Here is a 72,089-nt window from a genome sequence, read left to right on the forward strand (position 1 = left end):
CGCTTTAAATTGCTCATTTCAGAAGTCATCTATTTCTTATGAAAATTTCTTCCAAGGATTTTGTTTATTTGCTTGCTTGTTTATTTGCTCATTTGTTTTGAAGCTTTTGTGAATGCCATTGTTTCCCATTTTACTTTCTCTTTATGATCGTCATTGTTACATAGGAAGGCTACTGATTTCTGTATGTTAATTGTGTATCTAATCACATGGTAGACAGTGTTTATTAGCTGTAGGAAGCTTATGGTTACCTTTATGGTCTCTTATGTATAGTATTTTACCATCTGCAAATCAGGTCCCTTGACTTTTTCCTTTCCTGTTTGTATCCGTTTTATTCCTTCTCTTACATCTCTGGCTAAGACTGGGTTGAAAAACATATGGAAGGAAATACATCCTTATCTCCTTCTTGCTCCCGATGGGAAGGACACCTTTAAATTTTCTCCATTACACATGATGTTAGCTACACGTTCATCACAGATAGCCTTTATTTTGTTAACATAAGTTCCTACCATCCTCAATCACCAACATTTGATTTTGTGATTTTTATGTGTGGTCTATGAAGAGGTCTTTTATGCATCTATTGATATGATTGTGTTTTTTATGTGCTTGTAGCATTTTACAAAGTTCATTTATAGTTTATTTATTATTTACATTTCAAATGTTATCCTCCATCCTGGTTTCCCCTCCACAAATTCTCAACCCTTCCCCCTCCCCCTGCTTCTATGACAGTGCTCCTCTACCCACCCACCCACCATCTCCCACCTCACCACCATAGAATTACCCTACATTGGAGCATGGAGCCTATACAGGATCAACGGGCTCCCCTCCCAACGATGCCAGATAAGGCAGTCTTCTGCTATATATTCAGCTGTAGCCATGGGTTCCTCCATGTGTATTCTTTGTTTGGTGGTTTAGTCCCTGGGAGTTCTGGAGTGTCTGGTTGGTTGATATTGTTGTGCAAACCCCTTCAGCACTTTCAGTCCTTCCCTAACTCCTCCATTGGGAACCCAGTGTTTAGTCTGATGGTTGGCTGTGAGCATCCACATCTGTACTAGTCAGGCTTGGGAAGAGTCTCTCAGGAGACAGCTATATAGGCTCCAGTCACCAAGCGCTTCTTGGCAACAGAAATAGAGTCGGGTTTGGTGTCTGCAAATAGGATGGATCCCTATGTGGGGAAGTCTCTGGAAGGCATTTTCTTGAGTTTCTGCTCTGCTCTTTGTCCCTGTGTTTCCTTTATTCAGGAGCAATTCTGGATTAATATTTTTGAGATGTATGGGTGGCCCCATCCCTCAACCGGGGGCCACGCCTAACTACTGGATATAGTCTCTACAGGTTCTATCTCCCTTTTGTTGGGTATCTTGGCTAATGTCATCCTTGTTGGGTCCTGAGAACTTCTTGCTTCCCTTGCATCTGGGTCTTTCTAGTAGCTAAACCCAGTTCCCAGTCTCCATCTCCTACTGCTTCACACCTGCGTTCAATTTCCTGACCCTCTGTACTTCTCCCTCATCTACTCCCATACCTGATCCTGCCTTTTCCCCTTCTCTCTCCCTCCCAGGTTCCTCTACCTCCCATGATTATTTTGTTTCTCCTTCCAAGTAGGACTGAAGCATCGACACTTTGGTCTTCCTTCTTCTTGAGCGTCATATGGTCTGTGAGTTGTACCGCGGGTATTGCGAATTTTTTGCCTAATATTCATTTATCATATTTTGAATCATCACTAAATCACTAGAATGAAGTTAAGGTGCTTCTGACAAAAACAATACATTTTAAATGTGTTTTTAATTCACTAAGTACGTGTTTTATTGAGAATTTTTGTATCACTACTGAGAAATTTAATCTATTATTTTATTTTTCATTTTGTTTTGCTATTTGATTTTGTTCAGTATAATGTTTGCTTCATAGACTTTGAAATTGTTTTTTGTTTGGTATTTTATGAAAAAGCTTGAAAAGCATTGGTTTTTTCTCAATTAAGGGCTCTTGAAATTTTGTAAATTCACCTGGGTCATGGCTTTAGTTAATAGGAGTTTCTTTTATTATCACTTTAAAATTACTTCATGTCTACTTAATCTGTCTTATTTCTGTTTCAAGTTTGATAGAACATATATATCAAGAAAATATATTTCTTTTCAATATTCCAATTTTGTGGAAGATTGGTTTTTAAGATATTACCATATAATTTCTGGAATTTAAATTATACTTTTTATAATATCTTCATTTTCATATCCAATCTTATCGATTTGGCTTTTTACTATTCCTTTTGGTTAATTTGCGAAAGGATTTGTCAGTCCAGTCTATCTTTTCCAAGAACTGACTATTTTGTTAATTTTTTCTGTTTCCTGTGTCTATCTTGTTTGTTATTTTTTCTATTTTGTTGATTTCTTTCCCACCGTTACTAATTTCCATCTATTCCTTCAGTTTGATCTTGTTTTTCCAAATGCCTTAACAATATATTATTAAAATACTAATTTGAGATATCTGTGATTTGTAAAAACAGGCATTTAGAACTCCCTCTTAGGCTACAATTCTCATATTCTATGTGTTTTGAAACTTCTAATTTTTTCAGTTTTGTAAATGTTTATATTTCTGGTATTTTTACCAATGCCCCATTTTCCGTTAAGTACTATGGTCTCAGACCCTAATGGAGTCAAAACCAATGTTTCTCACAATTTGGCATAAGACACAAAACAAAAGAACAGTTTCAGATTCCATGAAGCAAGCACTATACTGTTACCGAATGAGAGAGCAGTGAAATGAAAATATCCACGATAGACAATTTCCTCAGTGACTACAAACTCTCCATGACTTAGTGTATTTTGGGGATTCCTCAGACTGGTGCTTTCCAGCTTCATTCCATTGAGGCCAGAGATAATGCTCAGATTTATTTTCACTTGTCTTCTAATTATTGCCATTTTCCACATGTGCTATTTTGCCAACATTGTAAAAGTGTGTTCAATGAGTTATTGAGAAAAACAATATTTTATGTTTCCAAGTTTCAATATTCTGTGGGTGTCTGTAAAATCCATTAATTCTATGGTACTATTAACTCCAAGATATCTTTGTTTATATTTTAACATGAGTGCTTGTCCCTGTGTGAATTTATTACTGAAATAAACTACTTTATTTATTGAGCTTTGTGCCTTATTTCCTAATAATATATGTAAGAGGATGGTTACAGACAGTTTTGGTCTAAATATGTTTAATATTCTAATATGCTCAGAGAGCATTGGTCTCTCTATAAAATTACATGATCATTTATCCCTTAAGATTATTTTTAGTTTGAAATATATTTTTCAATGATCTCTAAATAAGTAAAAATTACAGAATGAATTTTAGTAAAAAGATTCATAGATAGATAGATAGATAGATAGATAGATGACACGCAGATGATAAATAGAAAGACAGTGAGATGATAGACAGAAAGATAGAGAGATAATAGACATAAAAGTGTAATGTAATAAATTGGTTTACATGTTATAGTCCAGCAGGATAATAGTTGCTGTCTCACACTAAAAAGGATAAGAATCTGGTAATTAATTACTCAATCCATGAAGCTGGATGTACCATCAGTCCCAATCTGTGCTAATGACCTTGAGTAGTTATTCCTACAGAATTGCTAATATTCACTTCTCATTACCAGCCAAAAGAGGTTGTTTCTAATATTGACAAAAGAATATGGCAGGTAAAAACAGCAAAGTTGTTTTTTTTCCATTCCCTTTGTCAGTCAGAATGACTAAGTGCTTCCTACATTTAGGTTATGTCTTCGTGTTCCAAATAATCTGTCCAAGAAAACCCTTCACACAAATGTTCCAAGTCTGGTACTTTAGGTTATTTCAGATTCAGTCAAGTTAAAAACCAAGATTGGCCTTTGTACTGAGATATCTTTCCTGTTTTCATTTTCTTGGGATGTTTTTCTATTAGTTTTTTTTTTCTAAAGTAGTTTTAAACCTTAAGTCCAATGTATTATTTTTATACAACAGTAAGATTCATTCTCTTTTCTAATCCAATCGGGTAGTTTACCTTTTGATTGGTTAAAATCAGAATGTTAGAATTTAGAGTTATGACTTATATTAATTGCGGGAGTCTTGTCTTATGTGATGTTGAGGTTTTTTAATGTACTTTATGCTTTACTTATTCACTTTACGTTCTGCTCACTGCCCCCATCTCAGTCACCCCCACCACAATCCATTGGTGTTCTGCTCAGAAAATTGTCTTATACCTATGCATTCAAGTGTATTTCCCACTTTCTCTTCTGTGATATTTAGTTTTCTGGTTTTATGTTGAGGTCCTTTATCCATTTGGACTTGAGTTGAGGGCACGGTTATAAATATGGATCTATTTGCATACTTCCTTATGTAGACATACAATAAGTCCAGCACCATTTCTTGAAGATGTTTTCCCTTTTCCATTGTATGGTTTTGACTTCTTTATCAAAAATCAAGTGTCCATAGATGTTTGGGTTTATTACTGAGTCTTCATTTTTACTCCATTCATCAATGTGTCTGTTTCTGTACTAATACCATGCAGTTTTTATCACTATTGTTCTGTAGTACATTTTTAGGTCAAGGATGGTGATGCCTTTTGAAGGTTTTTATTGTTCAGGATTGTTTTGACTATTCTGGATTTTTTTTTTCATATGAAGTTGAGAAATGCTCTTTTACAGTCTATAAAAATTGTTCATATTTTTAATGAGGATTGAATGGAATCTGCAAGTTCCTTTCGGTAAAATAGACATTTTCACCAGGTTAACCTTACTATCCATTAGCATGGAGGATCTTTCCATCTTCTGATATCCTCTTCAATTTCTTTCTTCAAGGAAATGCTGTTCTTGTCATGCAGAGCTTACATTTCCTTGGTTAGAGGTATATCAAAGCATTTTATATTGTTTTTGGCTATTGTGGTGAATGTTGTTTCCCTAATTTCTTCATCAGCCTTTTTATCGTTTGTGTAAAGGAGGGCTACTCACTTCTTTGAGTTAATCTTGTATGCATCCAATAAATTTACTGAAGGTTTTACCAGCTGTAGGAGTTCTCTGTTAGAATTTATGGGGTTCCTTAAGTATACTATTCTACCACAAGTAGTAATATTTGACTTCTTCCTTTCCAATTTATATCACCTTGACCTCCTTTAGTTGTCTTCTTTTTCTGGTTAGGACTTCACATACTAGATGAATACTTTAGGAGACAGTCAGCAGCATTGTCTTGTTCATGATTTTAGTGGAATTGATTTAAATTTCTCTCCATTTAGTTTTGCTTTGGCTATTGACTTGATGTGTATTGTTTTGATTAGGTTAGGTATGTGCCCTGTATCCCTGATTTCTATAATACCTTTAACATGAAGAAGATATGCTGGATTTTATCAAAGGCTTTTCACCATCCAATGAGATAACTGTCTGACTATTTTTTCTTTCAGTTTCTTTGTATGGTATATTACATTGATGGATTTTTATATATTGAACCATCCCTGAATTCCTGGGATGAAGCCTACTTGATCTTGATAGATGATATTTGATGTGTTCCTGGATTTGGCTGGCAAGTATTTTGTTGAGTAATTTTGCATCAATATTTATAAGAGAAATTGGTCTGAAGTTCTTTTTCCTTGTTGAGTCTTTGTGTGTTTTAGGTATCAGGGTGACTGTGGCCTCATAGAATGAGTTTGGCAGTGTTCCTTCTGCTTTTATTTTGTGGAATAGTTTGAAGAGTATAAGTGTTAACTCTTCTTTGAAAGATCTGATAGAATTCTTCAATGAAACCATATGGCCCTAGGCTTTCTTTGGTTGGAAGACTTTTAATGGCTGTTTCTATTTATTTACAGGTTATTGGGTTGTTTAAATAGCTTACCCAATCTTGATTTAGCTTTGGTAAGTGGTATCTGTCAAGAAAATCATATATTCATTAAGGTTTTCCAATTTCCCAGAGTACAGAATTTTGAAGTAAGACCTCATGATCCCTGAAATTTCCTTAGTATCAGTTGTTATCTCACACTTTTCTCTACTGATGATCTTCGTTTGTATACTGTTTCTCTGTCTCTTGGTTAATTTTGCTAAGAATTTTGCTTATCTTGTTGATTTTTCTCAAAGAACCAGATTTGTTGATTGTTTCTTTCTTCTAGATTGATTTTAATACTGATTTTGATTATTTCCTCACTTTTACTCTGATTTTATCTGTGTACTTGTTTGCTTGCCTTTTCTTCTTCTCCTTCTCCTATTCTTCTCATTCTCCTACTCCTTCTCTTCTTCTTCTTCTTCTTCTTCTTCTTATTATTATTATTATTATTATTATTATTATTATTATTATCATTATTATCATCCTCCTTCTTCCTTTTTTCTTCTTCCTTCTCTTCCTTTTCCTCCTTCTCATTCTTACTCTTATTCTTCTTGATGTCTCTTCCTCTTCCTCCTCCTCCTCCTCCTCCTCCTCCTCCTCCTCCTCCTCCTTATTCTAGAGCTCTTATTCTAGAGCTTTCAGGTGTGCTTTTAATTGCCAGTTTGAAAACTTCCTAATTTCTTTGTAGAAGTCCATAGTGCTATGAACATTCCTCTTAGCACTGATTTCATGGGGTCCCTTAAATTTGAGTCTATTTTGCCTTCATTTCATTGAATTCTAGAAAACCTTTAATTTCTTTATTTCTTTTCTGACCCAGAGATCATTCAGTAGAGTTTCTCAACTCTTTCACTATGTAGACTTTCCAGTGTTTTATTGTTGTTGAAATACAGCTTTAATCCATGGTGATCTGATAAGATACAAGTCCTGATATAAATTTTCTTATATATGTTGAGTTTTGCTTTGTGACCAACTATATGGCCAATGGGAGGAAAAGCAATGAGTTGCTGAGTAGAAGGTTTATTCTTTTGCATTTGTGTATATATTATATAGATATTTATTAGGTCCATTGATTCATAATGTCTGTTATTTCATTATTTCTCTGTTTGGGGTTTGCTGAACGTCCTGTTAATTGGTGAGAGTGGGGTTTTGAAGTCTGCCACTATTAATGTGTGAGGTTTATGTGGTTTAAAGTGTAGCAATGTTTTATTTACAAATGTGTGTGCCCTTGTGTTTGAGGCATAGATATTCAGAATTATTATATCATCTTAGTAGATGTTTCCCTGATGGAGATGAAGTGGTCCTTCCTGTCTCTTTGGATTAATTTTGTTTGAACATCTATTTTATTGGATTTTAGAATGTCTCCTCCAACTTGCTTCTTGAGTTCATTGAGGTGAAAAATATGTTGCAGCCCTTTACGCTGAGATAATATATATCTTTATTGCTTAGGTGTGTTTCTTGTATGTGGCAAACAGATGCTTCCTAATTTAGCATCCATTCTGTTAGTCTTTGTCTTTTAATTTGAGAAATTGAGTCTATTGATGCCGAGAGACATTAGTGACAAGTGATTGTGATTTCCTGCTATTTCAATACTGATACTGTGTGTGTGTGTGTGTGTGTGTGTGTGTGTGTGTGTGTATGCAATTTGTGCATTCAGTTTCCTTGTTAATATTGGTATGGAATTACTTATTTCTTCTGTTTTCTTGCATACTGGAGGTTTCCTCATAGCATTTTCTATATTGCTGGGTTTGTGGTTAGATTTTGTGTGAATTTGGACTTTCCTTGAGATATCTTGTTTCTACATATTTAAAAGTTTTGTTTCCTATTTTGATAGTTTCAATATATACCTTTATTGAACAATGGCATAAATTTGTATTAAGTAACCTACAATCAAGGAAAGCATCCATTATTCAATTTCCTCTTTGCAAGTAGTGATCAGATAATTACTTTCCCATCCTTTTCACTGAGTCAGGGAGCACAGGCTATGAATTCCTTATACCTAATTATTATAGGTAAAACACCGATGTCAACAGAAAACACAAGTAATGCAATACCAAACTCTAGAAAACAAAATGAAGAAGCTGTATTCAAATTTTTCCATGTATGATAATTGAGAGTTTTGCTGGGTATAGTATTCTGGGTTAGCAATTGCATATTTTAGAGGGTGGAAGATATCTGTCCAGGCCTTTCTGCATTTTAGAATCTCTTTGAGAATTCGGGTGTAATTCTGATAGGTCTGTCTTTGTATGTTACCTGGCCTTTCCCTTGCAGCTTTCAATATCCGTTTCTTGTTCTATAGATTTTGTGTTTTGATTATTATGTGGTGGGAGAATTTTTATTTCTTATGTAGACTAATTCATATTCTACAAGCTTCTTTTATGCTTATAAGTATCTCATTCTTTAGTTTGAAAATGTTTTTCTTGTATGATTTTGCTGAGAATATTTTGTGGCCCTTGGAACTGGAACTCTTCACTTTCCTTTATTCCTATTATTCCAAGTTAAAACTTTTCTTGATATCCCAGATTTCCTGGATGTTTTATGCCAGGATTTTTTAGGTTTAACATTTTCTTTGACTTATGTATTAAATATCTTATATATTACTCCATTTAAAAAAATTTTTACCATGTTCTTTTAACTCAATGATCTTCTTTTTTGCTTTGTCTTAAAAATCCTGACACCTTGCTTACTACATAATACATTTTGTTTGTTTGAGAAGATTTAAACTAAGCTTTTTCATAAATGTTCTAGTTATTTTATTGTTGTTGTTTTGTTTTTGTCAACTTGGCACAACTTCAAATTATCTGGGAAGAGGTAACCACAATTGATAAAAATGCTCCCCGTAGACTGGTGTATACACATGTCTGTCAAGAATTTTCTGGATTAATTATTGATAAGGGAAGTCCCTGCCCTCTATTAGCAATATCATCCCCAGGCAATGTATATATTATATACTACACAATAATATATATATGCATATGTATATATATGTATATATATATATATATATATATATATATATGAAGAAACCATCAATTTTAAAGAGAGAAAGGACTGCTTTGATGGAGAATAGGGAAAGTGTAAGAATGTAATTATATCAAAAACTCAGAAAATATTCACAAAAGTTCAGAGTGAACCATGGAGGAATAAACCAGTAAGCAGCATACTCCCACTATTTCTTCCTCTGTTTCAGATGATGTGAGATATATAAGTCATATAATTCCGTTTGTTTTCTGTTATAGTGTTAATGATGAATAACGATGACTTTGAAATAAAAGGAATTGCTACTAGCAATAACACTTTTGGGCACAAACTCAAAGAAGTCTCACCTTACCACAGAAACATGTGCTCAACTCTATTGAAAATATGGTATATTTATACAACATAGTTTTTCAGCAGGTTTTTAAAAATATTATAAAATTTCCAGGCAAATGTACAGAACTAGGGAAAATAATCCTGGGTGAGGTATACCTGCAAAACAAAAAAACAAATATGGCACAAATCTGCTTATATCTGGATATTAGCCACTGGATAGTGATAACCAATCTACAATCTTTAGACCCAGAGAGGTTAGGTATAGAAGAAGAAACTAGGGAAGACACATGGATTCTCCTTGGAAGGGAACTTATGGAAGGACTTGAGATGGAGGTGGAAATGTCAGAAGAAGAAGATGGTCAGGTAGAAAGTGGCAGGCAGAAAAATAGGATTGTGAGAAAGAATAGGTAGACAAAGAACTAGAATTGAAGGGCATTTGAAGGATGGTATGGAAACCTGGTGCAGTGAAAACTTCCTATAATATATGAAGGCAATCCTAATGAAGTCTCCAAATAATGAATGAGATGAAACCCCAACTGGCAATCTCTTATAAACAAATGATATTCCCAGTGTTTGAAATGTGTTTCAACAAATTAAATTCTCAGCAAAAAGGGTCCCATGGAAATACCCAAACAACTCAGGCTGTTGCCAAGACAATAGGTTGCTCTCCACAATCTGCTGAAAATAACACCAATACAACCTAGTCAACATGGATAAGCTGAACCGGTGCGTACATTGAATGATAACACCCATGTTCTAGTGTCTGGCATAGACAGGTCTACTGCAGGCTACTCAAAGAGAAATGTAAATACCAATCCATCCACAAAACCTTTGATCTACAATCTGCCTTATAAGCTAGAGCAGTGGTAGAACAAAGCTCAGGGGACTAAGCAACTAGTTGAACCCATACCCAATGCTTGAGTAACTAAGTCAGAGCCTAGATATCCCAGAAATCTATGGTAAAATTAAAGCCTACTTATCTACATAAAATAACAATTAAAATGACTCTTAATTATATAAATGAGTGTCGATGTAACCATCATCAGAGAGGCTTCTTTCTGCAGCATGTGGGAGCAAATACAAAGACTCACAGCCATACAACACACACACACACACACACACACACACACACACACACACACCCCGGGAGGAGGGGGAGAATTTGGAAAGAACACATAGCAGCTCTAAATGAAATGTACCTTGCTCTCAGAGATCAGGAAACACTGTGCAAGAGAAAGCAAAAAAATGTTGGGGAGAGGGGAAAAAATAGAGAATACCCAAAAAATAAACCCCTTCAAAACAGCTTTGTAAATCTCATATAACGTCAAAGACACTAAAACAGCAGTCCTAGGGCTAGCACTGGTAGGTAAGATGTTCTCTACATACGAACTATAGCCTGCAGTTTAATAATTTTGTCGGATTCTGGAATGTGTGAGCAACTTGATCTCTGTTGCTTGTGCCTTCTTTTGGGGCTCTTTTAATTTTCTCTTGGTTTGGCCTGTCCAGTATCAATATGATGGGTTGGTTTTTTTTTTGTTTTTGTTTTGCTTTATTTATTTCATTGTGTCATGTTCAAACAAGGATATAGGTGATTAATCCAAGCTGAAACATCATAATACAGGCACAATTAATTGGACTCGTGAGGGAAAATTTCTATAACAAAAATGTGGCTGACATGATGCTAGAACAGAGCCAGGGTAGGGGGATTAAAGAACAATACTTTGGAAAAATATTTGAAGAAATAATAAAAATTAAAGTGAAAAGATGTGAATGGTTTACCATGGGATCGGTGGTCTCCAGCAGGTGGAAGCAAATTATAATTATTCAATTTCTACCTCTTCCACACAGATATGCACACACATTCCCAGACACAGAGCAGCATTTCTGTACCAAGTTCACATCTAACCAGACCCTGAAACCCCGAATGGAGAGAAGTCAAGTTATGACAAAAGTATAAACAAGCTCCTTGCTATATGCTTTAAATTTTTGGGGGGGAATTAAATATGTGGGAAGGTTCTGAATATAAATTTCAGCTACAAAAAGACAATGGGATACTTCTAAATGGAATGAAAAGCATTTGTTTTATATTAATCTGCTCCAAGTTTGGTTTATTTCAATTTATTAATAATTGTCTAGAAAGACACAATCAAGAGGATAGCACTAAGATCATCAAGATAGGGCCTGTAAGTACAGCAAGTTATCACTGAAGGAAACAAAAGTTCTGATGTCTAATTCAGATGGTGTCTTTCTAGCGTATCTGAACCTGAGGAGCATCAAATGTAGGACCCTGTGGAAGAGCCCGCTCCAGTGATTTAATGAAAGAATGTTATTTATTTCTGGAACTCAGTTTTATTAACTGCTGTAAAAACAGTAACCCAGTTTATGAGTTCAGATTTTTATTCATGAGAGAATTAATCTGCCTAAAGTATAAGTTGTTTTGGGGTCAGATTCCAATGTGTGTCATCAGATAAATATTGTCCACTAACTATATAAATATATTCACATGGATTATATTTTACATGTATATATTTACATTTGTTTGTAATTTGGGTTTTGCCTGTTTCCAATATTAGTAGCACATTCATTATCTTGGTATTCCTCTACCCTATCTCTATAAATTGATAACAACAGACAAAACAGCTGTTTTATTTTATCACTATAAAACATGCGTTTCTTTCCAAAATTGACTGGAAAAATAGTATTTATTTCCCACAGCATGAAAGTGACAAAGCACAAGAAAGACTTACATGAGTACAGATCCCCGAAGAAGAACAAAAATACACGGAATATCCTGCAGTGGGTTTACTCACCTACAACCACACTGGGACCAATTACACAGATCGAGGATGGCTTGACAGAATCCAGAATGAGTTCAGGAATCCTGAGAGAGAAGTGAAGATTAGATCAATACAGTTCTGGCATAAATGAAAGCAGAGGTAATTAATACTGTAGGCGAACCAATAAATTAGGCAATTGTGTTAAGGAAATACAGCTTTTGCTGCACTACGATTTCCTCTGTAATCATCAAGAAAACCTGAGTCCAGCTTGAAATCTTTTCCCAACATTTCTTTAATATGCTAAGAGGTATGCTAACTAGATATATGTGACAAAAGTTGAAAATTAACTCCTTGAATATATGAACAAGTATGAATTTGATTGAAATATCAAGGTATGGCCAATATTTATGTACCAGAAACAAGTGAATATTTATTAATAAAACTTCTAGTTGAGATTATATTACTACACCAAGCTTTGTAGTTCTTATTTGTAAGTCCGGGATTCAGAAGACTGAAGCAAGAGGATTGCAGAAAATTTCAAAAAAAACATGGGCAACATTCTGAGGTAAGCAGGAGTTCTAGACCACAGTGAGCTAAATGTGGTGGCACTCTTCTCTCTCTCTCTCTCTCTCTCTCTCTCTCTCTCTCTCTCTCTCTCTCTTTCTCTCTCTCTCGTACATAACAACTAAATAAAAGTTTATAATAAAAATAAGCACAGTTTCAGAACACTAATTTTCAAACTTGGTGTGAGCTTATTACGTGGATGGGAACATTTTAAGTGGTAATTAATTATGAATTTTATTACATATTCATCAATACATACAAATGTGAGGTTCAATGGAAAAGTTTGTATCTTAACTTTGAGACACTTTCCTTGCCTGACTATATCTTGTGTCATAAACACTCATTTCTCTTGTCAAAAGGAAATCCTGGGACAAAGACTAGAGCAGAGACTTAAGGAAAGACCATCAAGAGAGTACCCCACCTGGGGATCCATCACATCTGTAGACATCAACTGATGCCAAGAAGTGTTTACTGATAGAAGCCTGGTATAGCTGTTCCCTGGGAGGCTCTGCCTCAGATGCAGCAAAACATTGGACTGAGGGTGGGGACACCAATGGAGAACTCAGGGCAAGGAATGTAGAAGAAGGGGTTTGCAAACACATAGGAAGAACAACAATATCAACCAACATGATGCTCCAAAGCTACCAGTAATTAAACCACCAACCAAAGAGTACACATGGGGGGACCCATGATTCCAACTGGATATGTAGCAGATGTTTGCCTTAGCGGGCATCACTAGGAGCGAAGTCTCTTGGTTTTGTGGAGATTTGACGATCCAGGGTTAGGGGAATGCTAGGGCACTGAGGCAAAAGTGGGTGGTCAGGTGAGGGAGCATCTTCATAGAGACAGGGGCGAGGGGATGGGTGCTTGTGGAGGGGAAGCTGGAAAGGGAGATAACATTTGAAATATGAATGAATTTTAAAAATTATCTATCTAAAAAGTATATCTTGTTAATACACGTAACAGAAATGTTTAATAAGTGATTATTAAATGACATATTTGTTCTCCTCTCCCAAAATCATTAATAATTTCTAATATTGCCTATTATATAAACAAAACTATGTAACAAAAATAGTTGAGATAAGCACAAATGTCTATTAAAATGCACAGTACATGTGCAAATCATATAAAAGTTTAGAAATGGATTTTGAATTTTACTGATGTTTCTAGATATATTTGCAAGTTATTTAGACTAGGAAAATGCTGCATGAACCTCTTGCTTTTTCCCCTATTGATATGTAACTAATTATACAGTTTTATATCTTAAAACAACACCAATTTGTTGTTGCATGGTTTCTGTAGGTGGCTGGATTATCAGCTCAAGCCTGTACAAGCTGGAATCCAAATGTTGGTGATAATGTATTCTAAAGTAGAAGTCTGATTTGGCAAGCATCCATATATCTACACTCTGAGTTGTTGGTAGAATTAATTTCCTGATGTACCACTGTTTTCATGAGAGCTTGCTTCTTGAACACTGGCAAAAAACATAATCTCTATTTCTTCAAATGTTTGGTTAAGTCCTGATACTCTTTTGCAGGTATCAGTTAAGTAGTAACATTCAAGAATATCTTCCTCTCAAGAAACTGATTTAGGAGACCTTAAGGACATTCATAAATCCTCTCTGATGCTGTCATATAATTTAAACATATTCAAAGTTCCTGCTTACCTGGACCAGAACAGTTCTTTTGCTACTCTACTGGCCCAATCTGTCATTCAGCAAACACTTCCTGATGATTTTGAATTCTGCCTCTTCCCATAGCTATCAACCATGAATAGGATTTGTTGTTGGTTTTTTGTTGTTGTTTAGTAAGTTGTTTCTACCTGTTCATACTTCAGTTCTAAGACGTCCCCATTAGTTCCATTGTAAATGCTTCTTGATGTTGGTTTTGCTAACATGTACACTTAAAATTCTTAGCAATTTGTATTTTCTCCTTTGTCCCCTTTTCACTGACTGGAAATGCTTGCTAATAAATTCAACTCATAACAATTTTCTCCCTACCCCCCACTTTTTGAGGATAGGAGTCTTTTTATTTAAATAAAGCAACCATTGAATATTTTGTTCGCCTTATTTCTTTCATTAATACATTAATTCACTTTATATCATGATTGTAGCCCCCTCTTACCATCCCCATTCCTACTTTTGCATACTCCTTTCCTCAATACCTATTTCTCAGAGAAGGGGAAGACTCCCTTGAGTACAACCCCACCATGGGACATTATATCACAGTGGGACTAGGCAAATACTCGCCCACTCTACTGAGGCCCCACAAGGCAGTTTACCTTTGTAACACTTTTCAAGGTATCCATTCTAGTTTGCTTTCATTTGTTGGGGTAAAATCATAACCAAAAGCAACTCGGGAAGAAAGAGTTTATTTTGTCTTACACTACCAGTTAGTAATTTATCACTTACAGAAATCAGGGCTGAACCTGGAGGCAGGAAGTGAATCAAAACATCATGCAGAAATCGTCTTTCCTCCCTTGCTTCTCTTAGCTTACCCAGTGAAGAGGTGCATAGGGATGGGACTGGCCACAGTCAGCTGTACTCTACCTTATCAATCAGCAATTTAACAAAATACCATACAGATATAATTACAGGCTAATCTGATAGAAGCAATCCTTCTATCGTAGTGATTTCTGCTTCCCAGGAAGGTATAAGTTTGTGTTAAGTGGATCAGCACTGTCATAGTATCCTTCAGTTTTATTATCCTTATTTCCTTATATTTTGTATTTTATTTATTTATGGTTTTTATTATATCCATTATTATACCACTTTAAACTTGGAATTATTTATTCAAATGTTTATATTTTAAGCTAACTACTTAATTCATCAATTTAAAATATTTTCTTCTAATGTCACCCTTAAAAGTTATTGTTGTATCTAAAGGAGGATACTGTAACATTACCTGGAAATACATTCAAGATGATCTACTGAAATTTCTTTGAACTATATTGCTTTATCTCCAAAGAATGAGGGATGTCTAGGTATTCACTTTAAAATCAATTACTACTTAGGTCTGGAGAATAGATGTTTAATAACTTCAGCTCTTAAATATATTGTCTTTTTTTGATGTAACAAACATGTGGTTGGTTTGTCTTTTCAAACTAAAAAGAAAGTGTGCTAAGTCACTTATCATGTCCTAAAATTGTCAATAATGTCTACTGGAAGATATGCAAGATATGCCTTAAAGCCTTTTACTTATTGTCAGTTATAAAATAAAGAGCATTAGTTATCTAGCTTATAACTAGTAGTCTGGTTTTCCATTATCACTATCAAGTTTTGTGAATATGATTTTAATTTGTTGCTTCACATACTTTCGGAATTATTTTATCTTCCTCATGAATTGATTTTATATTATTTGAATTGTTGCATACCTGAAAATATATTTTATTCTCATGTCTAATTTACTCTATAATTGTAGCATTGCTATACCTTCCCTATATTTTGTGTTTTCCTAGAAGTTCCTGACAATTAGCAATTAGCTGGCCAGGGAGGTATAGCATTGGTATTCTCTGGACTTTCCCTGACCATAAAAGATAATCTCTGAAGTTAATTTTTGGAACAATAGCAATGAAACATTTCACAGAACATCAGTATCAGACATAGCACTAGGGAGTATGCTGAAGTACAATAAAGGGACCATATGTAGCAGAGGATGAACTTGTCATGCATCAATTGGAGGAGAGGCCCTCGGTTCTGTGCCCCAGTGTAGGGGAATGCAAGGGTGGGGAGGTGCAAGGGGTTAGGTGGGTGGAAATGAGGGCATCTTCATAGAAGCAATGTAGGGAGAATGGAAGAGCAGGGAAAGGAGATACCATTAAATGTAAATAAAGAAAATATTCAATAATAAAAGAAGAAGAAAAAAAGTTGTCAGTGAACACTTAGTCACAGAATTCAGATTGCTGAGGCTAGATATCACCAAAAGTCTAGCTTTTGTGACTCCAGAAAATACCATGCAAGTTGCCAAGGAACAGAGGAAATTATACTGTCCAGCCCTTCTGCAACACCTATAAACCACGAAAATTATCAGCATGGCAAGGTATACATAGAAGTGTAGTAAGTGTTGTATGTCAGTGACAATCAACAGCAGTCTAATAGGATTTAATGCCCCTACTCAACAGAAGAGAACATGTGCCTACTCCTGGACACCTAGAAAGTTTTCATAGGCTAGCTAGGTCATAGACCTTAGAGAAGACTTTGCTACTGCAATTTTGTTAGACCACAATAATTCTTTGTTAAATTCCAAATTTCATTTTTATAATCATATATAAGTGTAGCTACTACTTCTCATTTTAAAAGGTTTTCTTTACATCAAATAGAGTCTTATGAACATAAGTGGACATAAGGCAGATAGCAATAGATCATGAGGGCTGCCACACTCACTGGTGCATCTATACCACAGTTCTGTCTCTGTGACTCAGAGAACATTGCAGAAGAGGGGACAGAAAGAATAGAAAAGCCAGAATACCAAGAAGTCTTCTATGAAACATTCTTTATTAGAAATAGTTACAAAGACAAGACCAAAATGTTGGCAAAATCAATAAACTGGGCCTCTCTCTCTCTCTTTCTCTTTCTCCCTCCTTCCCTCCCTCCTTCTCACGAGTGTGATGAGTGTGTGTGTGTGTGTGTGTGTGTGTGTGTGTGTGTGTGTGTGTGTATGTGTGAATGAATGTGTATAAGACATAAGACATAGGAAGAATTCGATGGAGGGTATATAGAAGGGATTAAAATGACGTAAAGAAGGTATTATAATTCTCTTTCAATTAAAAAAAAGTTTCAAAGGCATCTCATTAAACAAGTCTCACCAGAATATTGGAGGAAGGGTATTGTAAAAGGTTACATGGCAGAACTTCTCTTTCCTGACTAAAAAAGTAAAAGCTGTATTTTGGTGACTATTGCATTAATCTCACTCTGCATTTTCTCATGAATAAAATTCATTAATACACTATAAGCATAAAATCACTTCATTTTGCTGGCAACTCCACAGTCGAATGCAACTAACAATTTATTGAACTTTCTCAAATCCACTTACTATGCATCTAAATTCTAAAGTAAAAACCTGCTGACAGTTTCCTGCTGAGATGGCTCTGGATATTTCATGTTATTCTTCTATATTTCTTACTTTTTGTCCAAAAAACACATTTGTTGAAGTATGTGTACTTATGACATCCAATTAATCTAATTTAATAATACATCTATATACATCAATCAAATATGTATGTATGAAATTTGGGCATTGAAGTCATTTATTGTAAGTTCTAATATTTTCTTAAATATTTTGTTCATAGTTATTTGATACATAGACATGGAAATGACAGATTGAAAGAGCCAGCTGTACATAATATTTATCTTATTGTTTGACAGTTTCACATATTTGTATGATGAATTTTCACCAATTTCATTCCCTTATGCTATGTCTTTTCTTAACCTCCTGACTTTTGCCTTTTTTCCCTTTTATTGAAAATATTTTTTCTCAAGTAACATATTCTCAATACTGTTTCCCTTCCTTTAACTCCTCTCCAATTCTCCTACCATAAAAAAGTCATGGTTTTCTTTCTTGCACTAGAAAACAAGCAGCCTTCAATGAAATAAAATAAAATAAAATAAGATAAAATAAAGCAAACTAACATATTGGAATCATACAAATCAAAACAAATGAGAGGGAAAATCATAAGGAAAGAGAATAAGAGAAGTTGCAAGAAAATGATACCTACTAGTTCACTCATTGGGGAACACCATAAAGGTCCTAATGCCATGATTATATATATGTATATATATATATATATATATACATATATATATATATATATGTAAGGAGGTATAGGGTAAATAAGTCAATGAAAATATATAAATAAACTAAAATAAAAATTAAAATGATTTTTTAAAAAAAGGAGCTCTGACATTGTGAGACCAGGAATCTCCAAAGATACAGTTGAGTTCATTGTGTGTTGGCATCTACTGCTGGACTTCAGCCTAAGAGTAGTTTGTTTCCCCATTGAGACTCCCCAGAAGAAACATAAATTTTCATTTGCAAGTGCTTATACATTGAAGACAGCTTCTGGTTTAGGTATGGTAACATGTGTCCACTTCTTTCATTTCTAGGTCCCTATGTGGAATAGACCTATCCAGGTCCTGTGCATGTTGCCTCAATTTCTGTAAGTTCATATGGGCATCATTCCTGTCTATTTAGAGGGCCTTGTTTTCCCAGTGTCCTCCAATTTCTCCAGACCTTAAATATTTTCTGCCTCTTCTTCTGTAAGAGTGCCTGAGCCCTGAGGGAAGGGGACGTTTGGTGAAGACATCCATTTATGGCTGAATGATTCAAAGTCTCTCACTCTACATACTATCTGGTTGGAAGACTAGTACTTGTTCTCATCTACTATAAAAGGAAGCTGCTCTGCTAGGCATCATCCTTCTCAAGACCCCATCTTTCTGTTATAGTGCGTTTTTGTATCATATGGCCCATTGGATTTACCAAGAATCTCTTGCTCAATCATGGATAGAAGCTATTTATCTTATAATAACTGATAAATTGTAAAGGCAACTTAATGTTGACTATACTACTGGAGAAAATATTACCCCCTCCAACAATTTTCAGTAAACCATACTATTTCGTGGAGGAATGGGCTCCTCCATCTTTGATGAAATGTAGACAGACTATGTAATTAAGGTCTTGTGCATTTAACAAACTGCATGATGTGTTTTTCTTAGTACAGATTAGTTTCTTTGTTATTTTCCTATGAATGAGATTCATTCATGTATTCATTAAAAGATGCATTTATTTCATGGACATAACTTCCATCTTGTATACAGAGATGCCCTTTTGCTGCACATGTCTCTGTCTTCTAGTTTTTATTCTTTCCTGTATTTCTTTTACAATATTACCCAACCTTTAGGAAGAATGACAAAGTTGTCTCAATTAGAGAGGAGCCATCATTTATTCTTAGCACTTGCAAAGTTGCTTTTTGTTTGTTTTGTTTTTCTTTTGTTTTTGTCTTTCCTATAACTATCACCTGCTGCAATAATAATTTCTGCTGGGTAGATTGGGTATAGGATTAATCTATATGTATAAACATCTTTATTTAAAGACAGTTTGACCACATGACCATTTAGCAAAGTAGTAGGTTTCTCCATGGAGCCTATAACTGGCCCAAACACTGGTACCTGACGAAATGAACAGAAGTCGGCTCTAGTTTCTTCCTCCATATTCAGTCAGGAAATAGCTGACTAACTATTTCACTAAAGAGGCATTTCTCCTCTGCTGGGCTATTATTTTCACTCACCATATTTAAAGATGAATAAAACAATTTCAAAAGTTCGCATAGCATCTTCTGGTCCTATGAAGGCTAGTCATTAGGGAGGGATACTCCATATCAATTATAGCTCGATTTCTCTAAATCCTGTGATCAGAATGGCAATAGCCTGTATTGTTTTCTAGGGACTCTCTATTAATGACCAGTATCACACCAGTTCCGAGGCTTTTATTTTTAAAATCTATTGCTTCAAGAAAGAGAATTATGTAGTCATTGAAGGTACCTTTATTCCAGACTATTTTAAAAATTACATTTAATTATTTAAAAAACAATACGTATATGCAGTTGTTCCTTCTGCATGTATGTGTGTGTGTATACAACAAACATGGAACGATCACAGAAAAGGGCATCAGGTTCTGTAGTATTTGAGTTGTGACTATATTTAAACATCATGTGAGTTTTGAAAATTAAATTCTAATCTCCTGAAAACACAAATGGCTCTCATAACCATTCCTAATTTTTAATTGTATTTTTTAATATATCTTAAAAATAGTAGGTTTCCACATGCCTTTTCATATATCGTTAGTTTTGGCTAACTTCCTTCCTCCCCAACTCCTGTACCCAATTATCTAGTTCTGTCCTTGATTATACCTTTCCACCACAATGTATCCTCTCTACTTTCATTTTCAAATGTTAGACTAGCCCATAACCCTCTCTCTAATGTTCCTTTTAGGACTTCCTTGCCATTCCCTGAATATAACTTTAATTACATTAATATAAACAATGTTAGATAGCATCTACACATGACTGAAACCTTGCAGTATTTGTTGTTCTGGACTTCAATTAGTATATTTTATTGATTCACCAGTTTCCTGGAAATTTCATCAATTTATTCTTCTTTACCGTGGAATAATGCTCTACTGTGTAAAGGTACAATATTTTTACTATCCACTCAAGTTGTGGACATGAAGGATGATTCTACTTCATCAGTGAACAAAGAGAGCTTTTATAAATGGATGTATTAGAGCTTAAGTCATTGTTATTCTGTTCCGAAAAATTTCCCCAGTGCCCATGTTTTCAAGACTCTTCCACACTTTTTCTTCTATTAGTTTGAGTGTGTCTGGTTTGATGTGGAGGTCTCTGATCCACTTAGATTTGAGCTTTGTACAGGGTGATAAAAATGGATTGATTTGCATTTTTTACATGCTGACCACCAGTTGAACCAGCAACATTTGTTGAAAATACTACCTTTTTCCCACTGACTGTATTAGATCCTTTGCCAAAGATCAAATGAACATAGCTATGTGGGTTCATTTCTGGGTCTTCAATTCTAGTCCATTGACATACCTGCCTGTCTCTGTATGAATAGCATACAGTTTTGTACACATGGGCACTAGGGTAAATGTACTGAACATAACACCAATGGCTTATGTTCTAACATTAAGATTCAAGAAATGGGACTTCATAAAACTGCAAAGCTTCTGTAACACAAAGGACACTGTCATTAGGACAAAATGGAAACCAACAGATTAGAAATAGATTTTAACCAATCTTACATACTATAAAGGGCTCATATTAAAGATATAAAATGAATTCAAGAAGAAAGACTACAGAGAATCAAATAACCTTATTTTAAAAATGGGATACAGAGTTAAACAAACAATTCACAACTAAAAAATTCGAATGGCCGAGAAACACCTAAACAAATGTTCAACGTTCTTAATCATCATGGATATGAAATCAAAACGACCCTGAGATCACACCTCGCACCAATCAGAATGACTAAGATTAAAAAAAAAAAAAACTCAGGTGGCAATAGATGCTAGCGATTATGTGGAAAAATAGGAACACTCCTCCTTTGTTGGTGGGATTACAAGCTGGTACAACCAATTTGGAAATCAGTCTGTATTTCGCCCAGAAAATTGGACATATATATATGATTCCATTGTAAGAACATGCTGTATTATTACTATGGCTTTGTAGTATACCTTGGGATACAAAAATGATGAGACCTACTAACAGTTCTTTTATTTTTCAGACTGTTTTGGCAATTCTGGATTTTTGTGTTTCTATATGAAATTGAGAATTATATATCCATGATCTTTGAAAATTTTGTTAAAAGTTTTGATGAAAATTGCTTTGAATCTATAGTATGGTTTTGTTATTATAACAATTTTTACTATGTTAATCTCCTGATCCATGAGCATAGGAAACCTTCTGTCTTCTGATATCCTCTTCGATATCTTTCTTAAATGCCTTAAAGGTTTTATCATACAAGTCTTTCAATTGCTTAGTTAGAATTAATCCAAGGTAGTTTATAATATTTGAGGCTATTGTAAAAAGTATACTTTCCCTGATTTCTTTCTCAGCCTGTCTATTGCTTGTATATGGGAAGGCTACTGATTTTTGTGATTTAATGTTGTATACAGATACTTGGCTGGAACTCTTTGTTAATTTTAGAAGTTGTGTGGTTGAATTTTGTGGTCACCTGTATATAATATTCTATCATATGCAAATAAAGATGTTTTGGCATCTCTTTTTCCATTTTGAATCTTGTTGATACCTATCCATTACCTATCACTTACTTAAAAATTTAAGAGCTATATCGAATATCTATTAGAAGAGTGGACAGCCTTGTCTTGTTCCTGAATTTAATGGAATTGCTTTGAATTAGTATCAGCTATGAACTTTCTGTAGACTGCCCTAATTATTTTATCATATATATATATATATATATATATATATGTGTGTGTGTGTGTGTGTGTGTGTGTGTGTGTGTGTGTGTGTGAATGCATCTAATGAGATTATCATATGGGTTTTTTAATTCAGTTTGTTTATATAATGTATTACATTTGTTGATTTTCATATATTGGACCATATCTACAGCTCTAAGTGAATGAACCTACTTGATTATGGTGAATAAACTTTATGATGCTTCTGTAAGGCAAAGGGCATCATCATTCAGACAAAGTGGCAGTATAAGGAATAAGAAAAGATTCTGACAGACTTCACAGGCAACAGATGGCTAGTATCCAAAATATAGGAAGAACTGAAGAAACTTGATTTCAAAAAATAACATAACCTAACTTTAAAAAATAAGGTACAGAACTAAACAGAGAATTTTTAATAAAGGAAACTAAAGTGGCTGAGAAACACTTAAAAATGTTCAACATCCTTAACCATCAGTGAAATGCAAATCAAAACTACTTTGAGATTCCTTCTTAAAGGATTCTGTCAGATTGGCTAAGATGAATAGTATAATTGATAGTATCCGCTGGCAAGCATGTGTGAACATCCATCCATTGCTGAAGAGAATGTGAAATTGTGTATTCACTATGAACATTGGTGTGGCCAATTTTTAGAAAGATGGAAATTGATCTATCTCAAAATCTACCTACACCAGTCTTGAGCATGAACTCAAAGGATGCTTTATCCCACTTACCACAGTGACACTTGGTTAATCCTGTTCTTTGCTGCTCTGTTCAAAATAGTAAGAAATTGGAAGCAATGTAGATGTCTCTCAACAGAAGAAGGGATGAAGAAAATGTGATACATTTGTACAAAGGAATTCTATTCATTCATCTGTTTAAAAATGGCATAACAAAATTTGCCGAAAAACAGATATAACTAAAAAAAAGTCATCTTTAGTAAGAAAACTCAGACTCTTAAATACAAATACACTATGAATCCATATGTAACTATATATTAGCTGTTAAATAAATGATAACGATGCCACAATCCAGAGACCCAAGAAACAGAGCCTGGATAGACCAGAGACCTAGAGTAAAACCAAACATAACTAGAAACAATCAACAAAATTATTCCTAATATTATTCTGCTGCACTCGTATATTGGTGCCTTGTCCAGGTGTGGTCAGAGAGTCTTTTCCAGTAGCAAATGGGAGAATGAACAGAGACTCACAGCTAAAAATTGTGTAGAAAGATAATCTAAATTCAATGTTTCCTTTAAGTCCATGCCTTGAAGTTTGGGAAACCACACAGAAGTTGGGGAGGAAGGATTGTAGGGGACAGAGGAGATTGAGGACACTGGGAGAACACTGAACACAAAATCAACTAAGCAGGGCTCATATCCGCTCACGGTGACAGAAAATGCAAGCATATGTCCTGCATGGATGTGCACTAGGTCCTCAGCATATATATTACCATAGTCAGCTTGGTGTTTTTTATGATATTCCTATCAGTGGGAGCAGGTATATCTCTGGCTACTTTGCCTGCTCCTGTGACCATTCTTCTCCTATTGGATTGCCTTGTCCAGCCTCAACATAATGGCTTTTACCTTGTCTTATTGTATCTTGTTTTCTCCTCTATAGTTGTCATCTCTTGGAGACTTGCTCTTTTCTAAATAGAAATTGGTGGGATAAAGGATGTGGAGGAAAGGAGAGGTAGAAGGTAGCTAGGAAAAGTGCAGGAGGGGAAATTACCCATCATTGAGATGTGTTGTATGAGAAAATCTATTTTCAATAAAAGAATAACTACTATTAAATGAAAGTGAAAGAAACTTTTATTTCTGCACATTTTCTCTTTCTATCATCTTTTATGTTTCACTCTCTCGGTTTAATTGTATTTCAACTTCATTTTACCATGTAAGACTATATATGTAACCACTACGTAGTATTCAGAAAACATGTATTATTTTACCCATTAAATGCTTCTAGCTCCTCTGAAAATCTTTCTAAACCATCTTAGTTTGTCACTGTGCCTGATGCCCAACTTGAGTAGAAAGTCCTGGGTTCTGTTTTAAAAAAATGCAGTTGTAACAAGCCAATAGAAGCAGTCTAGGAAGCAGCATCCTTTCCTGGTCCCTGTATTAATTCCAGCCTCTAGGTTCCTGCCATCTTTCTGTTCCATCAAATTCCTTTGATGATGACCATCAATATGGAGCTGTAAGTTGAATAAACCCTTTCTTTTTTTTTTTTTTTGGTTTTTGATTTGTTTTTTATTAACTTGAGTATTTCTTATATACATTTCCAGTGTTATTCCCTTTCCCGGTTTCCGGGCAAACATCCCCCTCCCCCTCCCCTTCCTTATGGGTATTTCCCTCCCCACCCTCCCCCCATTGCCGCCCTCCCCCCAACAGTCTAGTTCACTCGGGGTTCAGTCTTAGCAGGACCCAGGGCTTCCCCTTCCACTGCTGCTCTTAGTAGGATATTCATTGCTACCTATGAGGTCAGAGTCCAGGGTCAGTCCATGTACAGTCTTTAGGTAGTGGCTTAGTCCCTGGAAGCTCCGGTTGCTTGGCATTGTTGTACATATGGGGTCTCAAGCCCCTTCAAGCTCTTCCAGTTCTTTCTCTGATTCCTTCAACGGGGGTCTAATCTAAGTTCAGTGGTTTGCTGCTGGCATTCGCCTCTGTATTTGCTGTATTCTGGCTGTGTTCTCAGGAGCGATCTACATCCGGCTCCTGTTGGTCTGCACTTCTTTGCTTCATCCATCTTGTCTAATTGGGTGGCTGTATATGTATGGGCCACATGTGGGGCAGGCTCTGAATGGGTGTTCCTTCAGTCTCTGTTTTAATCTTTGCCTCTCCCTTCCCTGCCAAGGGTATTCTTTTTCCTCATTTAAAGAAGGAGTGAAGCATTCACATTTTGATCATCCGTCTTGAGTTTCGTTTGTTCTAGGGATCTAGGGTAATTCAAGCATTTGGGCTAAAAGCCACTTATCAATGAGTGCATACCATGTATGTCTTTCTGTGATTGGGTTAGCTCACTCAGGATGTTATTTTCCAGTTCCAACCATTTGCCTACGGATTTCATAAACTCGTTGTTTTTGATAGCTGAGTAATATTCCATTGTGTAGATGTACCACATTTTCTGTATCCATTCCTCTGTTGAAGGGCATCTGGGTTCTTTCCATTTTCTGGCTATTATAAATAAGGCTGCAATGAACATAGTGGAGCACGTGTCTCTTTTATATGTTGAGGCATCTTTTGGGTATGCCCATGAGAGGTATAGCTGGATCCTCAAAAGTTCAATGTCCAATTTTCTGAGGAACCTCCAGACTGATTTCCAGAATGGTTTTACCAGTCTGCAATCCCACCAACAATGGAGGAGTGTTCCTCTTTCTCCACATCCTAGCAGGCATCTGCTGTCACCTGAGTTTTTGATCTTAGCCATTCTCACTGCTGTGAGGTGAAATCTCAGGGTTGTTTTGATTTGCATTTCCCTTATGACTAAAGATGTTGAACATTTCTTTAGGTGTTTCTCAGCCATTTGGCATTCCTCAGCTGTGAATTCTTTGTTTAGCTCTGAACCCCATTTTTTAATAGGGTTATTTGTTTCCCTGCGGTCTAACTTCTTGAGTTCTGTGTATATTTTGGATATAAGGCCTCTATCTGTTGTAGGATTGGTAAAGATCTTTTCCCAATCTGTTGGTTGCCGTTTTGTCCTAACCACCGTGTCCTTTGCCTTACAGAGGCTTTGCAGTTTTATGAGATCCCATTTGTCGATTCTTGATCTTAGAGCATAAGCCATTGGTGTTTTGTTCAGGAAATTTTTTCCAGTGCCCATGTGTTCCAGATGCTTCCCTAGTTTTTCTTCTAATAGTTTGAGTGAGTCTGGTTTGAGGTGGAGGTCCTTGATCCACTTGGACTTAAGCTTTGTACAGGGTGATAAGCATGGATCGATCTGCGTTCTTCTACATGTTGCCCTCCAGTTGAACCAGCACAATTTGCTGAAAATGCTATCTTTTTTCCATTGGATGGTTTTGGCTCCTTTGTCAAAAATCAAGTGACCATAGGTGTGTGGGTTCATTTCTGGGTCTTCAATTCTATTCCATTGGTCTATCTGTCTGTCTCTGTACCAATACCATGCAGTTTTTATCACTATTGCTCTGTAATACTGCTTGAGTTCAGGGATAGTGATTCCCCCTGTAGTCCTTTTATTGTTGAGGATAGCTTTAGCTATCCTGGGTTTTTTGTTATTCCAGATGAATTTGCAAATTGTTCTGTCTAACTCTTTGAAGAATTGGATTGGTATTTTCATGGGGATTGCATTGAATCTGTAGATTGCTTTTGGTAAAATGGCCATTTTTACTATATTAATCCTGCCAATCCATGAGCATGGGAGATCTTTCCATCTTCTGAGGTCTTCTTCAATTTCTTTCCTCAGTGTCTTGAAGTTCTTATTGTACAGATCTTTTACTTGCTTGGTTAAAGTCACACCGAGGTACTTTATATTATTTGGGTCTATTATGAAGGGTGTCGTTTCTCTAATTTCTTTCTCGGCTTGTTTCTCTTTTGTATAGAGGAAGGCAACTGATTTATTTGAGTTAATTTTATACCCAGCCACTTTGCTGAAGTTGTTTATCAGCTTTAGTAGTTCTCTGGTGGAACTTTTGGGATCACTTAAATATACTATCATGTCATCTGCAAATAGTGATATTTTGACTTCTTCTTTTCCAATCTGTATTCCCTTGATCTCCTTTTGTTGTCTGATTGCTCTGGCTAGAACTTCAAGAACTATATTGAATAAGTAGGGAGAGAATGGGCAGCCTTGTCTAGTCCCTGATTTTAGTGGGATTGCTTCAAGTTTCTCTCCATTTAGTTTAATGTTAGCAACTGGTTTGCTGTATATGGCTTTTACTATGTTTAGGTATGGGCCTTGAATTCCTATTCTTTCCAGGACTTTTATCATGAAGGGGTGTTGAATTTTGTCAAATGCTTTCTCAGCATCTAATGAAATGATCATGTGGTTCTGTTCTTTCAGTTTGTTTATATAATGGATCACGTTGATGGTTTTCCTTATATTAAACCAACCCTGCATGCCTGGGATGAAGCCTACTTGATCATGGTGGATGATTTTTTTGATGTGCTCTTGGATTCGGATTGCCAGAATTTTATTGAGTATTTTTGCGTCGATATTCATAAGGGAAATTGGTCTGAAGTTCTCTTTCTTTGTTGTGTCTTTGTGTGTTTTAGGTATAAGAGTAATTGTGGCTTCGTAGAAGGAATTCGGTAGTGCTCCATCTGTTTCAATTTTGTGGAATAGTTTGGATAATATTGGTATGAGGTCTTCTATGAAGGTTTGATAGAATTCTGCACTAAACCCGTCTGGACCTGGGCTCTTTTTGGTTGGGAGACCTTTAATGACTGCTTCTATTTCCTTAGGAGTTATGGGGTTGTTTAACTGGTTTATCTGTTCCTGATTTAACTTCTGTACCTGGTATCTGTCTAGGAAATTGTCCATTTCCTGAAGATTTTCAAGTTTTGTTGAATATAGGTTTTTATAGTAAGATCTGATGATTTTTTGAATTTCCTCTGAATCTGTAGTTATGTCTCCCTTTTCATTTCTGATTTTGTTAATTTGGACGCACTCTCTGTGTCCTCTCGTTAGTCTGGCTAAGGGTTTATCTATCTTGTTGATTTTCTCAAAAACCAACTTTTGGTTCTGTTGATTCTTTCTATGGTCCTTTTTGTTTCTACTTGGTTGATTTCAGCTCTGAGTTTGATTATTTCCTGCCTTCTACTCCTCCTGGGTGTATTTGCTTCTTTTTGTTCTAGAGCTTTTAGGTGTGCTGTCAAGCTGCTGACATATGCTCTTTCCTGTTTCTTTCTGCAGGCACTCAGCGCTATGAGTTTCCCTCTTAGCACAGCTTTCATTGTGTCCCATAAGTTTGGGTATGTTGTATCTTCATTTTCATTAAATTCTAAAAAGTTTTTAATTTCTTTCTTTATTTCTTCCTTGACCAGGTTATCATTGAGTAGAGCATTGTTCAATTTCCACGTATATGTGGGCATTCTACCCTTATTGTTATTGAAGACCAGTTTTAGGCCGTGGTGGTCCGATACCACGCATGGGATTATTTCTATCTTTCTGTACCTGTTGAGGTCCGTTTTTTGACCAATTATATGGTCAATTTTGGAGAAAGTACCATGAGGAGCTGAGAAGAAAGTATATCCTTTTGCTTTAGGATAGAATGTTCTATAAATATCCGTTAAGTCCATTTGGCTCATGACTTCTCTTAGTCTGTGGACATCACTGTTTAATTTCTGTTTCCATGATCTGTCCATTGATGAGAGTGGTGTGTTGAAATCTCCCACTATTATTGTGTGAGGTGCAATGTGTGCTTTGAGCTTTAGTAAGGTTTCTTTTACGTATGTAGGTGCCCTTGTATTTGGGGCATAGATATTTAGGATTGAGAGTTCATCTTGGTGGATTTTCCCTTTGATGAATATGAAGTGTCCTTCCTTATCTTTTTTGATGACTTTTAGTTGGAAATCGATTTTATTTGATATTAGAATGGCTACTCCAGCTTGCTTCTTTTGACCATTTGCTTGGAAAGTTGTTTTCCAGCCTTTCACTCTGAGGTAGTGTCTGTCTTTGTCTCTGAGGTGTGTTTCCTGTAGGCAGCAGAATGCAGGGTCCTCGTTGCATATCCAGTTTGTTAATCTATGTCTTTTTATTGGGGAGTTGAGGCCATTGATATTGAGAGATATTAAGGAATAGTGATTATTGCTTCCTGTTGTATTCATATTTGGATGTGAGATTATGTTTGTGTGCTTTCATTCTCTTTGTTTTGTTGCCAAGACGATTAGTTTCTTGCTTCTTCTAGGATATAGCTTGCCTCCTTATGTTGGGCTTTACCATTTATTATCCTTTGTAGTGCTGGATTTGTGGAAAGATATTGTGTAAATTTGGTTTTGTCATGGAATATCTTGGTTTCTCCATCAATGTTATTTGAGAGTTTTGCTGGATACAGTAACCTGGGCTGGCATTTGTGTTCTCTTAGGGTCTGTATAACATCAGTCCAGGATCTTCTGGCCTTCATAGTTTCTGGCGAGCAGTCTGGTGTGATTCTGATAGGTCTCCCTTTATATGTTACTTGACCTTCTTCCCTTACTGCTTTTAATATTCTTTCTTTATTTTGTGCGGTTGTTGTTTTGACAATTATGTAACGGGAGGTGTTTCTTTTCTGGTCCAATCTATTTGGAGTTCTGTAGGCTTCTTGAATGTCTATGGGTATCTCTTTTTTTAGGTTAGGGAAGTTTTCTTCTATGATTTTGTTGAAGATATTTACTGGTCCGTTGAGCTGGGAGTCTTCACTCTCTTCTATACCTATTATCCTTAGGTTTGATCTTCTCATTGAGTCCTGGATTTCCTGTATGTTTTGGACCAGTAGCTTTTTCCGCTTTACATTATCTTTGACAGTTGAGTCAATGATTTCTATGGAATCTTCTGCTCCTGAGATTCTCTCTTCCATCTCTTGTATTCTGTTGGTGAAGCTTGTATCTACAGCTCCTTGTCTCTTCTTTTGGTTTTCTATATCCAGGGTCTTTTCCATTTGTTCTTTCTTGATTGCTTCTATTTCCATTTTTAATTCCTTCAACTGTTTGATTGTGTTTTCCTGGAATTCTTTCAGGGATTTTTTGTGTCTCCTCTCTATGGGCTTCTACTTGTTTATTTATGTTTTCCTGGAATTCTTTCAGGGATTTTTGTGTCTCCTCTCTATGGGCTTCTACTTGTTTATTTATGTTTTCCTGGAATTCTTTCAGGGATTTTTGCGATTCCTTCAGGCATTTTTGCGATTCCTCTCTGTAGGCTTCTACTTGTTCTCTAAGGGAGTTCTTCATGTCTTTCTTGAAGTCCTCCAGCATCATGATCAAAAATGATTTTGGAACTAGATCTTGCTTTTCTGGTGTGTTTGGATATTCCATATTTGTTTTGATGGGAGAATTGGGCTCCGATGGTGCCATGTAGTCTTGGTTTCTGTTGCTTGGGTTCCTGCGCTTGCCTCTCGCCATCAGATTATCTCTAGTGTTACTTTGTTCTGCTATTTCTGACAGTGGCTAGACTGTCCTATAAGCCTGTGTGTCAGGAGTGCTGTAGACCTGTTTTCCTCTCTTTCAGTCAGTTATGGGGACAGAGTGTTCTGCTTTCAGGTGTGTGGTTTTTCCTCTCTACAGGTCTTCAGCTGTTCCTGTGGGCCTGTGTCTTGAGTTCACCAGGCAGCTTTCTTGCAGCAGAAAAGTTGGTCTTACCTGTGGTCCCGAGGCTCAAGTTCGCTCGTGGGGTGCTGCTCACAGGCTCTCTGCAGCGGCAGCAACCAGGAAGACTTGTGCCGCCGTTTCCGGGAGCTTCAGTGCACCAGGGTTCCAGATGGTCTTTGGCTTTTTCCTCTGGCGTCCGAGATGTGTGTGCAGAGAGCAGTCTCTTCTGGTTTCCCAGGCTTGTCTGCCTCTCTGAAGGTTCAGCTCTCCCTCCCACGGGATTTGGGTGCAGAGAACTGTTTATCCGGTCTGTTTCCTTCAGGTTCTGGTGGTGTCTCAGGCAGGGGTCCTGCCGCTCCTGGGCCCTCCCCCACGGAAGCCCAGAGGCCTTATACAGTTTCCTCATGGGCCAGGGATGTGGGCAGGGGTGAGCAGTGTTGGTGGTCTCTTCCGCTCTGCAGCCTCAGGAGTGCCCACCTGACCAGGCGGTTGGGTCTCTCTCTCACAGGGTCTGGGGGCAGAGAGCTGCTGCGGGCCGGGATCCACGGGTGTGGGACTTCTGGTAAACACAGAACGTGCCCGGTCCTAGAGGAATTCTGCTTCCCTGTGTCCCAAGCTCACCAGGCAGCTTTCTTGCAGCAGAAAAGTTGGTCTTACCTGTGGTCCCGGGGCTCAAGTTCGCTCGTGGGGTGCTGCCCACGGGCTTTCTGCAGCGGCAGCAACTAGGAAGACCTGTGCCGCCTCTTCCAGCACATGTCTTTTTTTATATGTTGGGGCATCTTTTGGGTATATGCCCAAGAGAGGTATTCAATGTCCAGGCAGTTCAATGTCCAATTTTCTGAGGAACCTCCAGCCTGATTTCCAGAATGGTTGTACCAGTCTTCAATCCCACCAACAATGGAGGACTGTTCCTCTTTCTCCGCATCCTCGCCAGCATCTGCTGTCACCTGAGTTTTTTTTTTTTTTAATCTTTTTTTTTTTATTAACTTGAGTATTTCTTATATATATTTCGATTGTTATTCCCTTTCCCGGTTTCCGGGCAAACATCCCCCTCCCCCCTCCCCTTCCTTATGGGTGTTCCCCTCCCAACCCTCCCCCCATTGCCGCCCTCCCCCCATAGACTAGTTCACTGGGGGTTCAGTCTTAGCAGGACCCAGGGCTTCCCCTTCCACTGGTGCTCTTACTAGGATATTCATTGCTACCTATGGGGTCAGAGTCCAGGGTCAGTCCATGTATGAGTTTTTGATCTTAGCCATTCTCACTGCTGTGAGGTGAAATCTCAGGGTTGTTTTGTTTTGCATTTCCCTTATGACTAAAGATGTTGAACATTTCTTTAGGTGTTTCTCAGCCATTTGGCATTTCTCAGCTGTGAATTATTTGTTTAGCTCTGAACCCCATTTTTTAATAGGGTTATTTGTCTCCCTGCGGTCTAACTTCTTGAGTTCTTTGTATATTTTGGATATAAGGCCTCTATCTGTTGTAGGATTGGTAAAGATTTTTTCCCAATCTGTTGGTTGCCGTTTTGTCCTAAGCACAGTGTTTTTTGCCTTACAGAAGCTTTGCAGTTTTATGAGATCCCATTTGTTGATTCTTGATCTTAGAGCATAAGCCATTGGTGTTTTGTTCAGGAAATTTTTTCCAGTGCCCATGTGTTCCAGGTGCTTCCCTAGTTTTTCTTCTATTAGTTTGAGTGTGTCTGGTTTGAGGTGGAGGTCCTTGATCCACTTGGACTTAAGCTTTGTACAGGGTGATAAGCATGGATCGATCTGCATTCTTCTACATATTGACCTCCAGTTGAACCGGCACCATTTGCTGAAAATGCTATCCTTTTTCCATTGGATGGTTTTGGCTCCTTTGTCAAAAATCAAGTGACCATAGGTGTGTGGGTTCATTTCTGGGTCTTCAATTCTATTCCATTGGTCTATCTGTCTGTCTCTGTACCAATACCATGCAGTTTTTATCACTATTGCTCTATAATACTGCTTGAGTTCAGGGATAGTGTTTCCCCCTGAAGTCCTTTTATTGTTGAGGATGGCTTTAGCTATCCTGGGTTTTTTGTTATACCAGATGAATTTGCAAATTGTTCTGTCTAACTCTTTGAAGAATTGGATTGGTATTTTCATGGGGATTGCATTGAATCTGTAGATCGCTTTTGGTAAAATGGCCATTTTTACTATTTTAATCCTGCCAATCCATGAGCATGGGAGATCTTTCCATCTTCTGAGGTCTTCTTCAATTTCTTTCTTCAGTGCCTTGAAGTTCTTATTGTACAGATCTTTTACTTGCTTGGTTAAAGTCACACCGAAGTACTTTATATTATTTGGGTCTATTATGAAGGGTGTCGTTTCCCTAATTTCTTTCTCGGCTTGTTTCTCTTTTGTGTAGAGGAAGGCTACTGATTTATTTGAGTTAATTTTATACCCAGCCACTTTGCTGAAGTTGTTTATCAGCTTTAGTAGTTCTCTGGTGGAACTTTTGGAATCACTTAAATATACTATCATATCATCTGCAAATAGTCATATTTTGACTTCTTTTCCGATCTGTATCCCCTTGACATCCTTTTGTTGTCTGATTGCTCTGGCTAGAACTTCAAGAACTATATTGAATAAGTAGGGAGAGAGTGGGCAGCCTTGTCTAGTCCCTGATTTTAGTGGGATTGCTTCAAGTTTCTCTCCATTTAGTTTAATGTTAGCAACTGGTTTGCTGTATATGGCTTTTACTATGTTTAGGTATGGGCCTTGAATTCCTATTCTTTCCAGGACTTTTATCATGAAGGGGTGTTGAATTTTGTCAAATGCTTTCTCAGCATCTAATGAAATGATCATGTTGATTGTTCTTTCAGTTTGTTTATATAATGGATCACGTTGATGGTTTTCCTTATATTAAACCATCCCTGCATGCCTGGGATGAAGCCTACTTGATCATGGTGGATGATTGTTTTGATGTGCTCTTGGATTCGGTTTGCCAGAATTTTATTGAGCATTTTTGCGTCGAAATTCATAAGGGAAATTGGTCTGAAGTTTTCTTTCTTTGTTGGGTCTCTGTGTGGTTTAGGTATAAGAGTAATTATGGATTCATAGAAGGAATTCGGTAGTGCTCCATCTGTTTCAATTTTGTGGATTATTTTGGATAATATTGGTATGAGGTCTTCTATGAAGGTGTGATAGAATTCCGCACTAAACCCGTCTGGACCTGGGCTCTTTTTGGTTGGGAGACCTTTAATGACTCCTTCTATTTCCTTAGGAGCTATGGGGTTGTTTAACTGGTTTATCTATTCCTGAATTAACTTCGGTATCTGGTATCTGTCTAGGAAATAGTCCATTTCCTGAAGATTTTCAAGTTTTGTTGAATATAGGATTTTATACTAAGATCTGATGATTTTTTGAATTTCCTCTGAATCTGTAGTTATGTCTCCCTTTTCATTTCTGATTTTGTTAATTTGGACACACTCTCTGTGTCCTCTCGTTAGTCTGGCTAAGGGTTTATCTATCTTGTTGATTTTCTCAAAAACCAACTTTTGGTTCTGTTGATTCTTTCTATGGTCCTTTTGTTTCTACTTGGTTAATTTCAGCTCTGAGTTTGATTATTTCCTGCCTTCTACTCCTCCTGGGCATATTTGCTTCTTTTTGTTCTAGAGCTTTTAGGTGTGCTGTCAAGCTGCTGACATATGCTCTTTCCTGTTTCTTTCTGTAGGCACTCAGCGCTACGAATTTTCCTCTTAGCACAGCTTTCATTGTGTCCCATAAGTTTGGGTATGTTGTACCTTCCTTTTCATTAAATTCTAAAAAGTCTTTAATTTCTTTCTTTATTTCTTCCTTGACCAGGTATCATTGAGTAGAGCATTGTTCAATTTCCACGTATATGTGGGCATTCTACCCTTATTGTTATTGAAGACCAGTTTTAGGCCGTGGTGGTCCGATACCACGCATGGGATTATTTCTATCTTTCTGTACCTGTTGAGGCCCGTTTTTTGACCAATTATATGGTCAATTTTGGAGAAAGTACCATGAGGAGCTGAGAAGAAGGTATATCCTTTTGTTTAGGATAGAATGTTCTATAAATATCCGTTAAGTCCATTTGGCTCATGACTTCTCTTAGTCTGTCTACGTCTCTGTTTAATTTCTGTTTCCATGATCTGTCCATTGATGAGAGTGTGGTGTTGAAATCTCCTACTATTATTGTGTGAGGTGCAATGTGTGTTTTGAGCTTTAGTAAGTTTTCTTTTACGTATCTAGTTCCCCTTGTATTTGGGGCATAGATATTTAGGATTGAGAGTTCATCTTGGTGGATTTTTCCTTTGATGAATATGAAGTGTCCTTCCTTATCTTTTTTGATGACTTTTAGTTGAAAATTGATTTTATCTGATATTAGAACTCCAGCTTGCTTCTTCCGACCATTTGATGGAAAGTTGTTTTCCAGCTTTTCAATCTGAGGTAGTGTCTGTCTTTGTCTCTGAGGTGTGTTTCCTGTAGGCAGCAGAATGCAGGGTCCTCTTTGCGTATCCAGTTTGTTAATCTATGTCTTTTTATTGGGGAGTTGAGGCCATTGATGTTGAGAGATATTAAGGAATAGTGATTATTGCTTCCTGTTGTATTCATATTTGGATGTGAGATTATGTTTGTGTGCTTTTCTTCTCTTTGTTTTGTTGCCAAGACGATTTGTTTCTTGCTTCTTCTAGGGTATAGCATGCCTCCTTATGTTGGGCTTTTCCATTTATTATCCTTTGTAGTGCTGGATTTGTAGAAAGATATTGTGTAAATTTGGTTTTGTCATGGAATATCTTGGTTTCTCCATCTATGTTAATTGAGAGTTTTGCAGGATACAGTAACCTGGGCTGGCATTTTTGTTCTCTTAGGGTCTGTATGACATCAGTCCAGGATCTTCTGGCCTTCATAGTTTCTGGCGAAAATCTGGTGTGATTGTGATAGGTCTGCCTTTATATGTTACTTGACCTTTTTCCCTTACTGCTTTTAATAATCTTTCTTTATTTTGTGCGTTTGGTGTTTTGACTATTATGTGACGGGAGGTGTTTCTTTTTTTTTTTTTTTTTTTTTGGTTCTTTTTTTTGGAACTGGGGACCGAACCCAGGGCCTTGCGCTTCCTAGGTAAGCGCTCTACCACTGAGCTAAATCCCCAGCCCAGACGGGAGGTGTTTCTTTTCTGGTCCAATCTATTTGGAGTTCTGTAGGCTTCTTGTATGCCTAAGGGTATCTCTTTTTTTAGGTTAGGGAAGTTTTCTTCTATAATTTTGTTGAAGATATTTACTGGTCCTTTGAGCTGGGAGTCTTCACTCTCTTCTATATCTATTATCCTTAGGTTTGATCTTCTCATTGAGTCCTGGATTTCCTGTATGTTTTGGACCAGTAGCTTTTTCTGCTTTACATTATCTTTGACAGTTGAGTCAATGATTTCTATGGAATCTTCTGCTCCTGAGATTGTCTCTTCCATCTCCTGTATTCTGTTGGTGAAGCTTGTATCTACAGCTCTTTGTCTCTTGTTTTGGTTTTCTATATCCAGGGTTGTTTCCATGTGTTCTTTCTTGATTGCTTCTATTTCCATTTTTAATTCCTTCAACTGTTTGGTTGTGTTTGCCTGGAATTCTTTCAGGGATTTTTGTGACTCCTCTCTATGGGCTTCTACTTGTTTATTTATGATTTCCTGGAATTCTTTCAGGGATTTTTGTGACTCCTCTCTATGGGCTTCTACTTGTTTAATTATGTTTTCCTGGAATTCTTTCAGGCATTTTTGTGATACCTCTCTGTGGACTTCTACTTGTTCTCTAAGGGAGTTCTTCACGTCTTTCTTGAAGTCCTCCAGCATCATGATCAAATATGGTTTTGAATCTAGATCTTGCTTTTCTGGTGTGTTTGGATATTCCATGCTTGTTTTGGTGGGAGAATTGGGCTCTGATGGTGCCATGTAATCTTGGTTTCTGTTGCTTGGGTTCCTGTGCTTGCCTCTTGCCATCAGATTATCTCTAGTGTTAATTTGTTCTGCGATTTCTGACAGTGGCTAGACTGCCCTATTAGCCTGTGTCAGGAGTGCTGTAGAACTGTTTTCCTGTTTTCTTTCAGCCTGTTATGGCGACAGAGTGTTCTGCTTTCAGGCGTGTAGTTTTTCCTTTCTACAGGTCTTCAGCTGTTCCTGTGGGCCTGTGTCTTGAGTTCACCAGACAGGTCACTTGCAGCAGAAAAATTGGTCTTACCTGTGGTCCCAAGTCTCAAGTTCACTAGCGGGGTGCTGCCCTCGAGCTCTCAGCGGCGGCAGCAACCAGGAAGATCTGCGCTGCCGTTTCCGGGAGCTTCAGTGCACCAGGGTTCCTGATGGCGTTTGGTGTTTTCCTCTGGTGTCCGAGATATGTGTGCAGAGTGCAGTCTCTTCTGGTTTCCCAGGCGTGCCTGCCTCTCTGAGGGTTTAGCTCTCCCTCCCTCGGGATTTGGGTGCAGAGAACTGTTTATCCGGTCTGTTTCCTTCAGGTTCTGGCGGTGTCTCAGACGCAGGGGTCTTGCCGCTCCTGTGCCCTCCCCCACGGGATCCCAGAGGCCTTATACAGTTTCCTCTTGGGCCAGGGATGTGGGCAGGGGTGGGCAGTGTTGGTGGTCTCTTCCGCTCTGCAGCGTCAGGAGTGCCCACCTGACCAGGCGGTGGGGTCTCTCTCATGGTGTCTGGGAGCAGAGAGCTGCTGCGGGCCAGGATCCGCGGATGTGGGACTCCTGGTGAACACAGGAGGTGCCCGGTCCTAGAGGAATTCTGCCTCTGTGTGTCCCGAGATCACCAGGCAGGTCTCTTGCAGCAGAAAAGTTGGTCTTACCTGTGGTCCCGAGGCTCAAGTTTGCTCTCAGGGTGCTGCCCAAGAGCTCTCTGCGGCGGCGGCAACCAGGAAGATCTGTGCCGCCGTTTCCGGGAGCTTCAGTGCACCAGGGTTCCAGATGGCGTTTGGTGTTTTCCTCTGGCGTCCGAGGTGTGTGTGCAGAGTGCAGTCCCTTCTGGTTTCCCAGGCGTGTCTCCCTCTCTGAGGGTTTAGCTCTCCTTTCCACGGGATTTGGGTGCAGAGAACTGTTTATCTGGTCTGTTTCGAATAAACCCTTTCTTTACCAACTTGTTTTTTGATGATAATTTTAATGCAGTAATAGTAACTCTAAGTAAGTTGTCTTTGGAAAAGTAGGTGATATAGATTTCCCATTTAGGCCTTAGTATTATACAATTCTTATCTCATGCATATTGTCCAGTTGTGAGTCTATATGTCAATTGCCACCTATATACTTAAATCTTTGAACGTGAAGAAATCAATCTGGTACTAGGCTGAAAGCTTCATTGCTAAAGAATGAACATCAGGATGTTGGAAGGTACCTTGCATGCTCCTAAAGGAGGAAAACAAACATCTGTATTTCACAGCTATAACCCTGGGATGGACAACAGTGATTTCCTTGGAAACATATGCCCACGGACACTATAGTGTTCTGAATACTTTAGGAGAAAGGAATCTTGTTCTCTGTAGATTTGGAGCCCTTTGCACAAGACAGAAATAATTATTGATACCATTATCAATGCCAAGAACCTGCACCATGAAAAATCACAGGTCTTAATGGAGAGACTATTAGTATTTTTTCACTAAATAGATATAGTATTAAGCAAGTTCCTAAAGATTTTTCATTATATTAGTGCATCTTTCCACCCTCATCAAAAAAAAAAAATAACTTCTATCTACTGAGACCCAAATGTGGTTAACACATAAAGACTAGCTGTTTTTTTATTGATGAGACAACAGTCTCATTTTGTAATTCATTCTAGATTGGGGTTAAATTCACAGTCTGGGCTCAAACTAAACCTTCAAGTGTTGGAATTATAAATGTGCATCATAATGTTTGATATCTCAATCTATTTCTATGAATTCATTTAGTTCTAGCTACGATCAGTAGATTATGACCTCTGTTCATAATTATTATTTTTAATTGGACTCAACTTTACAAATAATAAGTTGTTAAAGGTCTAGAATTTGAAATTGTATCACATTTGCTCAGAATTATTTTAATTATGTATTTATTTATTTATATAATCCAGATTTTATTCCCTTTGCAGTCCACCCTCCAACTGCTCTACATCCCATACCTCCTCCCTGCCCACCCCTGTCTACACGAGGATGTTTCCACTTCACCTGATTGTTAAACTCCCTGGATCCTTCAGTCTCTTGAGAGTTAGGTGCATTTTCTCTGACTGAACCCAGACCCTGGAGTCTTCTGCTATATATGTGCTGGGGGCCTCATCTCAGCTGGTTTATGATTCCTGGTTGGTGACCCAGTGTCTGAGAGATTTGGGGGGTCCAGGATAACTCAGGCTGCTGGTCCTCCTACAGGGTTGCCCTCCTCCTCAGCTTCCTCCATCTTTTTCCTAATTCAACCAAAGGGGTTGGCAGCTTCTGTTCATTGGTTGGGTGGACATATCTGCATCTGACTCTTTCAGCTGCTTGTAGGGTCTTGCAGGGGCAGTCATGATAGATCCCTTTTTGTGAACACCCCATAGCCTCAGTAATGGTGTCAGGCCTTAGGGCCTCCCCTTGAGCTGGATCCTGCTTTGGGCCTGTCACTGCACCTTCTTTTTCTCAGGTTCTTCTCCATTTCCACCCCTGCAGTTCTTTCAGACAGGAATAATTATGGGTCAGAGTTTCAACTATGGGGTGGCACCCTCATCTTGCACTTGATGACCTGTCTTTCTGCTGGAGGTAGAATCAACAAGTTCCCTCTCCCCACTGTAGGTCATTTCATCTAGGGTCCCCTCCTTTGAGTCTTGAGAGTCTCTGACCTCCCATGTCTCTGATACATTCTGTAGGTTCCTTCCAACCTCCTTCACAATGAGGTCTCCTGTTTTCATTCTTTCTGCTGGCCCTCAGGGCTTCAGTCCTTTTCCCCATCCAATACCAGATTATGTTCCCCTTTCCCTCAACTCCCATTTCTGTTCCCTCCCAGGTCACTCCCTTCCTCTCACCTTGTGGTTGTTTTCTTCTCTCTCCCAAGTGGGACTGAGGCATCCTCACTTGGGCCCTTTAGTTTTTTGATCTTTTTGAGTTCTGTCGACTATATCTTGGGTGTTCTGTATTTTATTCCACTTATAGTTAATTTTTATTGTCATTACATTGTTTTAATCTTGTCTAGGTGTATCTTCAATAGGTTTTTATCTAGAACAGTATCAGTTATCATATGTAATAATACCTTTCTTGATTATTCTTCTGGTTATCCTGGAGCACTGGGAAAGCGTCTTCCTTCTGGAAGGTCAAAACACAAGTGGTCTTTAGCTTTGTATGATCATTTGGAATTTTTCAACTTAAAACTTTAAGGACAGTATTTCTTTCCTGTGACCAACTTTTTTTTTATTATTAACTTGAATATTTCTTATTTACATTTCGAGTGTTATTCCCTTTCCCGGTTTACGGGCCAACATCCCCCTAGCCCCTCCCCCTCCCCTTCTTGATGGATGTTCCCCTCCCAACCCTCCCCCCATTGCCGCCCTCCCCCCAACAGTCTAGTTCAGTGGGGGTTCAGTCTTAGCAGGACCCAGGGCTTCCCCTTCCACTGGTGCTCTTACTAGGATATTCATTGCTACCTATGAGGTCAGAGTCCAGGGTCAGTCCATGTATAGTCTTTAGGTAGTGGCTTAGTCCCTGGAAGCTCTGGTTGCTTGGCATTGTTGTACAGATGGGGTCTCGAGCCCCTTCAAGCTCTTCCAGTTCTTTCTCTGATTCCTTCAATGGGGGTCCTGTTTTCAGTTCAGTGGTTTGCTGCTGGCATTCGCCTCTGTATTTGCTGTATTCTGGCTGTGTCTCTGCTCCCTTCTCCATGTCACCCACAATTCTTCCCCAAATGCCCCCTCCCCTTCTTCTGAGTGGATAACCCCCCTCCTGAGAATCCCCTTATCCTAGCACATTAATTATCTTCTAGGCTAGGCACTTCCTCTTTCATTAAAGACAGACAAGTCATCCCAACTAGAAAACCATATCCCACATACAGGCAACATCTTTTGGGATAACCTTGATCCAGTTGTTTGGGACCCACATGAAGACCAAGTTGCACAACTGATACATATGTGCAGGGAGGTCTAGGTCTAGCCAGTGTGTACTCTTTGGTTGATGGGTCAAATTCTGAAAGCCCCAAGGATACAGGTTAGTTGACATTGTTGATCTTCCTGTAGAGTTCCTATCCCTTTAGAGGATAAAATCCCTTAACCTATTCTTTTACAAGAGTTCCTAAGCTCCATCCATGATTTTGTTGTGGGTGTCTGTATCTGCCTGAGCCAGTGAGTGGGTGGAGTTTCTCAGTGGACAGAATCCTGTCTGAAGGCATAACAGAGTATCATTAATAGTGTCAGAGATTTTTGCTTCCCTATGGAATGGGTCTCAAGTTGGGCCGGTTATTGGTTGGCCATTCGTTGCTCCCTTTATTCTTGCAGACCAGAAACATATTTTGTTGAAAACTCTGTGGGTAGGTTGATGTCTCTATTGCTACACCTGGGTTCCTGCCTGTCCACAGGAGGCAGCCTCCCCAGATTTCCAATCCCCAATGCTGTGAGTCACAGTTAAGGATAACCTCGTTGATTCTACAGTGTCTTCCCTATCCTAGAGATGCCACCTACTCCCCCTACCCTGTAAGTTGCAAATTCCCATTCATTCTCATGGCCATCTGCCCAACCCTCCCTGCAGATTCACATCCCTGAAACACCCCCATTCTACTCCCAATTATTTATCCCCCTCATTTTCCTCCTTCCAGCAGCCTTCCATGACCATTTCATTCCCCTTTCCAAGAGAGACTCAAACATCCTTACTTGTGCCCTCCTTACTGTCCAACCTCCTTGGGTGGTTGGAGAGTAGCATGGGCATCCTGTGATTTATGGCTAACATCTACTTACACGTGAGTACATACCCTGCATGTCCTTGTGTGTCTGGGTTACCTCACCCAGTTTATCTACAAAAATTCATGATGACTTTTTTTCCATAGCTGAATAGCATTCCATCGTGTAGATGTACTGTGTTTTCTTTATCCATTCTTCAGTAGCAGGATATCTAGGTTGTTTTCCAGTTCCTGAATCTCACTAATAAAGCTGCTATGAATGTGGTTGATCAAGTGTCTTTGTGGGATGGTGCAGCATATTTTAGATATAAGACCAAGAGTTAAACAGTTGGGTCTTGAGGTATAACTATTCCATACTTTGCTGAAGTTATTATTATTTCCCCCTTTATTTGCTTGCCTGAGTTTATAAAAATCTCCATGTGTTTTGAAGTATAATATTTGGCCTTGAATGACAAAGTACAATTATAGTGATCTCTTGGTTATCTATCCTTCATGCTACTTTTTTGCTCTAATTTCCCTCAAGTCTGTGACAGTGACAGCCACAAATTTGGGCATCTATGTCCTTCCTTGCTGTTGTAAGATATGTTTTGTTCTCACCTGTCACTAGGTCCAGAAAGACTCTGAACTTGCAGTTGCTGTTCACACCTCAAATGTTTCTTGTCACTCAAGTTGCTTCTATGTGCTATATGCTTTATGTGAAATCAGATACTTCATTAGCTCGACAAATGGTAAACTTAAGTGTTTAGGGGGATTAAGACTACTTATTTATTTTGACTCTGAGATGAAGTTGGAATTAAATTTGTGAAGTGCTTTTGTAGTACCTGTTGACCAAAACTTCCACTTCCACATGCAGCTTCAGAGTGGAGTACATGTTATCAAGAATGTATGTAAAAACTATAAAAACCTGTTGCAAGAAATGAATAAATTACTTTAAGTTAGTTCAGAGTATCTGGATCAGCATATATAACATATAAGGGGTGATTTCACCATGTATTTGAGGAAAAAAAACCTAAAACTTTCCATAGAAAAAATATGTAATAAGTAACATTTAACAGCTATGTATGCCCATGATGTGTAGGAATGTTTCTGAATTTTCATATGCAGGACATTGACAACTAAAAGTGGTTGATGTAGGAAGAAATCCCCATTATAGAAACTGAAGAAAACTGTGTAATAGCAGGGCTTTATCTTTATTAGTTTCAGAACCTCGTGACTTTTATTATTGTTGCTGTTTATTGTTTTTATATATTCATATTCTATTCTTATCATTATTACTAATATTGTTACTATTATTGAGTGTAAAGATTTTGTGATATTTATTCAGGCTTTCTTTAGACTACTGTCATAGATTAGTTGCTGAACCTCAGAAAAATACCTCTGACTCTACATGGTATGCCTACAAACTCCCATTCACTAACCAAAGCAATTCTTTCATTTTATAGTTTCATTAACAATAATATTCACAGAACATGTTCAATCTGAGAAGAGAGTAAGATCTTCCACACAAGAACGGAAAGCATTTGAAGATTTAATTATATTTATTCTATCACTTTGTGAGAAAACATTTTTCATTGCCAAGAATCATTTAAAGTAAATTCTTCATTTGGAAAGATTATCTAGTTTCCATCATGATTTAATGTTATTAAAATAACTTTCATTTATCTGTTTTTTCAGTTAAGAATCATTGGTTTTGCTATGATCTAAAACAGTGATAAAGACAGAGTTTCATGTGTTTTTTATTTTTTACTCGACTATTAATCTTTCTATGTGTTAATTTTGTCTTTAAAATTTAATAATCATAAGTTGCAAATTTCTTTCCTTATTAGCATAATTTATATCTAATTTATATAATAATTAAATAAGAAAAATTTTCAAACACATGGAAACACACTGCTACTACATTATATCATATCATAACATTTTAATAACAATGGACTTTTGAATAGATAAAAATTTTTAAAAAATTTACTCAACAAAATGAGACTTGAAAACAGTGTTATCTAATGACACCAAAAATAAATAAGATGACATTTTTGGTTATGACTTTATTCATATAATTGGATTGTACCATCATCAATAGGTGAATTTTACTTTTTAAGTAAGTTTGAACACCTTTTCTGAGTAAAACAAAAAAAGAAACATTGCATAATTTTTTATCTTCCATAGAAAAGGAAGAAATGTCAGAGCAAACACAATTGAATATAGTCTTTGGTAAAATCTGAAGCATTACTGAGTGCTCTCATTAAGACATCACATCACAATCTAAGCTTGCTTTTCTAATCAGAAAAACACTGATAAATTGCTAATGCATTTTAGAGTGTTTAGGGAGTGATCAAAACACATAAAAGATAGGTTAAAAATACAGGTGTGAAGAATAATAAAGCTTTTTCTCATAGTATGTTTCCAAAGAAGGGAGAATGTATATGCACATCCATTAAGGAGTGCAAAAGGTACAATTGCCTTTGATTGACATCCTAGTACTGAAGAGCATTTTTGAAATCTACTTTTTTCAGTGGCAACATATAACTTATTAGATGTTGATACATTAAGGTTTTATACTATCAATTGTAGAATAGTCCTAATAAGTATGAGATCTAAGCAGGGTGAAATATACATCTATCTTTCCACCTCTCCATACAGACAGATATTATGTTCTTTCTTGAAAATTCTGAAGGGAATTAATTAGCACAATTCCTTCATCACAATCAGTTTGAAGACATGTGAAAGCAGATAAGAGCGTAGACCTGGAAAATATAATGTCAGAAGCCTGAAAGGACTCAAAAGAAGTGAAGAATAATTCTACTAAAGCACTCTGCTCTTGTAATTTAAAACAGGTACTAGTAAGTGAAAAACAGGGTCATGCGTTTTAGATGTTCTTTGGTGTAGATCAAAGTATGCAAAAGAATTGTTCATCTTTGAAGCTGAGTTTTCTGTTGAAATTCACATACCTACAGAACGTTCGTTTTCAATTGGATTTAATGAATATCTTATTTATATACTAACTCATAGTTATAAGCATTTCACTCACATTTAAACAAGAGCATGCAGCATTTGTCTTTCTTGGCTTGGATTAACTCACTCAGCATGTTTCCAAGTTCGGTGCATTTATCTGCATGTTCTATAATTTCATTTTTCTTTGTAGCTGAACAAAATCCCACTGTGTACACGCACTGAATTTTTATTCCTTTAACCATTCATGGACATCTAGATTATTTCTGTATTCCATTTTAAATATTGCAAATGTCAACAAAGATGAGCATGTGACTCTGTATAAGGACATAGCGTCTTTTGGATAGATGATCAGGAGTGATATAGTAGTTAATATCTTAGGTATATTTCGAATATTTGAAAACATTCTATAGTGATTCTCATAGTGGCTTCTTCAGTTCTTACTGCCACCAATAGCATGTGAGAGTTCTTGCTTCACATCTTTGCTAATATGTATTGTTTATTATTTTCTTAGATTCAGCCATTCTCACTGAGGTAAGGCAAAATCTCAAAGGAGTTTTAATTTGTATTTCTGTGATAGCTCAAGAACACTTACACTTCTAAAATATTTCTTACCCACTGTCTTGGTTACTTTTCCTTTGATGTAACAAAACACCATGGCCAAGGAAGCCTAAAGAAGAACAGGGTTACAGGAGCTTCCTATTCCATCCAATTAGAGTTCATAATGTCAGAGGTAGAATACAGGGTGATGGCAGACAGTGCAACTGGAGCTGAAAGATATGACTCATGTATCAAACCATGAGGATAGAATGACTACTGACAAAAGGCATATGGAATTTGAAACCTCAAAGCATGCCCCCAGTGTCACCACCTTTTTCAAGACCACATCTCCAAAAAGCCTTCCAAACAGTGCCATCAACTTGGGACTAAGTATTCAATATTAAAGAATTGCGGGAGATATCCTAATGATACCAAAACAGACATTCCTGTTTCTTCTTATGAGACTCATGTGCAGATTCATAATCCACTTACATATATATATATATATATATATATATATGTATATGTGTGTGTGTGCGTGTGTGTGTGTGTATCATAATCCACTTTCTAATTTGTATTTTTGGTTCTTTATTTATCTAACATTTGGTTTGCTTGTCTGTTTAGTTCTTCTATATTGCAGACACTAATACTTTGACAAATATATAGTGCACAGAAAGATTTTTTGTTCTCTAGGCCACACCTTCAGTTTACTAGAAGTTTTGCTTTAAAATATAAAAACCTTGAATTTACTGAAGTTCATTTGTTTGGTGGTCCTATTCCCTGGGATAACTAGGAGACAAGACTAAAAATATCTTTACATGATCCTAGACTTGAAATATACCCACATTTTGAGAAGTTTCAGATTTGAAAATTAACATTCTTGATCAATTTTCAAATGATTTGTGTCCAAGATGAAAAAAGAATCATATTTTATTCTCCTATATTAGGTCTATTCCAGCTTTCCCAGCATCCTTAATAAAGATACTATCTTTCTCCAATGTGTCTTTTTGGCATCTTTGTCAAAATCAGAATTTTTTATTATGACAAAGTGATGTTGGATCTTGTAAAAGACATATTCTGTAACTATTGGAATGATCATATTATTTCCATATTCAATTCCTTGGTGAAATCATATATCTGCATGTCTGGATGTGTCTGGAATAAAGCCAACTTTGTCATAGTGAATGATCATTTAGATATGATTTTGAATTGTTTTCAAATATTTTATTGAGAAGTTTTGGCCTCTATGTTCATCCAGAAGATTGGGCCATAATTATCTGTTGAATATATCTCACTTTCTTCTCATGTTTGTTGTAATCTATTTTATAAAAATAGTTTAGAAATGTGTTTTTCTTTAACATTTTATTAAATGTGTTGGTTCTTATGGTGATCAGCTTAGGACACATGGTAATGTGGCGGCCATTGTCAAACATTCAGTTTCAACTAATAATAAACAAAGAACTGTGTCCAGAGGAAGAAAAGTTGTCTGCTGGTGGTAGTAGAAATCCAAAGAGACTTCTCTATGATTTCCCTACAGAGTCCTTCCAAGAATTGTACTCTTTCTGCTCCTGAAACATCAAGAACCATCAAGTCTGTTGGATCAAATGGCACAAATGGTAGAACAGTTTGAACTTGAAGAGATTTCTTCTTTCTTTCTTTTTCATTCATTGGTTTTTTATTTACATTTCAAAAGTTATTCCCTTTCCCAGTTTCCTGACATAAACCCCCTATCCCATCCCCCTCCTCTTCTTCTATAAAGATGTTCCCCTCTGAACCTACCCTCACTTTCCACCCCCTCTGACATTCCCCTACACAGGTGGAGTCCAGCCTTGGTAGAAGAAAAGGCTTCTCCTTCCACTGGTGCCCAACAAGGCCATCCTCTGCTACATATGTAGCTGGAGACATGGGTCAGTCCATTTATAGTTTTCGGTAGTGGTTTAGTCCCTGGGAGCTCTGGATGGTTGGCATTATTGTTCTTATGGGCATGCAAGCCCCTTCAGAACTTTCAGTTCTTTCTCTAATTCTTCCAACTGGGATCTCGATCTCAGTTCAATGGTTCACTGCTAGTATTCGCCTCTCTATTTGACATGCTCTGACTGTGACTCTCAGGAGACACATGTGGGACAGGCTCTGAATGGTGGTTCCTTTAGAGTCTTCTCCAAACTTTGCCTCAATTTACCCTCTTATGAATATTTTTCTTCCCCTGTTAAGAATGAGTAATGCGCACACCCGCGGACCCCGGCCCGCGGCAGCTCTCTGCCCCCAGACCCGGTGAGAGAGAGACCCAACCGCCTGGTCAGGTGGGCACTCCTGAGGCTGCAGAGCAGAAGAGACCACCAACACTGCTCACCCCTGCCCACATCCCTGGCCCAAGAGGAAACTGTATAAGGCCTCTGGGCTCCCGTGGGGGAGGGCCCAGGAGTGGCAGGACCCCTGTGCCTGAGACACCACCAGAACCAGAAGGAAACAGACCGGATAAACAGTTCTCTGCACCCAAATCCCGTGGGAGGGAGAGCTGAACCTTCAGAGAGGCAGACAAGCCTGGGAAACCAGAAGAGACTGCTCTCTGCACACACATCTCGGACGCCAGAGGAAAAAGCCAAAGACCATCTGGAACCCTGGTGCACTGAAGCTCCTGGAAGAGGCGCCACAGGTCTTCCTGTTTGCTGCCGCTGCAGAGAGCCCGTGGGCAGCACCCCACGAGCGAACTTGAGCCTCAGGACCACAGGTAAGACCAAATTTTCTGCTGCAAGAAAGCTGCCTGGTGAACTCAAGACACAGGCCCACAGGAACAACTGAAGACATGTAGAGAGGAAAAACTACACGCCCGAAAGCAGAACACTGTCCCCATAACTGACTGAAAGAGAGGAAAACAGGTCAACAGCACTCCTGACACACAGGCTTATAGGACAGTCTAGCCACTGTCAGAAATAGCAGAACAAAGTAACACTAGAGATAATTTGATGGCGAGAGGCAAGCACAGGAACCCAAGCAACAGAAACCAAGACTACATGGCACCATCGGAGCCCAATTCTCCCATCAAAACAAACATGGAATATCCAAACACACCAGAAAAGCAAGATCTAGTTTCCAAATCATTTTTGATCATGATGCTGGAGGACTTCAAGAAAGACATGAAGAACTCCCTTAGAGAACAAGTAGAAGCCTACAGAGAGGAATCGCAAAAAAGCCTGAAAGAATTCCAGGAAAACATAGATAAACAAGTAGAAGACCATAGAGAGGAGACACAAAAATCCCTGAAAGAATTCCAGGAAAACACAATCAAACAGTTGAAGGAATTAAAAATGGAAATAGAAGCAATCAAGAAAGAACAAATGGAAACGACCCTGGATATAGAAAACCAAAAGAAGAGACAAGGAGCTGTAGATACAAGCTTCACCAACAGAATACAGGAGATGGAAGAGACAATCTCAGGAGCAGAAGATTCCATAGAAATCATTGACTCAACTGTCAAAGATAATGTAAAGCAGAAAAAGCTACTGGTCCAAAACATACAGGAAATCCAGGACTCAATGAGAAGATCAAACCTAAGGATAATAGATATAGAAGAGAGTGAAGACTCCCAGCTCAAAGGACCAGTAAATATCTTCAACAAAATTATAGAAGAAAACATCCCTAACCTAAAAAAACAGATACCCTTAGGCATACAAGAAGCCTACAGAACTCCAAATAGATTGGACCAGAAAAGAAACACCTCCCGTCTGGGCTGGTGATTTAGCTCAGTGGTAGAGCGCTTACCTAGGAAGCGCAAGGCCCTGGGTTCGGTCCCCAGCTCCAAAAAAAAGAACCAAAAAAAAAAAAAAAAGAAACACCTCCCGTCACATAATAGTCAAAACACCAAACGCACAAAATAAAGAAAGAATATTAAAAGCAGTAAGGGAAAAAGGTCAAGTAACATATAAAGGCAGACCTATCAGAATCACACCAGACTTCTCGCCAGAAACTATGGAGGCCAGAAGATCCTGGACTGATGTCATACAGACCCTAAGAGAACACAAATGCCAGCCCAGGTTACTGTATCCAGCAAAACTCTCAATTAACATTGATGGAGAAACCAAGATATTCCATGACAAAACCAAATTTACACAATATCTTTCTACAAATCCAGCACTACAAAGGATAATAAATGGTAAAGCCCAACATAAGGAGGCAAGCTATACCCTAGAAGAAGCAAGAAACTAATCGTCTTGGCAACAAAACAAAGAGAATGAAAGCACACAAACATAACCTCACATCCAAATATGAATATAAAGGGAAACAATAATCACTATTCCTTAATATCTCTCAATGTCAATGGCCTCAACTCCCCAATAAAAAGACATAGATTAACAAACTGAATACGCAAAGAGGACCCGGCATTCTGCTGCCTACAGGAAACACACCTCAGAGACAAAGACAGACACTACCTCAGAGTGAAAGGCTGGAAAACAATTTTCCAAGCAAATGGTCAGAAGAAGCAAGCTGGAGTAGCCATTCTAATATCAAATAAAATCAATTTCCAACTAAAAGTCATCAAAAAAGATAAGGAAGGACACTTCATATTCATCAAAGGAAAAATCCACCAAGATGAACTCTCAATCCTAAATATCTATGCCCCAAATACAAGGGCACCTACATACGTAAAAGAAACCTTACTAAAGCTCAAAACACACATTGCACCTCACACAATAATAGTGGGAGATTTCAACACCCCACTCTCATCAATGGACAGATCATGGAAACAGAAATTAAACAGTGATGTCGACAGACTAAGAGAAGTCATGAGCCAAATGGACTTAACGGATATTTATAGAACATTCTATCCTAAAGCAAAAGGATATACCTTCTTCTCAGCTCCTCATGGTACTTTCCCCAAAACTGACCATATAATTGGTCAAAAAAACGGGCCTCAACAGGTACAGAAAGATAGAAATAATCCCATGCGTACTATCGGACCACCACGGCCTAAAACTGGTCTTCAATAACAATAAGGGAAGATTGCCCACATATACGTTGAAATTGAACAATGCTCTACTCAATGATAACCTGGTCAAGGAAGAAATAAAGAAAGAAATTAAAAACTTTTTAGAATTTAATGAAAAGGAAGGTACAACATACCCAAACTTATGGGACACAATGAAAGCTGTGCTAAGAGGAAAACTCATAGCGCTGAGTGCCTGCAGAAAGAAACAGGAAAGAGCATATGTCAGCAGCTTGACAGCACACCTAAAAGCTCTAGAACAAAAAGAAGCAAATACACCCAGGAGGAGTAGAAGGCAGGAAATAATCAAACTCAGAGCTGAAATCAACCAAGTAGACACAAAAAGGACCATAGAAAGAATCAACAGAATCAAAAGTTGGTTCTTTGAGAAAATCAATAAGATAGATAAACACTTAGCCAGACTAATGAGAGGACACAGAGAGTGCGTCCAAATTAACAAAATCAGAAATGAAAAGGGAGACATAACTACAGATTCAGAGGAAATTCAAAAAATCATCAGATCTTACTATAAAAACCTATATTCAACAAAATTTGAAAATCTTCAGGAAATGGACAATTTCCTAGACAGATACCAGGTATCGAAGTTAAATCAGGAACAGATAAACCAGTTAAACAACCCCATAACTCCTAAGGAAATATAAGCAGCCATTAAAGGTCTCCCAACCAAAAAGAGCCCAGGTCCAGACGGGTTTAGTGCAGATTCTATCAAACCTTCATAGAAGACCTCATACCAATATTATCCAAACTATTCCACAAAATTGAAACAGATGGAGCCCTACCGAATTCCTTCTACGAAGCCACAATTACTCTTATACCTAAACCACACAAAGACACAACAAAGAAAGAGAACTTCAGACCAATTTCCCTTATCAATATCGACGCAAAAATACTCAGTAAAATTCTGGCAAACCGAATTCAAGAGCACATCAAAACAATCATCCACCATGGTCAAGTAGGCTTCATCCCAGGCATGCAGGGATGGTTTAATATACGGAAAACCATCAACGTGATCCATTATATAAACAAACTGAAAGAACAGAACCACATGATCATTTCATTAGATGCTGAGAAAGCATTTGACAAAATTCAACACCCCTTCATGATAAAAGACCTGGAAAGAAGAGGAATTCAAGGCCCATACCTAAACATAGTAAAAGCCATATACAGCAAACCAGTTGCTAACATTAAACTAAATGGAGAGAAACTTGAAGCAATCCCACTAAAATCAGGGACTAGACAAGGCTGCCCACTCTCTCCCTACTTATTCAATATAGTTCTTGAAGTTCTAGCCAGAGCAATCAGACAACAAAAGGAGATCAAGGGGATAAAGATCGGAAAAGAAGAGGTCAAAATATCACTATTTGCAGATGACATGATAGTATATTTAAGTGATCCCAAAAGTTCCACCAGAGAACTACTAAAGCTGATAAACAACTTCAGCAAAGTGGCTGGGTATAAAATTAACTCAAATAAATCAATTGCCTTCCTCTATACAAAAGAGAACAAGCCGAGAAAGAAATTAGGGAAACAACACCCTTCATAATAGACCCAAATAATATAAAGTACCTCGGTGTGACTTTAACCAAGCAAGTAAAAGATCTGTACAATAAGAACTTCAAGACACTGACGAAAGAAATTGAAGAAGACCTCAGAAGATGGAAAGATCTCCCATGCTCATGGATTGGCAGGATTAATATAGTAAAAATGGCCATTTTACCAAAAGCAATCTACAGATTCAATGCAATCCCCATGAAAATACCAATCCAATTCTTCAAAGAGTTAGACAGAACAATTTGCAAATTCATCTGGAATAACAAAAAACCCAGGATAGCTAAAGCTATCCTCAACAATAAAAGGACTTCAGGGGGAATCACTATCCCTGAACTCAAGCAGTATTACAGAGCAATAGTGATAAAAACTGCATGGTATTGGTACAGAGACAGACAGATAGAACAATGGAATAGAATTGAAGACCCAGAAATGAACCCACACACCTATGGTCACTTGATTTTTGACAAAGGAGCCAAAACCATCCAATGGAAAAAGGATAGCATTTTCAGCAAATGGTGCTGGTTCAACTGGAGGGCAACATGTAGAAGAATGCAGATCGATCCATGCTTATCACCCTGTACAAAGCTTAAGTCCAAGTGGATCAAGGACCTCCACATCAAACCAGACACACTCAAACTAATAGAAGAAAAACTAGGGAAGCATCTGGAACACATAGGCACTGGAAAAAATTTCCTGAACAAAACACCAATGGCTTATGCTCTAAGATCAAGAATCGACAAATGGGATCTCATAAAACTGCAAAGCTTCTGTAAGGCAAAGGACACTGTGGTTAGGACAAAACGGCAACCAACAGATTGGGAAAAGATCTTTACCAATCCTACAACAGATCGAGGCCTTATATCCAAAATATACAATGAACTCAAGAAGTTAGACCGCAGGGAAACAAATAACCCTATTAAAAAATGGGGTTCAGAGCTAAACAAAGAATTCACAGCTGAGGAATGCCGAATGGCTGAGAAACACCTAAAGAAATGTTCAACATCTTTAGTCATAAGGGAAAGGCAAATCAAAACAACCCTGAGATTTCACCTCACACCAGTGAGAATGGCTAAGATCAAAAACTCAGGTGACAGCAGATGCCTGCGAGGATGTGGAGAAAGAGGAACACTCCTCCATTGTTGGTGGGATTGCAGACTGGTAAAACCATTCTGGAAATCAGTCTGGAGGTTCCTCAGAAAATTGGACATTGAACTGCCTGAGGATCCAGCTATACCTCTCTTGGGCATATACCCAAAAGATGCCTCAACATATAAAAGAGACACGTGCTCCACTATGTTCATCGCAGCCTTATTTATAATAGCCAGAAAATGGAAAGAACCCAGATGCCCTTCAACAGAGGAATGGATACATAAAATGTGGTACATCTACACAATGGAATATTACTCAGCTATCAAAAACAACGAGTTTATGAAATTCGTAGGCAAATGGTTGGAACTGGAAAATATCATCCTGAGTGAGCTAATCTAATCACAGAAAGACATACATGGTATGCACTCATTGATAAGTGGCTATTAGCCCAAATGCTTGAATTACCCTAGATCCCTAGAACAAATGAAACTCAAGACGGATGATCAAAATGTGAATGCTTCACTCCTTCTTTAAATGAGGAAAAAGAATACCCCTGGCAGGGAAGGGAGAGGCAAAGATTAAAACAGAGACTGAAGGAACACCCATTCAGAGCCTGCCCCACATGTGTCCCATACATATACAGCCACCCAATTAGACAAGATGGATGAAGCAAAGAAGTGCAGACCGACAGGAGCCGGATGTAGATCTCTCCTGAGAGACACAGCCAGAATACAGCAAATACAGAGGCGAATGCCAGCAGCAAACCACTGAACTGAGAATAGGTCCCCTATTGAAGGAATCAGAGAAAGAACTGGAAGAGCTTGAAGGGGCTCGAGACCCCAAAAGTACAACATTGCCAAGCAACCAGAGCTTCCAGGTACTAAGCCACTACCTAAAGACTATACATGGACTGACCCTGGACTCTGACCCCATAGGTAGCAATGAATATCCTAGTAAGAGCACCAGTGGAAGAGGAAGCCCTGGGTCCTGCTAAGACTGAACCCCCAGTGAACTAGTCTATGGGGGTAGGGCGGCAATGGGGGGAGGGTTGGGAGGGGAACACCCATAAGGAAGGGGAGGGGGGAGGGGGATGTTTGCCCGGAAACCGGGAAAGGGAATAACACTCGAAATGTATATATGAAATACTCAAGTTAATAAAAAAAAAAAAAGGATGAGTAATGCATCTGCCCTTTCATGGTTCTTCTTGAACTTCAGGTGGTCTGTGGATTGCGTATTGGGTAATTCATGCTTTTGGGCTAATATCCACTTATCAAGGAGTGCATACCATGTGTGTTTTTCTGTGATTGGATTACCTCACTCGGGATATTTTCTAGTCCAAGCCATTTGCCTATGAATTTCATCAAGTCATTGCTTTTGATAGCTGAGTAGTACTCCATTTTATAGAAGTACAATATTTTCTGTGTCCATTCCTCTGTTGAAGGGCATCTGGGTTCTTTCCAATTTCTGGCTATTATAAATAAGGCTACTATGAACAGAGTGCAGCATGTGCTTTTATTGTATGTTGGATAATCTTATTGGTGTATGTCCAGGAAGGGTATACCTGGGTCCTTCGGTAGTACCATGTCCAATTTTCTGAGGAACATCCAGACTGATTTCCAGAGTGGTTGTACCAGTTTGCAATCCCAACAACAACAAAGGAGTGTTCTTCTTTCTCCATATCCTCACTAGGATCTGCTATTGCCAGAGTTTTTCATTTTAGCCATTCTGACTGGTGTAAAGTGGAGTTTCAGGATTGTTTTGATTTTCATTTCCCTGATGACTAGGGATGTTGATATTTTCTTTAGGTACTTCTCAGCCATTTGATTTCCTCAGCTTAGATTTCTATGTTTAGCTCTGTAGCCCCATAGGGTTATTTGGCTCTCTAGAGTCTAACTTCTTGAGTTCTATGTGTATTTTGGATATTAGTTTTCTATGTGATGTAGGATTGGTAAAGATTTTTTTCCCAATCTGTTGGTTGCCGTTTTGCCTGATTAGAGTGTCCTTTGCCTTACAAGAAGCTTCACAGTTTTATGAGGTCCATTTGTCAATTCTTGATCTTAGAATATAAATCATTGGTGTTTTGTTCAGGAAATTTCCCCCGGTGCCCATGTGATTGAGATTCTTCCCTACTTTTTCTTCTATTAGTTTTAGTGTATCTGGTTTTATGTGGAGGTCCTTGATCCACTGTCACTTAAGCTTTGTACAGGGCAATAAAAATGGATCGATTTACATTCTTCTAAATGCTAACCTCTGGTTGTACCAACACTATTTGTTGAAAATGCAATTTTTTTTCCATTGGATGGTTTTAGATCCTTTGTCAAAGATCAAGGGAACACAGTTGTATGGGTTCATTTCTGGGTCTTCAATTCTGTTCCACTGATCTAACTGCCTGTCTCTTTACCAACACCATACAGTCGTTATCACTGTAGTTCTGTAATATAGCTTGAGGTCAGAGATGGTTATTCTTTTAGTAGTTCTTTTATTATCGAGGATAGTTTTTACTATCCTGAGTTTTTCGTTATTCCAAATGACTTTGCAAATTTCTCTTTCTTATTCTATGAAGAATTGAGTTTGAATGTTGATGGGGATTGCATTGAATTTGTATATTGCTTTTGGCAAATGGCCATTTTTACTATATTAATCCTGCCAATCCATGAGCCTGGGAGGACGTTCCATCTTCTGAGATTTTCTATTTCTTTCTTCAGAGACTTGTAGGTCTTCCCATACAGATTGTTCACTTGCTTGGTTAGTGTCACACTGAGATATTTTATGTTATTTGGGACTATTTTGAAGGGTGTTATTTCCTTAACTTCTTTCTCAGCCTATATGTCTTTTGAGTAGAGGAAGGCTACTGATTTGTTTGAGTTAGTTTTATACCCAGCCACTCTGATAACATTCTTTATCAGGCTTAGTAGTTCTCTGGTGGAACTTTTGAGGTTACTTAAGTATACTATCATATTATCTGCAAATCATGATATTTTGACTTCTTCCTTTTCAATTTGTATCTCTTTGGCTACCTTTTGTTGTCTGATTGCCCTGCCTAAGATTTTGAGTACTATATTGAGTAAGTAGGGAGAGAGTGGGCATCCTTGTCTAGTCCCTGATTTTAGTGGGATTGCTTCAAATTTCTCTCAATTTAGTTTAATGGTAGCTACTGGTTTGTTGTATATTGATTTTACTATGTTTATGTATGTGCCTTGAATTCCTGATCTTTTCAGGACTTTTATCTTGAAAGGGTGTTGAATTTTGTCAAATGCTTTTTCAGCATTTAATGCAATGATCGTGTATGTGTGTGTTTTATTTGAGATTGTTTATATAGTGCATTATGTTGATGAATTTCCATATTTTGAACATCCCTGCATCCCTGGGATGAGGCCTACTTAATCATGATGGATGATGGTTATGGTGTGTTCTTAGATTTGGTTTGCCAGAATTTTATTGAGTATTTTTGCAGCAGTATTCACAAGGAAAATTGGTCTGAAGTTCTCTTTCTCTGTTGTGTCTTTGTGTGGTTTAGGTATAAACATAATTGTGGCTTTATAAAAGGAGTTGGGTAGGTCTCATTCTGTTTCTATTTTTGGAATTGTTTTGACAGTATTGGTACGAGGCATTCTATGAAAGTCTGATAGAATTCTCCACTAAAATCATCTGCTCCTGGGCTCTTTGTGGTTTGGACAGTTTAAATAACTGCTTCTAATTCTTTAAATTGTGTAGAAAGTTTATCTGATCCTGACTTAACTTTTGTACATTGTATTTATCTAGAAAATTGTCCATTTCCTCCAGATTTTCTTATTTTGCTGAATATAGGCTTTTCTAATAGGATCTGTTGATTTTTTGAATTTCCTCAGATTCTGTGTTATGTCTCCCTTTTCATTTCTGATTTTGTTAATTTGGATACACTCTCTGTGACTTCTTGTTAGTCTGGCTAAGGGTTATCTATCTTGTTGATTTTCTCAACAAAAAGTTCCTGGTTTTGTTGATATTTTTATAGTCCTTTTTGTTTTTATTTGGTTGATTTCAGCCCTGAGTTTGATTATTTCCTGCCTTCTATTCCTCCTGCATGTATTTACTTCTTTTTCTTGTAGAACTTTTAGGTATGTTGTCAAGCTGTTAGTATATGATCTCCCCAGTTTCTTTTTGGAGACCCTCAGAGCTATGAGTTTTCCTCTTAGCACTGCTTTCATTGTGTCACATAGGTTTTGGGTATATTGTGGCTTCATTTTCATATAAGTCTAAAAAGTCTTTAATTTCTCTTTTTTTTTATTTCTTCCTTGACCAAGTTATCATTGAGCAGAAAATTGTTCAACTTCCATGTATATGTGGACTTTCTATCATTTTTGTTGTTATTGAACACCAGTCTTAGTCCACGGTGATCTGATAGGATACATGGGATTATTTCTATCTTCTTGTATCTGTTGAAACATGTTCTTTGACAGAATTTCTGTTCAATTTTGGAGAAGGTATTATGAGGTGATGAGAAGAAGGCATATTCTTTTGTTTTAGGATGAAATGTTCTATAAATATCTGTCAAGTCCATTTGGCTCATAACTTCTGTTACTTTCTTATGTCTCTGTTTAATTTCTATTTACATGGTTTGTCCATTGATGAGTGTGAGGTGTTGAAATCGCTTACTATTATTGTGTGAGGCACAACGTGTGTTTTGAACTTTGGTAAGACTGCTTTTATGAATGTCTGTGCCCTTGCATTTGGAGCATAGAGATTTAGGATTGAGAGGGATCTTGGTTGATTTTTCCTTTGATGAATTTGAAGTATCCTTCCTTATCTTTTTGGATAACTTTTGGTTGAATGTCGATTCTATTCAATATTAGAAAGGCTACACCAGCTTATTTCTTTGGAACATTTGCTTGGAAAGTTGTTTTCCAATCTTTTACTCTGAGATAGTCTTTGTCTTTGTCCCTGAGATGTGTTTCCTGTATGCAGCAAAATGGTGGGTCCTCTTTATGTATCCAGTCTGTTAGTCTATGTCTTTTTATTGTGGAATTAAGTCCATTGATGTTAAGAGATATTAAGGAATAGTGCGTGTTGCTTTCTGTTAATTTTATTGTTAGAAGTGGAATTACGTTTGTGTGTCTCTCTTCTTTTGGTTTTGTTGCACAGAGACTACTTTCTTGCTTTTTCTAGGGTGTAATTTCCCTCTTTGTGTTGGGGTTTTCCATCTATTATCCTTTGTAGACTTGGATTTGTAGAAAGATATTGTGTAAATTTGGTTTTGTTATGGAATATCTTGGTTTCTTCATTTATGTTAATTGAGAGTTTTGCTGGATGTAGTAACTTGGGCTGGCATTTGTGTTCTCTTTGGGTCTTTATGACATCTTCGCAGGCTATTCTGGCTTTCATTGTCTCTGGTGGGAAGTCTGGAGTAATTCTGATGGGTCTGCACTTATATGTCACTTGGCCTTTTTCCCTTACTGCTTTTAAATTCTTTCTTTCTTATGCATGTGGTGTTTTGACTATCATGTGACAGGAAGAATTACTTTTCTGGTCCAATCTATTTGGGATTCTGTAGGCTTCTTGTATGTTTATGCGCATCTCTTTCCTTAGGTTAGGAAAGTTTTCTTCTAACATTTTGTTGGAGATATGTACTGGCTCTTTAAGTTGGGAGTCTTCCTTCTCTTCTATACCTATTATCCTTAGGTTTGATCTTCTCATTGTGTCCTGGATTTCCTGAATGTTTTGGTCTAGGAGCTTTTTGCATTTTATATTATCTTTGACTGTTAATGTAGATGTTTTCTATGGTATCTTCGGCCCCTGAGATTTTCTCTTCTATCTCTTGTATTCTGTTGGTTATGCTTGCATCTATGACTCCTGATATCTTCCCTAGGTATTCTATCCCCAGTGTGGTCTCCCTTTGTGCCTTCTTTATTGTTTCTATTTCTACTTTTAAATCCTGAATGATTTTGTTCAATTACTTTGCCTGTTTGTTTGTGTTCTCCTGTAATTCTTTAAGGGATTTTTGTGTAATCTCCTTAAAGGATTCTTCTTCTTTACTTGTGTTGTCCTGTCTTTCTTCTTTCTTTAAGGGATTTATTTATACCCATCTTAAAGTACATCATCATCATCATCAACAACAACAACAACAACATCATCTTCATCATCATCATCATCATCATCATCATCATCATCTAATGTTATTTTAAATCCAAATCTTGCTTTTCTGGTGTATTTGCATACCCAGTGTTTGTTTTGGTGGGAGAATTGGGATATGATAATGCCAAGTACTCTTGGTTTCTGTTTCTTAGTTTCCTGAGCTTGCCTCTCGCCATCAGGTTGTCTCTGGAGTTAGCTTGACTTACTTTCTCTGACAGTGGCTTGACTTTCCTGTAGGCCTGTGTGTCAGCATTCCTGCAGACCTGTTTTCTTTCAGCTGCATCTGGGAACAGAGAGCTGTTCCTGGGTTTCTGTGACCTGAAGTCTCTAGGCAGGTTGCTTGGCCCAGAAGAATTGTTCTTATCTTTGATCTCAGGTGTGTAGGCACTCCTGGGGACTGGCTTTCAGCTCTTGGTGCAGGCAGAAACCCAAAATTTCCTGACCCTGACTGTCCCTAGGTCCCTGTGCCCAGAAGGCACAGCTGGCACCAGACAATTTCCTCTTGGGTCAGGAATATGGACAGAAAGTAATTGTCTCCTCTGATTTCTCAGGAGTGTCCACACTTCTAAGGGTCCAGCTCCCTCCCTCATGGGATTTCAGTGGAGGGAGCTGTGGGACAGGTTCAGTTCAGTTCCTGGCACAGGCAGAAATCAGAGGTTTCCTGCCACAGCTGCTCCTATATTCCTTTTTCTAGAGGCACTATGCAATTTCCTCTGGGCCAGGAATATGGGCAGAAGTTGGTAGAAGTGGTGACCCCCTGAGGTTGCAGGATTGTTGGCACTACTAGAATTTCAGCCAAGAGATTTCTTTTGATCCAGGCCCCAATCAAAGCTGCAGGTTTTAACTAGTATAAGAGCTTGAGTAATGCAACAATGGAAAGAATGTACTGTTCCAGATTCCAAATAGGCCTAGTGAGTGTTAAGGTTTCTTTCTTCATGGGGGTAAAGAGCCAGGCATAACAGCTTATCCTCTTCCTAAGAACAAATATCTCCATGTTATGAGTATAAATATAAATATGTCCATGTTACGGGACACTTAGCCATTTCATTTAGCTTGTACAAGTTCTCTGGAATTTAATTGGATTTATTTTCATCATCTGTTGCATTTGCCCTACCAAGTCCAAAGTGATTGCTTCATCTTGGTTACTTAATCCAATCAACATAATGACATCAATGTAGTGAACCAATATTTTGTGAGAACCAATTAACATTCATTTCAAATAAACTTTAACACTGAGTAGTACAGTTAATATATCCTTGAGAAATAACTATAACATCATCTTTCTGGAATTGCCACCTGAAATAAAATATCTTCTGGTGGTATTAGTGAATGAGTATATAAAGAAGTCATTTTCTAAATCAATACTGCATACCCTGTACAAAGAAATGTGTTAACCCGCTCAATAAAGGATAGCACATCAAATACACTAGCTTACATCACACTCACTACTTAGTAAAGTTTCTGATGGTCAAATGTCATTTTCCATGATTCATTTGTCTTCTACACAATCTACATATGATAGTTAAAGAGAAATGAATTCGGAGCTACCACCTGAGTGCCACCAAGTTTTTGATGGTGGCATTAATTATAAAATCCTTTCAAATAATGTGATTTTCACTATTTTCCCTGATATATACACCTCTAGTGGTTTTCACTTAGCCTTTCCAACCGTAATAGCCCTACCCTATGAGTCAAAAAAGCAGTGTGAGAATTCAATCAACTTCTATGTATATCTACCCTAAGTATGCAACAGAACTGATGGTAACTGAGGTGAAAGTACCTGATAGTTTATTACTTTTGGGGTTTGTGCGTGAATCATAGAGAAGACAAGGTTCTACTACCAATAGCGATAGGATAAGTTTGGGATCCATTGTGAATCAGACTTCAGCTAAAACTTTATTAATAGCATAAGTTGATAAATCTCTACTTTAACTGAAGGACCAAAATGATTTTGGGATCTCACAGAATCAGTGCCAATTCAGAATCAATATCTAATACACTCTGGGGAGTTAATGGTTTGCTTTTGCTCTAATGGACTGTCACCATAACAAAAGGCTATAGGTCCTTTTAGAGAAGGATGGAAAAAAAATCTACATGTAAAGTTCTGAAATATTTAATGAAATTCTTCCCCAGGAAGAGCTAGACTTCTTTTCATTCAAGGGGTTCCAGGGCTACAAACTGAATCAAATCTAGAAATCAGTTAATAGCCAGAGACACTCTATATCTTCCAACCAATGCAGCCTTTCATTCATGGTTTCAGATCATTTCTAACTATACAGATTTAAAAATATCACAGTAGGTTACTTACACATTTAATTTCTGGAAACACCATTAGTCATACCAAAGATCCATATAAGTCACACCTTTATAAAATCACTCTACCCACACTGCCTGTAACAGGACTGGCCATTATAGCAATTGCTTTGCCTTTTTTGCTCATTATGGTAACTACATTGTCTTTGGCTTTCGTGACTCAGTGCAGCCACCTGGATCCTGCTAATCCAGAAACCAATTAAACCCATTATATTTAATTGATCCAATTGAACAGCATTATCTCTGATGCGATGATCAGGTAGAGGAGTAGAATAATGATACAGCTCTTGAAATCTACTGGTGTTTCTCTCATCATTTTATGTCTTACAGTGTTAGTTAAGGACATGCTTTCTCCCACTGTACTGAATTAGGTTTTACACAGTATTTCCACTCAAGCATTCCAATTGCTCTAAGCCTTAAAATCCTTACATAACTGGTGTCTCCATCTCCTTTTCAGTAGATCATCTTTTGACACATGTATCATGTAACCAATTAAATAAATGCTTGAGACTTTTTAAACTCTGCAAATATTCATGTCAATAAAGACAGCCTTATCCAGTACTAGATCTACTCCATCATTTTCCCATAACCTTACATTCTATTCCCATGAATATCCCCCCGACTTCTGTTTGAGTGAATTAGCAAGCTCATTAAACTCTTGAATGGTGTAGTGCATCTCCTCTTGAGTACACATTTTCCCTTCTAGGAACCTGTTTAGCAGTTTAGCCTTAGGTCTGATTACATAGATCTGGAGGCAACTACTGATGGGCACTGAGGAATGTCAGTCTTATCTGGCCTAGCATCTCTTTCGTGAAATGTCACTATGGGTTTGGCAGACAATGAAGGATAAACTCCCTCAAGCAAATATAGAGGAGGCAATATTACAAGGGGTATAGGTATGGAAGCATCATCTTCTATGAGTGGATTAATTACATCCTCAGGAGAAATAAACCATTTGTAATCTGAGAGTTCAAAGTTTCCAGTATCAGGAGGCTTCTTTTACACATTTCACACCAAGTTACAGCATGTTACTCTTTAAAAATACGTGTTCTTACTGCCATCACTCTCCAAGGCTGGGACTTGAAATTTTGTTATAATTTATCTGAAATCATAATGTGTTTTGGGGTTTGATTTTCAGCAACTTCAGGTCTATGGCTACTAGAAAAATGATTCTCTTCCAGTTCATATTTAGAAAATGTTATAATCATCTAAGCTTATATGAACTTAGAGACATTGAAGCAGCTCCTAGTGTACACAGATCTGTGTCAGGTAATTTGTGTACTTCCAATTTACTGTTTTTATGGGATTCTTGAGCATGTGAACAAGTGGGTCTCTGATTATTTGCACTTTGTTGGGCTCTTTTCCTTCTGTTTATTTTCTTGTACAACTCTGATGTGTTAGTTTTTGTTTTATCTTTTAAAATAGATTTTATTTTATTTGAATAGAAAAATCTGTTGTGAGCAATGTTTATGCAAATGAAGAACAAATTAATTGCTTTCACTAAATATTACTTTTTTTTTGTCAGTTTATCCAGGCAAATATCCAGCATCATTATTTTCATTTTCTTCCACAAACTTTGGAAAGTATATGTACAGAAGCCCATGTCTTTCCATGTTCCAGATGCTACTAGGGAGTCTTCTTTAAATGTAACTGTAACTTGCGAGCCTGTTCTAGATACATTACACATTCATCTTATAAATACATTTCCCTAGAAACATTTCTGATACCACAGTCTATATTAGTCTGGTTTCTGTGAAGCCAAATAACTATTAAATTATACAATAGTACATACATATGCATGCATACATACATACACACAAATACACTATCATATATATATATATATATATATATATATCCTGTATATATTTATTTATTTATTAGATCAACTTACAAACTGTGATCCTTGTAGTATAACAATGATTGTCTAATGACAGAAAATCTAGGAAATTTCTAGATTTTTACTTTATTAGCTCAGATAGCTCAGAGTCCCAATCTGGCACCAGAGTCCCAGAACTGCTAATCTTCATTCTGGATTAGAATTACAAAGAATTTGGGTCAGAAACTTGCAAAGAATATCTCAGCAACCAGTTAGATGAATTTGCCAGTCAGTCAGGATAAACAAGCAAGGATCAAACACTTCTTTCGTGTTCTTTATGTGGGAATATCACAGAATTTGATGGGTATTTCTACTTCAAATAATCTGACTAAGAAAATCTATCACAGTAGTGCCAATATCCTTGTGATATCCTTTACATATCCTTGACAGCTACCATGTTGTTCTAAAGAACCAAATCCAGAATCTCTGCTCTTAACTGAGCTAGTTATCCTGGTCCTCATATAAGTTGATTTGATAAGACATCATTACTGTGGCATTAGTAATTTATGGAAGACATGAGTTACTTTGGCTTGTCTTATGATATTATTATGCTGGGATCTTTCTATCTTGGATTAGGGTGGGGCAGGAGTTGCATTGGTTGCAATCACTGCAGCAACTTCACTTCAGTAATAGTGAAAGTTCTTGGGTGTCATGTATAGGATATTTCTTTCATTGTTGAAATAGTCAAATTTGGGACTGAAGATGTAGATAATGTCCCTGTCCTTGACCCCTGCCTTTCTAAAACTGCAATGAGTCAATATGTAGGCTTTATTGTAATGCCATTAGCAAAGTGAAGTATTGGACTTTAAAGGCCTCATATAAGTTTTAAAATATATGCTAACATAAATGAATGCCTGCAGTACTTATAAGAATAAATGAATGATATTCTGAAGCAGTTCAACATGAAGAACTTACCCAAGGTGCTCACATTAGATTTTAAATGTGTCACACAGACTCTCTAGTTGTTGAGGTGAGCTAAGATGAAACTTGTACAAAACTGAAAGAAAAATAAGATGCTCATTTCTTTCATTATCAATATTCACAACAGACTTCCATAACTACAAGCTGCACTCTTCTAACAATTTTGGCATGTCAAAATTCCAATGTCTGTTAAATGGTAGAAGAACAATGATGATATACTAAGACCACACTGATTTTATGACACACAAAAAAAATTAAACAGAGATTGACTCAAAAAATGAAGAAACATGAAGAGAGTTAACTTTGTTTTCTGAGAGGCTATAGTCACGTAGTTCTCCTTAAACTTGTGGTTCTCCTGTGTCATCCTTCAAAGTACTGGGATTGCAAATATATTCGAAAAAGGTGGATTTGTTTTCTTTCTTTCTTTCTTTGCTTGCTTGTTTATTTATTTTATAGTTTTAAAGAATGTCTGAAAGGTAAGCACTACATTTACATTCTAATAGCCAGTGCCACAAGAAGTTCATAAAACAAACTGATGTAAAGCATTGATGGTATCTACTTTTCTGGAAAAATGACTACTTATATTTCCTTGATTCATGCCATAACTTTGCTGAAAGGACTCACATTTTAAAATACTTACTAACATAAATTAATGTCTATAGCACAAGTGGATATCAAGTAATACCCCCAAAACACTTAAAGACATATCCTCACACAACGTAGAAAAAAGGCCAGACAAATCTATTTAAAATGTTCAAGTCACACGTTCTTATGGTGATAATTAGACTAATGGTGATATTAACACACTTAAACCTTTTTTTCCAACAGCTCTCTGCTCCCAAACCACGTGGGAGAGAGACCTCACCACCTGGTCAGGTAGGCACTCCTGAGGCTGCAGAGCGGAGGAGACCACCAACACTGCCCACCCCTGCCCACATCCCTGGCCCAAGAGGAAACTGTATAAGGCCTCTGGGTTCCCGTAGGGGAGGGCACAGGAGCGGCAGGACCCCTGTGCCTGAGACACCGCCGAAAGCTGGAGGAAACAGGCAGGATAAACAGTTCTCTGCCCCCAAATCCAGTGGGAGGGAGAGCTAAACATACAAAGAGGCAGACACGCCTGGGAAACCAGAAGAGACTGCACTCTGCACACATCCAGATGCCAGAGGAAAACACCAAACGCCATCTGGAACCCTGGTGCACGGAGGCTCCCGGAAAGAGCGGCGCAGATCTTCCCTGTTGCTGCCGTCACGGAGAGGACTTAGGCAGTACCCCACGAGCAAACTTGAGCTTCGGAACCACAGGTAAGACCAACTGTTCCGCTGCAAGAAACCTGCCTGGTGAACTAAGGACACACAGAGGCAAAATTCCTCTAGGACCAGGCACTTTCTGTGTTTACCAGAAGTCCCACACCCGCGGATCCTGGCCCGCAGCAGCTCTCTGCTCCCAAACCCCGTGGGAGAGAGACCTCAACACCTGGTCAGGTGGGCACTCCCGAGGCTGCAGAGCGGAGGAGACCACCAACACTGCCCACCCCTGCCCATATCCCTGGCCCAAGAGGAAACTGTATAAGGCCTCTGGGTTCCCGTAGGGGAGGGCCCAGGAGCGGCAGGACCCCTGCGCCTGAGACACCGCCGGAACCTGAAGGAAAGAGACCGGATAAACCGTTCTCTGCACCCAAATCCCGTGGGAGGGAGAGCTAAACCTTCATAGAGGCAGACACGCCTGGGAAACCAGAAGAGACTGCACTCTGCACACACATCTTGGACACCAGAGGAAAACACCAAACGCCATCTGGAACCCTAGTGCACGGAAGCTCCTGGAAAGGGCAGCACATATATTCCTGGTTGCTGCCGCTGCAGAGAGCTCGTGGGCAGCACCCCGCGAGCAAACTTGAGCCTCGGGACCACAGGTAAGACCAACATTTCTGCTGCTAGTGACCTGTCTGGTGAACTCAAGACATAGGCCCACAGGAACAGCTGAAGACCTGTAGAGAGGAAAAACTACACGCCCGAAAGCATAACACTCTGTCCCCATAACTGGCTGAAAGAAAACAGGAAAACAGGTTTACAGCACTCCTGACTCACAGGCTTATAAGACAGTTTAGCCACTGTCAGAAATAGCAGAACAAAGTAAGACTAGAGATAATCTGACGGCGAGAGGCAAGCGCAGGAACCCAAGCAACAGAAACCAAGACTACATGGCATCATCGGAGCCAAATTCTCCCACCAAAATAAACATGGAATATCCAAACACACCAGAAAAGCAAGATCTAGTTTCAAAATCATATTTGATCATGATGCTGGAGGACTTCAAGAAAGATGTGAAGAACTCCCTTAGAGAACAATAGAAGCCTACAGAGAGGAATCGCAAAAATGCCTGAAAGAATTCCAGGAAAACATAAATAAACAGGTAGAAACCCATAGAGAGGAGACACAAAAATCCCTGAAAGAATTCGAGGAAAACACAATCAAACAGTTGAAGGAATTAAAAATGGAAATGGAAGAAATCAAGAAAGAACACATGGAAACAACCCTGGATATAGAAAACCAAAAGAAGAGAAAAGGAGCTGTAGATACAAGCTTCACCAACAGAATAAAAGAGATAGAAGAAAGAATCTCAGGAGCAGAAGATTCCATAGAAATAATTGACTCAACTGTCAAAGATAATGTAAAGCGGAAAAAGCTACTGGTCCAAAACATACAGGAAATCCAGGACTCAATGAGAAGATCAAACCTAAGGATAATAGGTATAGAAGAGAGCGAAGACTCCCAGCTCAAAAAACCAGTAAATATCTTCAACAAAATCATAGAAGAAAACTTCCCTAACCTAAAAAAAGAGATACCCTTAGGCATACAAGAAGCCTACAGAACTCCAAATAGATTGGACCAGAAAAGAAACACCTCCCGTCACATAATAGTCAAAACACCAAACGCACAAAATAAAGAAAGAATATTAAAAGCAGTAAGGGAAAAAGGTCAAGTAACATATAAAGGCAGACCTATCAGAATCACACCAGACTTCTCGCCAGAAACTATGAAGGCCAGAAGATCCTGGACTGATGTCCTACAGACCCTAAGAGAACACAAATGCCAGCCCAGGTTACTGTATCCTGCAAAACTCTCAATTAACATAGATGGAGAAACCAAGATATTCCATGACAAAACAAAATTTACACAATATCTTTCTACAAATCCAGCACTACAAAGGATAATAAAGGGTAAAGCCCAACATAAGGAGGCAAGCTATACCCTAGAAGAAGCAAGAAACTAATCGTCTTGGCAACAAAACAAAGAGAATGAAAGCACACAAACATAACCTCACATCCAAATATGAATATAACAGGAAGCAACAATCACTATTCCTTAATATCTCTCAACATCAATGGCCTCAACTCCCCAATAAAAAGACATAGATTAACAAACTGGATACGCAACGAGGACCCTGCATTCTGCTGCCTACAGGAAACACACCTCAGAGACAAAGACAGAAACTACCTCAGAGTGAAACGCTGGAAAACAACTTTCCAAGCAAATGGTCAGAAGAAGCAAGCTGGAGTAGCCATTCTAATATCAAATAAAATCAATTTTCAATTAAAAGTCATCAAAAAGATAAGGAAGGACACTTCATATTCATCAAAGGAAAAATCCACCAAGATGAACTCTCAATCCTAAATATCTATGCCTCAAATACAACGGCACCTACATACGTAAAAGAAACCTTACTAAAGCTCAAAACACACATTGTACCTCACACAATAATACTGGGAAATTTCAACACCCCACTCTCATCAATGGACAGATCATGGAAACAGACATTAAAAAGAGACATAGACAGACTAAGAGAAGTCATGAGCCAAATGGACTTAACGGATATTTATAGAACATTCTATCCTAAAGCAAAAGGATATACCTTCTTCTCAGCTCCTCATGGTACTTTCCCCAAAACTGACCATATAATTGGTCAAAAACGGGCCTCAAAAGGTACAGAAAGATAGAAATAATACCATACATGCTATCAGACCACCACGGCCTAAAACTGGTCTTCAATAACAATAAGGGAAGAATGCCCACATATACGTGGAAACTGAACAATGCTCTACTCAATGATAAACTGGTCAAGAAGAAATAAAGAAAGAAATTAAAAACTTTTTAGAATTTAATGAAAATGAAGGGACAACATACCCAAACTTATGGGACACAATGAAAGCTGTGCTAAGAGGAAAACTCATAGCGCTGTGTGCCTGCAGAAAAAACAGGAAAGAGCATATGTAAGCAGCTTGACAGCACACCTAAAAGCTCTAGAGCAAAAAGAAGCAAATACACCCAGGAGGAGTAGAAGGCAGGAAATAATCAAACTCAGAGCTGAAATCAACCAAGTAGAAACAAAAAGGACCATAGAAAGAATCAACAGAACCAAAAGTTGGTTCTTTGAGAAAATCAACAAGATAGATAAACCTTTAGCCAGACTAATGAGAGGACCCAGAGAATGTGTCCAAATTAACAAAATCAGAAATGAAAAGGGAGACATAACTACAGATTCAGAGGAAATTCAAAAAATCATCAGATCTTACTATAAAAGCCTATATTCAACAAAACTTGAAAATCTGCAGGAAATGGACAATTTCCTAGACAGATACCAGGTACAGAAGTTAAATCAGGAACAGATAAACCAGTTAAACAACCCCATAACTCCTAAGGAAATAGAAGCAGTCATTAAATGTCTCCCAACCAAAAAGAGCCCAGGTCCAGACGGGTTTAGTGCAGAATTCTATCAAACCTTCATAGAAGACCTCATACCAATATTATCCAAACTATTCCACAAAATTGAAACAGATGGAGCACTACCGAATTCCTTCTATGAAGCCACAATTACTCTTATACCTAAACCACACAAAGACCCAACAAAGAAAGAGAACTTCAGACCAATTTCCCTTATGAATATCGATGGAAAAATACTCAATAAAATTCTGGCAAACCAAATCCAAGGGCACATCAAAACAATCATCCACTATGATCAAGTAGGCTTCATCCCAGGCATGCAGGGATGGTTTAATATATGGAAAACCATCAACGTGATCCATTATATAAACAAACTGAAAGAACAGAACCACATGATCATTTCATTAGATGCTGAGAAAGCATTTGACAAAATTCAACACCCCTTCATGATAAAAGTCCTGGAAAGAAGAGGAATTCAAGGCCCGTACCTAAACATAGTAAAAGCCATATACAGCAAACCAGTTGCTAACATTAAACTAAATGGAGAGAAACTTGAAGCAATCCCACTAAAATCAGGGACTAGACAAGGCTGCCCACTCTCTCCCTACTTATTCAATATAGTTCTTGAAGTTCTAGCCAGAGCAATCAGACAACAAAAGGAGGTCAAGGGGTTACAGATCGGAAAAGAAGAAGTCAAAATATCACTATTTGCAGATCACATGATAGTTTATTTAAGTGATCCCAAAAGTTCCACCAGAGAACTACTAAAGCTAATAAACAACTTCAGCAAAGTGGCTGGGTATAAAATTAACTCAAATAAATCAGTAGCCTTCCTCTACACAAAAGAGAAACAAGCCGAGAAAGAAATTAGCGAAACGACACCCTTCATAATAGACCCAAATAATATAAAGTACCTCGGTGTGACTTTAACCAAGCAAGTAAAAGATCTGTACAATAAGAACTTCAAGACACTGAAGAAAGAAAGTGAAGAAGACCTCAGAAGATGGAAAGATCTCCCATGCTCATGGATTGGCAGGATTAATATAGTAAAAATGGCCATTTTACCAAAAGCGATCTACAGATTCAATACAATCCCCATCAAAATACCAATCCAATTCTTAAAAGAGTTAGACAGAACAATTTGCAAATTCATCTGGAATAACAAAAAACCTAGGATAGCTAAAACTATCCTCAACAATAAAAGGACTTCAGGGGGAATCACTATCCCTGAACTCAAGCAGTACTACAGATCAATAGTGATAAAAACTACATGGTATTGGTACAGAGACAGACAGATAGAACAATGGAATAGAATTGAAGACCCAGAAATGAACCCACACACCTATGGTCACTTGATTTTTGACAAAGGAGCCAAAACCATCCAATGGACAAAAGATAGCATTTTCAGCAAATGGTGCTGGTTCAACTGGAGGTCAACATCTAGAAGAATGCAGATCGATCCATGCTTATCACCCTGTACAAAGCTTAAGTCCAAGTGGATCAAGGACCTCCACCTCAAACCAGACACACTCAAACTAATAGAAGAAAAACTAGGGAAGCATCTGGAACACATGGGCACTGGAAAAAATTTCCTGAACAAAACACCAATGGCTTATGCTCTATGATCAAGAATCGACAAATGGGATCTCATAAAACTGCAAAGCTTCTGTAAGGCAAAGGACACTGTGGTTAGGACAAATCGGCAACCAACAGATTGAGAAAGATCTTTACCAATCCTACAACATATAGAGGCCTTATATCCAAAATATACAAAGAACTCAAGAAGTTAGAACGCAGGGAGACAAATAACCCTATTAAAAAATGGGGTTCAGAGCTAAACAAAGAATTCACAGCTGAGGAATGCCGAATGGCTGAGAAACACCTAAAGAAATGTTCAACATCTTTAGTCATAAGGGAAATGCAAATCAAAATAACCCTGAGATTTCACCTCACACCAGTGAGAATGGCTAAGATCAAAAACTCAGGGGACAGCAGATGCTGGCGAGGATGCGGAGAAAGAAGAACACTCCTCCATTGTTGGTGGGATTGCAGACTGGTAAAACCATTCTGGAAATCAGTCTGGAGGTTCCTCAGAAAATTGGACATTGAACTGCCTGAGGATCCAGCTATACCTCTCTTGGGCATATACCCAAAAGATGCCCCAACATATAAAAAAGACACGTGCTCCACTATGTTCATAGAAGCTTTATTTATAATAGCCAGAAGCTGGAAAGAACCCAGATGCCCTTCAACAGAGGAATGGATACAGAAAATGTGGTACATCTACACAATGGAATATTACTCAGCTATCAAAAACAACGGCTTTATGAAATTCGTAGGCAAATGGTTGGAACTGGAAAATATCATCCTTAGTGAGCTAACCCAATCACAGAAAGACACACATGGTATGCACTCACTGATAAGTAGCTATTAGCCCAAATGCTTGAATTACCCTAGATGCCTAGAACAAACGAAACTCAAGACGGATGATCAAAATGTGAATGCTTCACTCCTTCTCTAAAAGGGGAACAAGAATACCCTTGGCAGGGAAGAGAGAGGCAAAGATTAAAACAGAGACTGAAGGAACACCCATCCGGAGCCTGCCCCACATGTGACCCATCCATATTCAGCCACCCAATTAGACAAGATGGATGAAGCAAAGAAGTGCAGACCGACAGGAGTCGGATGTAGATCGCTCCTGAGAGACACAGCCAGAATACAGCAAATACAGAGGCGAATGCCAGCAGCAAACCACTGAACTGAGAATAGGACCCCCATTGAAGGAATCAGAGAAAGAACTGGAAGAGCTTGAAGGGGCTTGAGACCCCATATGTACAACAATGCCAAGCAACCTGAGCTTCCAGGGACTAAGCCACTACCTAAAGACTATACATGGACTGACCCTGGACTCTGACCTCATAGGTAGCAATGAATATCCTAGTAAGAGCACCAGTGGAAGGGGAAGCCCTTGGTCCTGCTAAGACTGAACCCGCAGTGAACTAGACTGTTGGGGGGAGGGCGGCAATGGGGGGAGGGTTGGGAGGGGAACACCCATAAGGAAGGGGAGGGGGACGTTTGCCCGGAAACCAAAGAATTATTATTAAGTGTTAAATAAATTTAAAAAAAAAGAAAATAAAAACCTTTTTTTCCAATAAAAGATTATTTTAACTTATATTTTATTAAGAACATGTAATATTAATTATCAAATGAACAAAAATAGCAGCAGGATTGTAAGGCAAATATAAAACATGAATGCTACAATAAAGTAAATCATAAGATTTCAAAGAACTGTTATACTTGTGGGTATTCACTTTCATCAACGCTTATAACCCTTAAAGGTTTGTGCACAGCTTTTATTTCAATGACTGGTTTTTTTTGTTTGTTTGTTTTTCAGATAAAAGCTATAAACTCAACTAGATAACTCTAAGTCATATACTTAGATTCTTCAGACAGGAGATTATAAAAAGAAGATAATTTTTAAACTATTTTGGTTTTAGCAACAAAATCATATCTATTA

The sequence above is a fragment of the Rattus norvegicus genome, chromosome 5, assembly GCF_021556685.1.
Source record: "Rattus norvegicus strain SHRSP/BbbUtx chromosome 5, alternate assembly SHRSP_T2T, whole genome shotgun sequence".
In the NCBI taxonomy this organism is placed as follows: Eukaryota; Metazoa; Chordata; class Mammalia; order Rodentia; family Muridae; genus Rattus; species Rattus norvegicus.